The sequence below is a fragment of the Podarcis raffonei genome, chromosome 1, assembly GCF_027172205.1.
Source record: "Podarcis raffonei isolate rPodRaf1 chromosome 1, rPodRaf1.pri, whole genome shotgun sequence".
NCBI lineage: Eukaryota > Metazoa > Chordata > Lepidosauria > Squamata > Lacertidae > Podarcis > Podarcis raffonei.
This window is the reverse complement of record NC_070602.1, coordinates 56,540,020-56,603,234: the sequence shown is the minus strand read 5'-3', so window position 1 is coordinate 56,603,234 and position 63,215 is coordinate 56,540,020. Positions and strand designations below refer to the sequence as shown.

The 63,215-nt window shown below is 43.6% G+C and overlaps 1 protein-coding gene across 2 annotated transcripts; it reads right to left on the bottom strand.

Annotated features, from left to right (window-relative positions):
- Positions 1 to 2,530: 2,530 nt before the first annotated feature.
- PAMR1 (peptidase domain containing associated with muscle regeneration 1) lies at positions 2,531 to 45,541 on the bottom strand. Of its 2 annotated transcripts, none has more exons than XM_053388067.1 (12): positions 45,125 to 45,541; positions 34,536 to 34,712; positions 32,668 to 32,796; positions 27,236 to 27,350; positions 25,931 to 26,148; positions 23,012 to 23,119; positions 10,861 to 11,031; positions 8,758 to 8,970; positions 6,937 to 7,003; positions 5,526 to 5,758; positions 5,148 to 5,440; positions 2,531 to 3,243 (listed from the first exon to the last, which is right to left on the bottom strand). In XM_053388067.1, the coding sequence occupies exons 1-12, from the start codon at positions 45,198 to 45,200 to the stop codon at positions 2,707 to 2,709; spliced, it is 2,337 nt and encodes a 778-aa protein (XP_053244042.1). In that variant the 5' UTR covers positions 45,201 to 45,541; the 3' UTR covers positions 2,531 to 2,706. The 2 variants fall into 2 exon arrangements, with proteins under 2 accessions (XP_053244042.1, XP_053244052.1); XM_053388077.1 differs by having other exon boundaries at positions 45,120 to 45,330.
- Between the last annotated feature and the right edge of the window lie 17,674 nt (positions 45,542 to 63,215).

The following is a 63,215-nucleotide window of genomic DNA, read 5'->3' as shown; positions in this document are numbered from 1 at the left end:
TGATTCCTACAGAAAGCAGTCCATTTTTATTGCTTGATAATTGCTGTAATAATGACAAGTGACAGCAAAATAAAACAATAACTCACTAACACCCTTTTAAAGGGGAAACCAGAAAGAGGGAAAGGAAACATTCAGCCAGATTCTGTACAATTTTACTCGTCAGTAAGTCCCACAAGTTCAATAGGACTTTCTCCCAAGTAAGTGCACATGGGGTTGCTGGCTAAAGTTTCAACACTGAACATGCTTATTTGGACACAATTCCTATTGAAACCAATGAGACTTGCTTTTGAGTAAACATAGAGCAAATGAGGCCATCAAATTGCAGTGGACCATTTAGAATCACTTGAGAGGTAGATTTCTTCGGGTACTGGAAAGAACCTATTCTGTGCTGAAGCCTTGCCACGTTATTATTATTATTTATTGAATTTATACAGCAAAGGTCATCTGTCTCTCAGTTTTTCCTCTTGGGGAATCACTTGCTTGAAGGCAATATAATCACTATGGTGAAAAGTATGTGAAGGAGACAAAGACATCCCCCCCCCCCTTATTTTATAAATGGAGGAGACTCCTGGATAAGCAAAGGCATGCCATAGCAAACAATTAAATTCCTTTCTCAAGCTGTTCTTCACTTCTGTGCCACTAAGGACCCACAAACACATTCTGATGAATTTCAAACGTCTAAAAAATCATGTAAATGTAATATCTAACTAGAAAAGAGAACTTCTGATGTTCACTAGCAGTTAATTCCTAGCATATAAGTTCTTTTTAAATTGTCAATAAGAACATTTTTCAGGAGTAATTTTCTGTTTGAAAGTGCAGTAAATTGAAATATGAGCAACATGTAATTGATGAGGGGAAATTAAGTAATTAAAAGCTAAAAATGGTCATGATTCTGAAAATGCTTCTGTCTATGGAAATTGAAGAGAATGCTATTTGTTTATCTATCTATTTGTGTGTTTGAATTCTTTAAAAAGACTTATATGCTACCCTGAAACTAATGTCTTCAGATAATCCCACTACTAATTTCCTTTCACAAGTGTAAGTTTCAGACCATGTTCAGATAAGAAACACTTTAACAATAGGATTTCCAAACATGTGTTTTGTTTTCTATTGACCAGGATTGTGCAGTCTTATAGTATTGGGTAACCTGCTTGGGTCTCCTGAGAACCAGTGCAAAATGATGTTCATGAGCAGTTTCTATGACTGGAAGAGGAAATGTCAACCCAACAATGAAAATAAGATGCCCAAGTACAAGCACAGGCAAGGGTTAGTCCTCAGGAGCTAGTAAGGCACTAAATACCTGGAAAAGAGTCTATTTTAGAAGAACCCTGGTATTTGTTGGCTCATATTATTCTTTCAATGATATTGACCAAGCTCTTAGAATGCTGAGTATGGAGGACCATAATTCAGTGGATTAGATCAAAGGTTTTCAAAATGCATTCTTGCTTGGAGGTTCTCAGGGGTTCACTGCTGAGAACATTAGCACCAGCAGAGAAACTTGCCTGAAAGATACTTTGCCTACCCCTACTCCCTGCAATGTGCAACCTCAAAGTGTGCTCAAGGGATCAGTCTCAGTGTTTGTGGGACAACGGCCAATCCTCCTCATGAACTGACTAGGGGTCCTGGAACTTGTGCCAGAACCCTCTTCTATCTGCAGACACATTAAACAAGTCAGTGAGGAAGGGGATCCATCAAGACAGAACTTTTGAAAAATGATAGGATTCAGTAGTCTACATTTTTCTGGTTCTACCTGTCCAAAGAGAGAAAAACTATTTTTGATCGATCAGACTCGGAGGAATAAATGGTAAAGTGTTGGTTTTCAGGTTTAAAAGAAACCTTTGTTTATTTGAATGTGTAATGTACTCAGGAGGGCAAATAATACAACATAAAATACGGCAATATAGATAGCTTCTAAGTGACCATAACAAATTCATCCAACCTCCCAATTATCTCTTTCCAGCCTCATCTCTGTCTCAGACTCGGATGAAAATAATTCTAATTGTTTCATTCAGGTGATTGTTAAATATAGATTGAAGACCGCTACTTCTGGTCATTGTGTTTTTTGGTACAACAACCCACCATCCATGCACGCCCTACTCCCACCAGGAGAAAAGGGGGCAGCTGAGACATGCCAACCCATCTGCTGTGTTTAGAGCCTCTGGCACAGATGAAGTGGTCTGGCTTGATAGATAAAGGTAAAGGGACCCCTGACCATTAGGTCCAGTCGTGGCCGGCTCTGGGGTTGCGGCGCTCATCTCGCTTTATTGGCTGAGGGAGCCGGCATACAGCTTCCGGGTCATGTGGCCAGCATGACTAAGCCGCTTCTGGCGAACCAGAGCAGCGCACGGAAACGCCATTTACCTTCCCGCTGGAGCAGTACCTATTTATCTACTTGCACTTTGATGTGCTTTTGAACTGCTAGGTTGGCAGAAGCAGGGACCGAGCAACAGGAGCTCACCCCGTCACAGGGATTCGAACCACCGACCTTCTGATCGGCAATTCCTAGGCTCTGTGGTTTAACTCACACAGTGCCACCTGCGTCCCTCTTGATAGCTAGCCTGTATCAAATTGCTGAGACCCCTGCTTCACCTTTATTCCACAGGTGTTCCATCAATGGGGTGACAAATCTAAAGTATCAGAGACTGTGAGAGAAATGAATATATTTAACATTTAAAAAAAAATGGAGAGGAGGGTGGAGGGAGTGTTTCATTTCATGTTCTTCTCAATCCAGTCTTTGAAAGGGATGGCTCGGGTGTAGCCGGCATAGAGTTCTAGGCTGCATGTTTTATCGTAGCCCCAGCTCACTAACCCCATGAGATGCCAGGTTAACTCCGGAGATGATTTTCCTGGCAAAGCTATAGCTGCAATGCCTCCAGTCTCAGCAGGGCAGATGTTGGAAAAGGCGGTGGGGTGCTGCTTGGCGCAAAACATGCTCTCGGTGACGCTGACCTGGATGCCGTTTTCCTCATACTGCTGCTCACACAACAGTGAGTCTACCATCTGAACAGTCCCCATGCGGAGGGTGTCGTTCTTGTAGCTCGGATCGGCAACATCTGTCAGGATCTTCCAGCCAGTGATCATTATCTGCATGTCATCCGCGGGTGGCTCGATATCGCGTATAGATGCCAGGCATATGGGTTGGACACGGCTGCTGATTTTCCCTTTGTCCAGGAGTTTAATGAGAGCAATGTCAGAGTCGAGCAAGATAGGGTCATAGTTAGGGTGAACTATGATTGCTGAAATCTAGGAAAGAGCCCAGAAATAGTCAACAAATTATAACGGCTTCATTTTCAGTTCACCATTTACTTGAAATTTTATTGTTATTGTTATTGTTATTGTTATTGTTATTGTTATTATACTTTTCCCCTGAAAAGGACTCAAGGAGGCTAAAATAGAAAGAGCTAAAAAAAAAACAAAACCAGGGGAAAAGCTATCATTAAAAAATATAAATATTAATAGAACATTGTGTGTGATCTGTTAAAACATACAGATGATTACGATAAAAACATTGCAGCACCAAGCCAGTTAAAACAGTCAGTTCCCAAAAATGTGTTGGAACATAATATATACAACTGGGAAATTCTGAGGTGTCTCAATCATTGTAAGGTGGTCCCATTGCTGCTGGTGACTCATTGTCATTATTTAGAAAGATCTTTTGGTAGATTACACTATTGACTAGGAAATCAAATGGCTATTGTTCTAACAATACTTCATTCACCAATGGAAATTAATTTGGGGAAGGTCCACATGTTTTCATGTAAACTCTAATTTCTGTAGCTGTTTTCATGTAAACTCTAATTTCTGTAGCTAGAATTCAGTATTTTGTAGCAAGGACATTTACACTGGACAGATCTGCATACATTTCACAGCTGAATGGCAGAATGCTTTGCAAACATACTGTGGGGTGCTTCTCAGAGACTGGCAGGGGAAGGAGGTATCATAGTATTGGAAATGCAAAAATTCTGCATCTGGAATGACCAGGGCCAGGGGGAAGGAGAGGGAATACTCTGTAGTGCAGTACTCCTGAGTGTCTGGTCTGGGTCACTAGAAGAGAACACGTAGAGCCTTCAGACTTTTAAAAAAAGTTCTTGATGCCAACTAGAAAATTTCTTTAAAACAATGAAGGTGATGATTTTGCAATACCAGGCAATCCTAACAAGCAGAGTGATCATAGCAATGTATAGGCCCTCTGCCTACAAATGGGTTTCATGGTAACAAATAGCTGGCTAGGAAATTGCCTGAGATGTTATCTTATAATACTTCAAGTTGGTAAACCTACTTGATCCAAATGACAGCTGAATAAACCTTCCAGCAGAGCTGACCAGGGACAACAAATTTACAAGTTCAGCTTTAAGTTTTCAGATTTTCACTGTTTTTTCCTCCAAAATGCAGTCAGCAAATGAAATTATGCACACAGCCTTACTAAATATATTTTCTAATTAGCACTGGTATTAGCTGGCACTTTTTAAAAAAAGCAATCTCATCTAAGATGCCAAACATTTAATGAGGAAACTGAAATATAATCACATTGTGAAAGATTATAGAGTAGAATAGAAATATATCCCATTATATTATATTATTATTATATTATATTATATTATATTATATTATTACACACACACAATGGAACACAATCATACAGCTTTTTTTGGTAAATTTGATTTAGACATTATTATTTTAAAAATACAAGTGATGTGCTAATCATAGTCATGTACTTAAAACATTTTTTATTTCATTTTTTGTGATTTTAGTGGGATCTTCTACCATGTAAGTACAGTCATACCTTGGTTCTCAAATATAACCCATTCCGGAAGTCCGCTCAACTCCTGAAACTGTTCGAAACTGTTCGAAAACCAAGGCGCAGCTTCCCATTGGCTGCAGGAGCTTCCTGCACTCAAGTGGAAGCCACGCTGGACGTATGGCTTCCAAAAAACATTCGGAAACCGGAACACTTCTGGGTTTTGAGCGTTCGGGAGCCAAAACACCAAGGCGTTCGAGAACCAAGGTACGACCGTACTTACATTTGCAGTCCCCAAATGGTCTCTCTGTTTCAACACAGAGTCCTGAATGTGCAGCAGTCCCTTTCTGTGGGCCTTTGCACCTGTTTGCAGATGCACAGTGTCATGGCGCCTCAAAGCCTTACTCACCCGCAAGTTCTGTATGGTCTTTTCGTCTCTATCATCATCTCTGTAGAACTTGCCGAGAACAACTTTGATGTCTGCTGCTTTGAGAACCGTGACCTTCCCCAGATTGGTGACGCAGTGGGCTGCCACCACGACTGTGCGCTCGTTTAGAAGGGCCCCGCTGCAAATCAATATCCAGGCCCCTTTTCTGTGACTGGGAACCTTCACCCCATTGGGCCTCCTATAGATGGCTGCTTGCCACGGCCATCTGGTTGAGGATGTTTTTGGAACAGTGGTGTTTTCTGCCTTTCCACAGACTGTCATAAAAGAGAGATAAAATTATTATTGCTGCTGTTGTCTTGGTTTTTCTCCAAGGTATTATATGTTTCAGAGGCTTCTTACTTGGAATGCATGAAGGAGCTCTCCCGCTCCACTTCCCTGTTTTCAGACAGGTTCTCCGGCTGCTTCCCAAACGACGATAGAAAGGAGAAATGCAATCATACTGAAGCTGTGTGTGAAGATGCTGGAATCCTGGAGGTAGTTCTCCAAATGGTAGTAATGGTTTTTTGGTTGGGTATACGTCCAGCTTCTGCTTGTTAAAAGTCGACGAATAGAGCCGATGCAAAGGGGTTTCCCTGTTTCGATGCATAAAGAACATAGGAATATCACCCAAAACCTGTCATCACAGTGTTTCATGGCACATATAAGCAAATGTTTAATGCAGGCATAGCCAAACGTGGCCATCCAGCTGTTTTGGGACTACCGTCATCCCTGACCACTGGTCCTGTTAGCTAGGGATGATGGGAGTTGTAGTCCCAAACAGCTGGAGGGCCAAGTTTGGCCATGCCTGGTTTAATGGGTACAATTCAGATAAACTGTGCATGTGCTTAAACCCTACCGAAGTGATTTAATTGTGTTTTTGTAGCCAATAGATTTCATTGCTCAGAATCCATCTCAGAGCTGGGTGTGCAGTGGGTTTAATCATGCCTAACTGGGCTAGATTGGTAGTAAGTGGATCTAAAATTCTTTGGAATGTGTCCAGATGGGATCACCAACTTTTTTGGGTGAGTGGGCACATTTGGAATTTTGAGAAAGTGCCATGGACTCCAAAATGGCTGCTCAATCTAAAAGTGCAGAAAAAGAGACAGGACCACAAAATGTATGGCCATGCCCCCACTGGCGGGGTGGGGACAGACATTCAAGTGCTGGGAGTTGTGTGTGAGGCTCCTTTATAAGCTTACAGCTGTGAGATGGTCCTGAGCAGACTTCCTCAACCTCGGCCCTCCAGATGTTTTGAGACTACAATTCCCAGCATCCGTGACAACTGGTCCTGCTAGCTAGGGATCATGGGAGTTGTAGGCCAAAAACATCTGGAGGGCCAAGGTTGAGGGAGCCTGGTCCAGAGCTTACCTTTAAAATAAATCAGTCAATTTATCATTAAAGGTAGGATCTCGTAAGATCCTTCCTCCCCACCATTTCATCTCTTAGGTTTCACTATCAAAGCTGCAACAGATCTATCAGCAATCCATAGAAAAGTCCTGGGATGTCTCACCTGTTGCATTATAAGTTACAGTGCTTACTGATACAACATCTGTGACCATCTCTACCTACAGTTTGTGTTGTCTTGTGGGTAACTTCATCAGCTTGGATGTCTATACCCAGGGTACCCCCATCCAACTAGCAACCGTTATTTCTGGAACATTAGTGTTGTTCATGCAAAGCATTTGGTACGATGCCCAAATATGCTAGGACACATAGGAAAAAGGTATCAACATTGCTCGTTAACACTGTAGTTAAGACACTGCAATCTCACCTTGACTGAACCTGCATAGGGAGTACTTTCTGTCTCACCAGGTCAGAGATCTTTGGCTCTCTGCAAGCTAGGGGGAAAAAAAATACAAGGTTCCACAATGCTCTTCCATGCTCAGAACTCTAAAGTTATGTTTCATATACCTGTCCATCCTTTCCTTTTCCTAATAGCAATGTTTCAAGATGAGAGGCAATCAGTATACAAAATAGCAGCACCTGAATTTTCTTTTCAAAGCAGCTACCGTATTTTTCCGTCTATAAGATGTCCCCATGTATAAGACAAGCTCTATTTTTTGAGCTCAAAATTAAGAAATAAATATTTTAAACATTCCGTGTATAAGACGACCCCCAATTTCAAACTTTAAAAAATTGGGGAAAAGCATAGTCTTATACATGGAAAAATACTGTATTTTCAGAGAGAAGTTTAGCCGTGCATTTTAAGTGTATGTACATGTTAAAATACTGTAAACTAGCTTGAGTTCTAGATCAGGGATGGGGAACTGGTGGCCTTCCAGATGTTACTCGACTACAACTTCCATCAGCCACACTCAGCATGGCAAATTGTCAAGGATGATGGGAGCTACAGTCCAATAGCAATTGGGTGGGCCAGAGGTACCTCCCTTTATTTGGATAACTATATGTTAGAAATGACACATTTGGTTTTTATTTATACTTTTTCGAGTTTATACATTTCATTAGTTTCACAATCAATTTAACATTTCAAAGTTTGACTTCCTTCCCCCTCTTTCTGTGGTTCTTTAAATTTATTTTTTTATTGTCTTTTGCATATTCAAATTCATTTAATTTACTCATTTAATTATCTACTTTAAATATATACTCTTATGAAACTGCAGGTTATTGCAATAATCCTACCAGTGTTCTTATCTGTAAATATTCAATCAACCATTTCCATTCTTTTATAAAAAGTTTGTTATCTTGATTTCTTATTCTTCTGGTAAGTTTTGCCATTTCTGCATATTCCATAAGTTTTTGTATCCATTCTTCCTTTGCTTCTTTCCACTTTGGGGCGAGTAGCATTCCAAATGACACATTTGGATCCAGACTAATTGTGAAATCCACTGAATGCTTACTGAGAAGTAAATCCCACTGAGCTCTATGGACCTTACTCCCTGGTAAGTGCATATAGGATTGCAGCCTAGTTATATTCAGTTCCCATTGAAATAAATGGGATTTAAATATGACTTCCTTCCAAGCACATATAATGAAGACCACACTGATAAAGAGATGGCAGGGTGGAAAACAAGAGGCATGAGCCTGGAGGGAAGTCTGGCAGGCAAGTGAAACTTGGCACAAGAGCCGATGCTAGAAGGCAGACAAATACAGTAAATGCCAACAGTGCCTAGACAATGGTCAAGGTTGATCTGGAAGACACAACAACCCTACCAGTCAGTGGAAGCAAATGTTGGTGGGGTCACCAGAGAATAAGAAGATAACTGAGCCATGGAACCTCCTTACCTGCAGCCCCCCATGGCTGACCACTGAAAGCCATCAAGTACAAACCAAAAGTGCCCCATCTTTAGGTTCCGGTGCAAACATTTTGCAGAAAATGAGTTTTTGTCATTTCTTGTGCATATGTGCACTTTAAAAACCTAGAAATACACATCTGCTGGAGTAGATTCTAACTTCACTGAGAGCAGTGGAGGATGATTGGCAAAAACTGTCTGCCTCTGCAATGGGTGCCAATCCATCCTTGTATTGATATTTGCCATGAAGCAGCTTGTATCTCATTATGTCTCAGCTATAAAACTAAGCCAATGTAAAAAACAACAAATTGTTAGTTGTCATAAAAGGGATTGTAAATTACCTTTAATGCAAATTGGCTGTTTTCCTGACCATTCTCCATTATCTTGGCAGGTCCTTTGCTCATTGCCACTGAGAACATAGGAGTTATTGCAAAAGAATGTAATGACTGCTCCAATTTTTGCATACCGGCCGTTCATCAATGCAGTACCGTCCATCATTTTCTTGTACCCATTGAGTGGAGCACCAGGATCAGAGCAGTTTCTATCTTCTGTGACTAACAGCAAGGGGATACATTTTATTTTTCCATGCAGAAAGTATTAATCCTGACCATCAGATCATTCCACAGTTTATACACCTATTGTACACGGCCATGCATATTATTAACTTTCCTTTTATGAGCATTAAAGAAGTAGTAATTGCAACTGCAAAATAACACTACAGGTATAAACAGTTTGATCTGATAAAATCTAATTCCATTGAGAATTGCAATGAAGTTACTTCAAGCTTTAGCCAAGCAAGGTGTGCTTTTCAGATGTTTCAGACTTCAACTCCCATTAGCCCCAGCCAGCACAGCTGTGTTGGGGCTGATGGGAGTTGTAGTTCAAACATTTCAAGGACACCAGGTTGGCAAAGGTTGTTCCATTGGACCATTGCATTCCATAGTTGCATCCAGCAAGTGGTGAACCAAAAGTCAAACTGCAAAAACTAAGGATAGAAGTTGTCTTTCCACAGTTCATCCACAAAATTGCACAGTTTGCAACAACACTGCCATTTGATTTATTACTGCTTGACTGGCCATAATAATAGCAGATTAATGTGGAAACAGATCAGACTTGTGAATGAACTCATGCAAAATTGACACTGGGTAGTAATCCATCCATTTTTAGAGAAGTGCTCACCATGTGATCAATAAACTTGTTTTTTATGCACATGAATATACTGGAGCTCTTTCTAGCCTTAGCATGTGGCGTGTTCATTATCACCTGTCTCTGCTCCCCAATTACTATCTCAGTGGGGCTCTCATTTCTCTGGGTTGGCACTCAAGCCCAGAGCCCCAGAGCTTCAGCGACTCCTAAAACGTCAAAGGCAGTGCCGCATACACTGGCTGCAGCTTCTCATAAAGAGAGATTTGGAAAGGAAAGAATTAAGAAGTAAATTGCTCTTTATATTGCGCACAGGCAACTTGGGATGTGCCACATAACTGCTGGTGGCCTTGGAGGAAAGTGCTTTAAAAGCAATGGGAGACTTACTAGAATTTGAGGAAGGTGGTGGCTGATGGAGAGGAGGCAGGATAATGGCATGTCCTGCTGAGCATGGAGAAACAGGGATTCACCTACACACAATATGGCCAGTGTATGAGTTTTCCATCATGAAACTTAAATGGAATATTGGAAGAATCTCGAAAATGGCCTGCCAGATGTGCGGCTCGGATTTGTATCCAACTATTCAAAATGGCACTTCAGCTGTTTTCCAGCCATTTCCAAGGAATGCATGCCAGTTCTGACTTCAAAATTCCAAGTTAGCGAATAAGGGCTGTGCACCTGTACATTTGGACTGGTATATTTGTTAGGCTTTTAAAAAAGTGCCACAAGCACAAAAGTCTCTTTGGCATCCAGAGTACAGCTGTCTGTGGCGGCAGTGACCCAGTCCTGTTTAAGCCTTGTCCCAAGCTTGAAGAAGAGACCTCACAATACCCTTACCCTTACCCAGAATCCCTTGCCAAAAAGAGCAAGGAAATAGTTGGATGGAATGTTTTCATTTTTCTTTCAGGCAAAGGCCAATTTTGCCCTCAGCTGGGAAGGAGAAAAGCATCAGCCACAACATACAAAAAATTGAAAATGGTTTCCTTGTATCTCTACCAAGGGCAAGTCCTTCCTTTAAGGAAGAGCAGCCGATGCCAAGTGGAGCAAGACGTTTTAGGAGTACAGGCAAAAGCCTGCCAGGAGCAGGCACTCGTACTTGCTGTAATAATTGGAAGTCACTACAAGCACACTGAGGCTTCTGTACAGATAGCCTCTTATTAAGAGGGCCCATGTGAATTAATGTCACACTATTAATTCGTCAACCTCAAAATAGCGTGTTGGCTTTGCTGTTAATTAGTCTTAAAGGAAAATAATAATGGAATAATGGTTGAAACTTGATAAAAAATGTAAAGCATCCTTACCACATTCAGAATGATGTTTTGACCAGCTCCCATCTAGCTGACAGTCGGCAACACGGCTGCCTTTCAATGTGTAACCTGCGTTGCATTTGAAGTAAACCTGGGACCCGTATTTAAAGTCATCTCCTTCCACAAAACCATGAGCAGGAGCACCTGGAGTCCTACACATCACCACTGACAGTTCAGATATTTCAAAAAAATCCACTTTATTACAAAAACAGGGCTGTGTTAAGTTGATTCTTTACTTAGAATGTAATAAAAATATTAAGAAGGAAGAGATACAGAGACAAAAAAAATCAAAATATTGAGACTGCTATACATACCGGTAATTCTTTTTTATATAAAAAAGCACACACTTCATTCCAATCTACCAAATTCCTGATGTATCTTTCATCTTCAATACTACCACCTAAGTAATCCAATTAGTTACTTGACTTAAAGCATGAGTATACAAGTACTTGCAGCACTAGGCCCTTAGGTTTTCTTTACTTATCTGTGACCAGGTTTGCACGACACACTAAGCAAGACCATGGGTTAGCGTGATACCACTGGCTCCCAAGGAAATCACAGAAATTTTGCTCCATCCCAGGCTCTTTAATTCACTGAGGTGTGGCAGCTAAGCCATGGTTTTGGCTTAGTGTGTTGTCCAAACCCAGAACCATGGTCAAGGACTCTCCTTAGCCATGACTGCAACAATAGGACAAACCTTGGAAAAACTATGGCTTAGTTGCCATGTTATACTGATGTAAAAAGCCTACTTGTAACAATGCTACATAGGGCCACTGCTCCAGTGAAGAGGAACAAGGTACCTGCCCCAGTTGATGGTCACCATCAAAGGGCAGCAAATGCCAGCCATTTCATATGTTTATTAGCAACAGCCGTAAAGGCCATCACATGCCAGAAGTTCCTGGACTAGCCCTGTATGCTTTATGACTTTGCTCCCATCAGAGTTTTCAGGTTCGTATTGGCTGCCTTGTCATTCTGCCTGATGAAAAAGCAAACACATTCAGGACCTTTTCACCCAGTAAAATGGGGGCAACACATGCTGTCTTGTAACCTATTGTAAGCCCCTTCCTTCTCTAGAGCGTTTCCTGCAGTTTCTCTGCAGCTTGATCCTTTTTCTGCCTCATTCCTGCTTTGTGCAAGAAAAGCTCTGAAGCTGGTTTTGAAATGAGTACTGCTACCTTGTGTGTTTTACAGGAAAGTTTTCTTTCATTGTGTGAATGGTTGCCTGTCGGGTACATGAACCTGATTGATTTTCCCCCTCTTCAGATTCCACTGTGCATTCAATAGAGTTTTAGCCAAGGACAGGATCCTTTATAAGATATATTTTTAAAATGCCTTTTAAGTGTGTCCCCTGCCTTCAAGGCCAATTTAACCTTTGTAGCTGCCTATGTGGCTCTAGCTGGAAAGAGGTTTCAGAGAGAGAATGGAATAGTGGAACATTCAGTACATATCTCCACTTGTAATGACCATATTCTGCTGGGGTCTGATCCAAATGGGAGAAGTCACACTCAAATCCCTTTAGAAGCACCACCAAACGCTAAGTGTTGGGTTGTCAACAATGAAAGAGTGACCTGGATGGCTGACATCTTATCCCATGCCACAAAAGAGTTAGAACTGTATCATCATTTTTCAGAAAAGAATGGAAATAATCCTGTCCAAAAAGATGGTCCTACCCAACCACTACCAAGCACATTTAGGTCCCATTAATTCCAAAGGGAAAATATTGAGGGCATGCTTAACTGCCACATTAAAATAATGGGACTTATTTTAATGCTTTCTAGCATATAAGTCCCAGGAAGCAATAAAAGTGATACTATGTCTGTGTCACTGGTGCAGTCAGTTAAATTTTGCGGAACGTTTAACTATACAAGACCTTCCTCACCAGAGTCCTTCATTATTTCTAAATATTCAGCACTGGTAGGAAGTTTCCTGTGTAATACAGATTAAAAGACAAGTTTTCAGTGCTACAGGAGAATGAAAAGGCAACAAAAGTAAACCCAGTTAGGTGAAGTTCAGACAGCAGCTTCGTACAGAACCACCATTAAGTACAAATGAAGGCATTATTAATGTGAATGAAGAACATTCTGGCCAATGTCGATTTTTATATTTTCACTATATGGCATAGGAACATAAGGAAGGTGCCTTTTCCTAGGCTATTAGACTGTTTATCCATCTAGACCTCCACGGTCCTCTCTGATTGGCAGTGGATCCGACACAGGCCACATTCACGCCATACATTTTAAAGTGCTATGATAACACTTTAAACAGTCATAACTTCTCCCAAAGAATTCTGGGAGCTGTAGTTTTTAAGGGTGCTGGGAGTTGTTAGGAGACCCCTATTGTCCTCAACAATTCCCAACCCTCTTCCCAGGGAACACGGTAAGACATGTGGAACCAAGCTGTATCTCTCAGGCCCCATGTCATGCACATTTTGTGCTCACAAGGGGTAAGGGACTGGGCCAAAAGAGTTGTTTTGGTCAGTCCATACAGCTCTCTTCCTGATTGATGGAGGAGTGCCAAGGCAGAAAATGTGGGGGGTCTCAAAACTGTACAAGTCAACAAGTGTGTGATAAGATTTAATACCACCCTTGCCTTTTTCCCTACAGATATTCATTGATTTCTTTTTCTTACAATGAACTATATTTAATGTTCTATGTTATATTTATGTTCTGTGGGTATTTCTAGAACTCAAAGACAGTCTAGAATAAATGAAGACAGAGTATCTGAATTTTTAAGTTAAGTATTCTGGGTTATTAATAACCAAGAGAATAATTTCATTCCTTTCTTCCTCAATTACTTATGGGCAACATTCCTCAACTTTGAATTATTTGCCATTTAGAAATAGCTTCTATACTCAATTTGCTGCAGAAAAATTGGATTACCTATTTAAAACCACTTTCTTCTTCTGCTGAACATTCCCCTATTAATCCTTTCTAAATCCCGACTGTTCTTTACCCATGTTCCATTACTTCTCTGCATAAATAAAGCCTACTTTTCTTTTTCTGGTCTCTTTCCCCTCCATTATTCATTGCTAAATAATACATAGGTTAATCTCATCCACCCACATCTCATCCATAATATATCCCATAGCTAGATAATAATTCTTTGTCTTCAGTATGACCACAGATATTGACATTTGCCCCCTATACCACTGAAATATGGCCCACAAGAGACTATAAAGAATCTGATCTTTGTGAAGTCCAGTGTGAATTGACCTGAACTAAGCCTATCAGATTGGAATGTAGCTATCTGTGGGATTTTTACACTTCTTCAAATGTTGTAGCACTGATCTCGGCTCAAAAATTTCATCATAAGACAATTTCAAGTGTGTATTTTGAGAGAAAGTGTGTTTAAAACCATGCATTTGTATATGAATTCTAATGCAAGTTTTTTTCTTATAAATATTTACAGAAAAATGTAGAAATGCTATAGAATGTACAGTACAGAATGGGTGAGAAAAGTGACTTGGATTCAAAACAGAGAGTGACCTGTCTATCCCAAATAAAATTGCTTTCATGTTTTTAGGGCAGACCTTGGTCTTTCAAATTTCAGTGGTGCACTGTGCAAGGCCAAAATTTGCCACCCCCGCCTCCTTGCCTACCATTCTACTCAATTCACTATGTCATAGTTGTGACGCTCTGTGGCGCCCCATTGGTTCAGCACCCAGTTTGACGGAACCGGGCGCTCTGCTCTACATCCACCTGATATTTTCAAGGTATTAATATGATCTTTTAAAACATAGAATTGATTCTAGAGAAAGTTGATCTGATCACTCTGTGACTGCAGCAAAGGATAAATACTGTACATTCAGGTAGGAATTTCCAGTCACAGGAAATTTCGGGATAGCCTGTCTCTCTGGAACAGGCATAGGCAAACTCGGCCCTCCAGATGTTTTGAGACTACAATTCCCATCATCCCTGAACACTGGTCTTGTTAGCTAGGGATCATGGGAGTTGTAGTCCCAAAACATCTGGAGGGCCAAGTTTGCCTATGCCTGCTCTAGAACAAGCATAGGGCAAGGCTGCCTGGAAAACAAATGCTTCCACGTGTGGCAAATGTGTGTTCGAGGCACTTCCACCACACTTTTGAATGTCTGTCTTCACGCACACTTGGACAGTATTCCTCGCTCATGCCACGTACACAACATGGAAGGGAATCTTGTAGTTATCACCGAGCCTCACAGTATATTTTCATCCATGGATTTAGAGTTCTGGTTTGAGCAAAACATCATTTTCTGCAGTTATCCCAACAGCCAGGAATCACCAGAATAAAGCAATGATGTAATCCCAGCAGCAATGAAAATCTTTTCATGCCCTTCCAGCCAAGTGGAACCCACCCCAATGTCTTCCAGTTCCATGCGTCTGTGAATGAGACAGTAACCATGTGAAAGTATGCTTGGGTCAGCCACTGGGATGTATTCATCCGGAGACAATTTGGAGGCTGTTGCTTAAAACTAGCCACTTGATCTTTATCAGCATTGTTCGAATCCCTTAGAAATCTGTGTCTTTGGATACAACCTTTCCAGTTATTTGGTTAACCCATTTAATTATAGAACTGAACTGGTTTGCATATAAGACTGGGCTGAATGAAAACTATAAACGTCCCCATCAAACTTCACCTTCTCGCTCTATGCTTCTATCATTAATATTGTGAACAGGTTCCAGAAGGTATCTCTTGGTAAGCACATAGGGAACACCACAATAAATAGCTGCTTAAAAGGAAGATTGTGGGGCTGAATAAAGGATGGTATTTTCTTTAAATAATAATAAAATAACAATAAACCAAATCTGTATCCTGCCCTTTCCCCACTTAGCTCAGGATAGCCTAGCTGAGACATTACTGGACTGTTTTGTTTTTGTTGGGGAGGGGGTGCTCTCACTTCCCCCAAAAATTGTTTTGGTACATTTACAAATATCAGGCTTTCCCCAAGCCTGCCAATCACTCCCAATCGCAGCTAATCAATATTTTGTTGTTATGGAGTAAGGTTGCATGTGATTAGGAAGTATCCTGGCAATGCTATGGGTTATTATGACTTTATTGAATTGTATTCATTGTTTTGATGAAGTTGTTGTTGTTTGCTTCAAATGCGACTGTGTTTGGTATTATAAGTGACTGCAATATGTGTGTGTTTTAAAGCTCATGTGGTTATTGTAAGCTGCTTAGAGCTCAACATCTGCTGTTGAGAAAGCAGAATACAAGTATAAAATCAAATCAACCCTCTGAGATGCACAGGTGGTGTCATTTTGGTTGTGCAATGATCCACGTTTGCAGAATGCATTTGTCATTAGTATAAAGGATTTAGGGTGGGGGGAGTGATTAGGAGAGAGGAGCAACATCCCTAGCTGGAAAAAAACCTGAGGTGACATTATTGAAACACACCATACTAGATAGATTGTAGTTTGGCTGCTTTGTTTGGAAGCAACAGACACTTCTGAAGACATAAGCCCCTTACAACAATCTAATCAGGACATAATCTGAATAACCACAGCCAGATCCAGTCCCTTGGTTGAGGCATCAACAGAATTGCTACAAGTATGTACCTTTTCCTACCAATAATAATTAAGCCAACAGCTGAAGTTCATTAAGAATCACAGCAACAATAGAAATAATGCAAAGATGTGGAGGGAAGCCACCATATGCCTTAATTCAAGGTGACATGGTGAGTCAGTAGCAGAGCTGTGAAAGTTGGGTTTTCCCCTCTGCATTGTTTCTGCAATTCCAAATACAGAATTCCTGACTGCCAACACACACACACACACACACACACACACACACACAGAGTTTGCCTAATGACATTACCATCAGCCTGCATGATTTGCCACAGTTTCAGTAATTCTGCCCTGCTTTCCTTTTCAACAAATGCATCTCCCAGATTGCAACATGATATATTAAGCAATATACCTTATGCTGCATTTCGCAATGCCAAGAGGTCATCAAATTTTATTTCACTCTGAAGATTTCAGGAGCAACCTTGGCTGTCATTTTCAGAGTCCACGCATCCTTGTTCTTAGCTCATGGATGAGAATGCTCAAAAGGAAAGGGATTAAGTAGGACCTCCATTACACGCTGCTTGGTCTTTGAGGTACTGGTCTCAGGGCAGCAGTCAGGACATAGTAAGTTGTCATATACTGCACTGAGTCAAGTCAGACCACTGGCTAATCTAGCTCAGTATCAAGAGTGCCAGCTTGGTCCCGTGACTGTGGAAGCACAGGGTCATGGGTGCCATGTAGTGCATGGCACTGGGGCCAAAATTTGTGGATGCCCGGCCCCTTCACGGGGAATTTTGTGGGTGCTTGGGCACCCAGGGCCCCAGGGAGCTGGCACCTATGCTCAGTTTTGTCAGCAATGACTGACAATGGGTTTCCAGAGTTTCAGACAGGAGTCAGTACAGAGGAGGATTTAGTGCAACCAGAGAGGGCACTTTCTCAGACCCCGGTAGGCTTGTCCAGCTTTGGGAAGGAGGTGTGAGGGCTCTGACAGGGTCCTAGAGTCCTCCTTCCTCCTTCCTCCTTCCCAAAGCCGGGCAAGCACCCCTCAGCTACCACTTCATTGATGTCAGCAGGTAGGTGGTGTGTATTGAATTTGCACTTAATGCTCCCTACTTCTCAATCCTGTTTGTAGATAAAGGGAAAGGGATCCCTGACCATTAGGTCCAGTCGTGGCCGACTCTGGGGTTGCGGCGCTCATCTCGCTTTACTGGCCGAGGGAGCCGGCGTACAGCTTCCGGGTCATGTGGCCAGCATGACTAAGCCGCTTCTGGCGACCAGAGCAGTGCACGGAAACACCGCTTACCTTCCCGCCAGAGCAGTACCTATTTATCTACTTGCACTTTGACGTACCTTTGAACTGCTAGGTTGGCAGGAGCAGGGACTTAGCAACGGGAGCTCACCCCGTCACGGGGATTCGAACCGCCGACCTTCTTATTGGGAAGTCCTAGGCTCTGTGGTTTAACCCACAGCACCACATTTCTGCTCAGGTGAGTCCCATTGTGGTTTACATTCAGGTAAGTCTTGCAGTCTAATCCTATATACATCTTTTCAGAAGTAAACCCCATTGCTTTCAATAGGGCTTGTTCCCAGGTGTGTATAGGATTTCAGCCTTATTCGTTTTTTTAAACAAACAAACAAACAAACAAAAAGATTTTCCTCTGTTCAATATTAGGAAGGCATGTTCAATATTGGCACTCAGGTAATCACATGAACATCTCCCCTTTATCAGTGCAGCAACATCATAGCAGTAGTCTCACAATACTGGCTGTAAAGATTAATTTCTCTCTTTAAAACAAACAAACCAAAAACAACAACCATGTTCAATACCCTACAGAGAGCAGCTGTTTCTACTTCTCCTGCTGCCAGAGGCTGAGAGGGTGTCCCTTTTAAGCACATGAGTCAGTCGGCAAAGACAAGGAAGCCCTGAAGAACTGTCTTTCTGAAAACCTTGTGTGTGGCTGAGCAATGGCAGTGGGCAGGAGTCAAGCACAGGGGAAGGACCAAGAGAGCACTTTCACAGGCCTATCCTGGAAAAAAGGGGGTGATGCTGGAACGATCGAGGAGCTGCTAGTGATAGCACAGTACGCCACAGTTTAGCTCAATGGAGCACCCTTCATTAGGATGCGGGAGAAGTGTCAAACGGCTGGCAAGGGAGACTGGGAAGCCGTAAAGAAATGGAAGTTGGATCTAAGCAATGAATTCCCCATTCAATACAAGATCCCAGCATTTACTCAAGAACTTGAGCTTGCTGGGCTTTGTTTCAGACAAAGGTGACAGGAAGTCTCAGAGCAAAAAGGGGTCAGAGTCCCTCGCTTAGAAGGCCAGCAATTCCCTGGGAGGCCCACTGAGCCAGAATGCTCTGCACCCCCTGAGAGGAACACAGTACACAACTTGAAAGGGGGGGAGGGGAGGAGAGGAGAGGGGGAAGAACCATTTCGAGCCTGGTCAAAGAGAGGCTGAGCATGGACAGGACTGTATTCCACATATACATAACAGGGGTTAATAAAGCACCAGGGTGGGGTGGGGGAAGAGAGCATTTATGCTAAAGTTTTCCAAAACTTTGGCTACTTACAGCCTAAGTGTCCAATCTGACTGTGGGTGGAGTTTGTTAAATTGCTACAAAAATACTTTGAGTTGGATTCAGACTTCAGCTGCATACACACAGCTGCTTTCCCAATGTTAGAAAAAGGCACTTCCGGAAATATACCAAAATATAGTGGAAATGTAGCTCTCATTTCCGTGTTATTTGCTTCCAGAAAAAAAAGATCCATTTGCAAATAACTTTGAAATGAAAGCTAAACCTGCACTATATTCCACTATATTTCCAGAAGTGGCTTTTATGTCAAGTGAAATCTAAAAGATAATTAAGAATTAGGAAAACAGGGAAATGGAATAAACTACTGTGTGAATGCACGCTTTGTCATACTTAAACACACTGAAATCAATGGGACTAACTTAGATCTGGAGTCAACTTTTGCTTGAGAGCCTGGCAGGTTGGGTTTGTGTTAATAGTCACAGGGCAGCTGATATATTTGTGGGTGGAGGGGTCCTACTGGTAAGTTTGGCAAGCAGTCCTGTACTCTTCTCTTATCCTTCCTCAGGCTGTCCAGCAGAGGCTCAAGGCCTTGTCCACACACACATTTAATGTGCATTTGCAGCTCCTTCCCCACTGCAAAGAATTTGGACCTCATCCACCTGATGCTGCCCTCCACCCTTACCACTTCTTCCAATTTATATTTAGAACTGTTTTGAATTTGCAGCTGCTCAGTCCGCATACGGTTGCACTAGCCAACTGTGCCAGCAACTTTCCATCTTGTTGCAGCCCTTTAAGCACCAGTTTAGTGCACTGGTTATAAATTAGTTATAAATTACAAAGCCCATTGCCTGGCTTTAATGATAATGGAGACAGACGAGATCTAGCTGCAGCTTCTAATAGTTTTCTTTTACATCTAGGGATTGAGGCTGGTGGGCTAATTAGGATGAAAATTAGCCCATCCAATTTGCTCTATTAATAAAGGACTGCACATCACTTGAATAAGGGGGTGGGGAGAATTCTTTGAAATCCATTCCTAACGCTAACTATTCATACAATTTAATTTGACAGAAGTTTAGTAAGCATAGAGAAGAATCAGGGGAAACCAGTGCTTTTTTCTGGAGGGGTACGCATACCCCTAAACATTTTGTGAATCTAACAGGAGAAGAAACTATTTAAAAAAATGTTTAGCTTCTTCTCTAGCACGGTGAATTATCAGTTCTGTTGTTACCCCTGATGGCAGCCTCATTTCCTGTCACGGTGTTTCCTGAGTCTCAGACGGAAGCGAGCATTTAATGTATGAAGCAGTGTGGAATGTGGATGTGTGGTGTTTTACTTATGAAAGTTTGGCCTCATTGAGGAGTAGTATTTCAATATGAGTAATGCATGTTCTCTGTACTTTTGTCCATTTACTGTATTTATTTTCCCCGATTTGAACTATAAAATGGGGGTTTTCTTGAGTCAAAATGAGAGTACCCCTAAACATTTTTTAAGGGAAAAAAAAAGCACTGGGTGAACCAATATTGCATATGCATTACATGAGGATGGAGAAAACACCTAAAAGTGGTGGGAAGATAGAAAATTCCCTGATTCCTCAAATCCACAACCAGGATGATAGCACTGGAAAATTAACAATTCAAAGTTAAGCCATTTCAGTTGTATGATCTCTAGGAGAACTCTTCCATTTAGGGTGATATTGCAAAGGTGTCCTCCACCCTCTGAATCCCTATCTACCGAGGTAATGCAAATACCTGTGAAGCAGGACCCAATCCACCTACTGCAACTCAACCACTTTGCTTGAAGGGACAGCATCCCAGAAGGCTTCCCTTGCAGTCATTGTCCTACTGCCCTTCACCCCAGCTGAAGTTCGTAGGTGGTGCAATTCCTGGGTCAGCTATGGGGCTGGTGTAATGTTGTGTCATCAATAGGGTGTGTAATACTTGACTGAAGGCATATAATATCCAACATATGGATGACCTCCCCTGTGTTGCCTCTGTCCTCCTAATGTCCATGCCCTATTTCAGTCCTCTCACTGGCAGAGTATTCCGACAGCATATCCTGGGCCATTCTGTCAGGATGTCTGCCAGGACAGCAGTTCAGCTAGCACAGTGAGCTTCATGCAAACCCTATAGCCCCTCAGCCAATGGATCGTCAGTATATAAGATTCTGCCCTCAATTTTCTCATTTCAAAAGCACTTCTTCTTGTCTGTCAGGAAACAGTCTCTTATATCAGCAGGATCTGCCTAGAGAAAAGCTACAGTATATCCGCCTGTTTCAAAGACATGGAATAAAAATGTTCCTGGCTGAGTTTTGAAAGCATTAAGGCAGAAATAATTTTAGGTTCATGATTCTCCTCTATGTATCAAAATAAAGTTGTGACTGTTTACCCATGTACTACCCAGGAAAAAAAGTTCAGGCTTTGTTTGGTAATACCGAAGGAAATTTTGAAAATGTGTGTCAGGAGTGAATTTTAACAAAGACTGCCATAATTCTAAGACATGGGTAGGCAAACTAAAGCCTGGGGGCTGGATCTGGCCCAATCGCCTTCTAAATTTGGCCCGCGGACAGTCTGAGAATCAGCGTGTTTTTACATGAGTAGAATGTGTCCTTTTATTTAAAATGTATCTCTTGGTTATTTCTGGGGCCTGCCTGGTGTTTTTACATGAGTAGAATGTTTGCTTTTATTTAAAATGCATCTCTGGGTTATCTGTGGGGCATAGGAATTTGTTCATCCCCCCCCAAAAAAATATATAGTCCGGGCCCCCACAAGGTCTGAGGGACAGTGGACCGGCCCCCTGCTGAAAAAGTTTGCTGACCCCTGTTCTAAGATTTTTAGAATTTAGATAGCTAGGGGGCACACCTCAAGTCTTTTAGCATCTTATAGAGCAGAGTGATCAATATATTAAAGGTAAAGGTAAAGGTACCCCTGCCCGTATGGGCCAGTCGTGTCCGACTCTGGGGTTGTGCGCCCATCTCACTTAAGAGGCCGGGGGCCAGCGCTGTCCGAAGACACTTCCGGGTCACGTGGCCAGCGTGACAAGCTGCATCTGGCGAGCCAACGCAGCACACGGAAACGCCGTTTACCTTCCCGCTGTTAAGCGGTCCCTATTTATCTACTTGCACCCAGGGGTGCTTTCGAACTGCTAGGTTGGCAGGCGCTGGGACCCAACGATGGGAGCGCACCCCGCCGCAGGGATTCAAACCGCCGACCATGCGATCGGCAAGTCCTAGGCGCTGAGGTTTTACCCACAGCACCACCCGCGTCCCAATCAATATATTACCCTCCCCCCAATGTTCTTCTGTCATGAGGTATTCATGTTCTTCATTAAAAACACACTCCTTTATAGAGAATGGTATTATTTAAAATAATACATAGCTATACCCTATTTCAAGGGTTTCAATCTTTTTGGCCTGTTAGCACAACTGGAATTTTGAGGAGGTGTCATATGTGCAAGTCACAAAATGGCTGCTGTGGGGAACTGGCAATGACAGTCACATCTAAAAGCAGAAAAGCAGATAAGAGCACAAAATGATGGTCCCACTCGCCTGACAAATTGGCCTGCAGGTGGCGGGGGTGTGGGGAACTGGCCTACCAAGCAGAAAAGCTTCCCCACCCCAACTTAGCATTATGTATGAACCCTGCCCAGCAGTTTACAAACTTTGGTTTGTTTTAATCAAGCACTCTTGCTTAAGCATGGTTTGTTGGGCAACCCCATCTCAGTTGATCACCACAGTACAAAGGTACAAGGCAAGGGCAGTTAGAAAACAAGGCAAACTTTGGAGAAGCAAGCCATCTGTGGGACAACTCATGCTTAAATTGAGGTTTGTTAAGTAAACCATGTCTTAGTTTTATGTGTGGACCAGGCTATTCTTTCTTCAGCACCTTCCAAAGCATTATTCTTGTTATTGTTATTATCATTATTAGCCATTGTGTGCCAATTATCAGACTCCATCAGCCTGCTGGCCTGTTTTCCTTTGGGAAGAAGAGCAGGATATAAATTTTAAACAAACAAACAAACAAATAAAATATTCTGTATAGCAATGCTAAGCATTAAGTGAAAACACAATAATTCAAATCAAGCTCATGTACATTCACATTCACAGGCATGGGGATGTATGTACTCACAGCTTTCACAGCGGTTCCCAGTATAGCCAGCAAGGCAAGCACATTTGTAGCCACCAATTTTATCTAGGATGCAGGTTCCGTCATTCAGGCATGGAGAGGAAGAACAAGCTGGAAAAAAGTATAAGGAGGACCATAAAACAGCTTCCTTCACCTCTTTCATCTCTTATATGCACAGCCATCCCGGTGTGAAAAACTTTTGTAAGAGAACGTATTTTCAGTGAATGTTCCTGTTTTTAAGTGGTAATATAGACCTGTGCTGTGAAGAAAATCATTTTAAAAGTTCTTCCATTTACCAGAACTTCTGACCTGACTAAGCCTTATTCTTCATGGTGAACAATATTTTTCTCAAAGACAGGGCATAGGCAGAGTGGCCTTATCTTCGCAAATAATCTAAACCTGGAACTAAAAAAGTGCAATAGACACCCCTGTGGTTTTCATATAGATCACCTGAACTTCTTTTGCCACCTGGCCCCCAAGGAACTTAGGACACAGCCAAGACTTGACCCATTATGATTTCGGAAGACTAGAAATAAATGGGAAAGAAAGAAGCCATGGAGAAGGAAAACTGTACAACCCACAGAGTTGCAATTACAGCAGAAGACCCTGCAGAGACCAAAGGATTATGAAATGTCAGTGAAGAGATCTACATGGGCAGCGAGAGATCTGAGCAGGGGCTTAATGAAGCTGATGTAAGCAGGCAGTTCCCAGCAACAGAAGTGCCAAAAGTTGAAAAACAAATCTCCCCAAATGAAACTATATAACAGCATACTTTATACTTTCTACAATGATTAATAAAACCACCCCTTTTTATTTTCCTTAGTTGCAAAGACCCTCAGGCAGCCTGATCCTAAACATGAACCCTCATATGTTAGCTCCATTCACTTCAATGGGACTCCTGGTAAGAATGCTTAGGATTGTGGTCCTAGCCAAGGATATCACCTGATCCCTTCTGGGCCACTGCACAGTCTTTAAGTGCTACAACCTGTTCTTAGCAATAAACAGGAGGACAGCCAAGGAAACTCTGTTCATCTTGTTACACCGATCTCGGCTACCCCTTGAGGTTTTTGTCCAGAGAAGGATTTCACACTGCTATATCTTGTTAAATTTGTGCTGCCAGAGGTCTCCATCCCACAATCCCCCCCCAAGCCTCTTCACTCCCCATGCAAATCACATTCTTTCCCATAAACAGTGTCAGCGGCCTTGCAAAAGAGAGCGTTTTAAAAGCTTTTCATTTCAGCTGCACATTAGGCCAGGACAGACTCACAATAAGGCACACAATAAAGCTTCCTTCTAAAAACTGTAAGCCCTCCATATCCCACTCTGCATAGATTACCACTGTAGCAACCACCCAATCTCTAAATAATTGTTGCTAAAAATGGGGCGGAAAGAAAAGTAGATGGCAGCAGCGGAATACTAAAAGGCTCCCGCTGAGCGGAGGAAACAAGATCCATTCATTCTGCCCCGTATGGAATACGTTAGTCCCATGAGTGTGGGAGGCCTTGCTGCAACATACCCCACACCAAGTTCAATTTCACAGAGCCAACTCTTGTTTTTCCTTTTTCCTTTTTCTTTATAGGCTGCTTAATTAACACAGTGCTACTTATAGCAACTCCTGTGATGGTACTCTTTGCACTTCATGCAATAACGAAAAGAGAAATCATGATACAGAAGATCAAACAGTAAGTAAGGTGTCCAGTCTGAAGTGATAACCCCCAGTGGACTGAGAGTCAGACTTGGGAAGGTAGAAGCCCATGGTGAAAGCCATATGCAACATTCCAACTCTAACACCCAACATTCCAACTCTACAGTTCTATGATCCTTACCAAGAACTTAGTCTCTGGGCTCTTCAAGATGACCTGTTTATTGAACATTCATCCTGATTTGCTCACATAATGCTTATATGGAAGCTAGACTATGTCTGGTCTTTATTGAGCATCCTTTTTGATTCGTTTATGAGGTAGTTATCCTATTTGCTTGTGGGATATTTTGGTGTGTCCCCATTAATCATCCATACCTTAAAGTGCATTTCCCCATCACTTTCCTAACTGCAGAAAGTCTGTTATTTTTAAGTGGATTTATTGTGCCAAGGCAACAGAGCACTTTGTTCCACTGTAATGCTGCCAACCTAAATTTCTGGCACGTGCTTGAACCACTTGCACAAAGTCTGGACACACCCTTTGACAAGTAGCTATTCCTCAGGCTCAATTTCCCTCCAACCTACCCTTCCCCTCCATGAAATGAAATGGTCAGGCAAGCAGACCCACAAACCTTAGAGCTGGAAGGGGGGAAAAAGAGGGCAGGGACTTGGAACAGCCTGGCATAGCTTTATGCACCATATATAGAGGGGAGAAATCTCAGAGGCAATCAGAATCATCTAATCCCCCCTTTGTTAATTCACTGTTTTATGGCCCCATAACAGTAAGGTTCTAACTCCTGAGATCAATTTTTCAAAGGATTCTACAGCTACATACATATGGAGAGCTAAGGATTCAGAAAGGGCTTATCCACACTTACTTTTGCTCCACATTTCTAGACACAGGTCTGGGCTTTCCAGGTCCATGTCTGCATGCTTTTTCTTTTGCTCCAAATTGCCATTTACTCTGATTCAACAGTAAATATTGGGTTTTCCTAGGGAAAGCAGCAGGGCAAAATAAAAAGCACAGACCTGTGCCTAGAAAGCACAGAGCAAAAGGTAACCGTGGATGAGCCCTAAATTAGTCACATGAACAGCAAGGGGCAATCTTGCGAGTAGAATGAAACAGGACCATATTTCACACTCATTGGATTTTTTTCCTTCCAAATCATGTGGCTAAACCACTGCAAGGGATATAGTCATACGATTACTTCAATAACTCAAGACTTTTCTTTTCACCCAGGTAGCTGTTGGGCATGCATTTTATACTTTTTCATCCTACTTACCTGTAATTTCTTCAAAGACGGCATGAAACCCATCAAAGTTCTTGGAACCATCTGAATGGAAGAGAACATGGAGAGAAGGCCCTGTGCTTCGGATTGGGAGAGGCCTGTCATTCCCACAGAAACGCTTAATTATCCTGCTATCAATGCTGTCCCCATCTCGGATCTCCACATAATCATACTGGCACATGTAGTCAAACTCCAGACTCAGCATAGCAAACCTTGGACACAAAAGGGGTGGAGTTTTTTTTTTTACAAATTCAGATGCCAAAATTTGTCTGTATTTCTAAATTGCTTCTGTGCTCCTAAATGAGAGAAACAAGCCTCCCACCAAAGCGCTTCCTTTACACCTTCAGTTTCACAAGATAGCCTTCAAAGATAGCCTTTGCTACTGGCAAAGACTTCCCACATGACTTAGGCAAGTAAGCAGACACTCCTCTGGGTGGGCTGAGTTTGTAACCAGTCCTGTGGCCCCAACACTGCCCTGTCCTATCCCCATCCAAGCAATGCCAATGTTGGGAGGGTGGCTGCACCCCATCAACCACACCACTACAGTTGAAAACCCCTGCACTGCTGCAGTAAGCTTTCCCACTTACTCTGCCCCATGCCCCTGTGCGGGACCCTTTAAAGGCCGAGATAAATTGTGATGCTTTGAGCATTCAGTCAGGAATGCTCATAAACTCCAGTGCTCCTGGTGGGACGCATAACAGCAGGATCAAGGTGGACACAATCTTCCATGCAACCTGACCCTGACCTCATGCATCCCACACAAGTGATATAGCATCACATTCCTGCTGGAGATGCGGAGACTTGAATCCCCAGTCTATTCCTCAGTGGGAAAAGGATTCTGAGAGGATGCACAGTTGCTGCCTCCCTCTTTGCTTCTTCACAGGTAAGTTTTCTTGGGGCCAGACACTGGGAATCACTTATCTCCTTAAAGACAACCTAACACCATATGCAAACAGCATGCTCACTGCATCATTTCTGACACAGAAAAAGAAATACAGCCAGGCTTTTATTTATCCAGCCGGAACTAGCTGGAATTCAGTTCCGGCACCTCTCAGGTAGCCACCATTGCCATTCTAAAAGAATGAGGGAGGCATTCCAACACCTACTTTTCTAGAAAAATAGCACTGAATACAGCCATTTTTAGTCCATTAATTATGATGAATGTTAATGGTTGGGGGAGCAGAAAAACTCCCTCTAGGTTCCAGGGTTGAAATACTAGCCTGATGGCTGAACACGCCTTAAATATGTACATAAACTTGAAAAGAAGGATCTGTATGCTGAAATGCATCTCCCACCTACCTTAACTCAACAACAAAACCAGGTTTAGCATGAATAGTCCACTCACAGCGGGCATTCAGTGGATAACTCTCCAACAAGATCTGACCCTTGGAAGCCTGCAGAACCTGACCACATCCTGAAGGGCAGGGAAAGAAGAAGATTTATATTAGGCTCTGTGAGGGAACACAGACTCAGAAATAGCTCAGAGCTAAATGGACCAGTGGTGCAACTCAAGATAAGGCAGCTTCATATGCTCATATGTCCTAATCTGTGAGATTGAGGTGTCTTCAAACCAGGATCTGAAACTGCAGCTTGTTGAGCTGACTGAGTTAAAAGCAGATTCCTATGTCCACCTGGACAGCCACAATATATAGATGGTGAGCCTTCTGCTCAATGTGATGGGTCAGAAGCGGTGTCTGCACCACCTCCTAGCTTGTAGGAAACTACACTGGGAAATCAAAAACGATTGCCCAAGGTAGAATTTAAATCTATTATTTTAGCACTGGTTGGTAATAGAATACAGTTGTGCTCTTCCACAGCTCCTGGTTATTTCAGCTTCCTGGGCAGATTGTCCCCATTGGTGGGATTCATTGCCATTTTGACTTTATGTCTAGGTATCAGGTATCAAAGTCATATTACTAGCCTCTACAACATCTTCCATGTTGCTGCTGGAGAAACATTTGGCATGCACCCAAGTATTAGGACTTTGATGTGTGGCAAGACAATCTCACAACTGTACCCCCATAGGTTCAGACTCAGGTAAACTATCAGTACACATTAGATTTGTTCAGAACTTCTCATCTGTGTGTTCCCTGGATGAACAGAAGGAGAGGGTTTGCTCAGTCGCCCCATTTCCATACCCTCTATGTCAGCAAACTTTTTGAGCAAGGGGCCGGTCCATTGTCCCTCAGACCTTGTGGGGGCCAGACTATATTTGTTTGGGGGGGAATGAACAAATTCCTATGCCCCACAAATAACCCAGAGATGCATTTTAAATAAAAGCACATATTCTACTCATGTAAAAACACCAGGCAGGCCACACAAATAACTCAGAGATGCATTTTAAATAAAAGAACACATTCTACTCATGTAAAAACATACTGATTCCAGGAGCATCTGTGGGCTGGATCTGGCCCCTGGGCCGACCCATGCTCTATGTGTTCAGAGAAGATGTTGCAAGGGAGATCTGAATGAACCACAGTTTTTAGGGTTGTAGGCAGTCTCACTATATTTCCCATGTGTGCGGGAGATGAGCAGTGGCCTGAAGAAGCTCAGCCCATGAATGGTGCAGCTTTGTCACATCCAGCAACATGCCATGTGCCGTAGCATGATATTTCCTCTTTCCTGCAAGACTCTACAGTGTTAAGACTTGTCCGTTCTAATAAAAGAAAAAAATCTCCTTTTGTCAGTTTACCCTCAATTACCCTCAATTAAGTGCACTCTGATGAAACGGAAAACAAGCTCGGAAGGGTTCATCATAAGTGTTTCGTTCCACACCAGGGCTTGTTGGTTCCTGATGTGAAAGGCTGGAGAATTAATTACTTTGCCCCCATGGCTGTCATTAAGATGCTATTGGGATATGCCAGGATCTGCCGCAACGTACATGATAATGCAGCTTCCCACAGTGGAGAGAGGAAACCTTGCCCTGTTGCTGGCTCCTACCTCAAAACAACCTGAGACAAAGCTGCAGGAAACCTTCTTCAGAAGGATTGACAAGGTCCTTGAATCACCTCAGAGAACATTCCCCTTTCGTTACAAGGGGGCTTTTGAGTTGCCTTTGTTGCTCTTGCCTTTTGACGAGAAAGAACTGGTGCAAAGAGATGTTGGCGTGCCGGGAATACTGAGTGCACCTTTCTCGGGAGAACATTACGGTCTGAACTTGCAGAAATTCCTGCCAAGGAAATAGGACTGGCCAACAAAGCAGGTGGTCCAGAGGATAAAGAGAGAGCCATTCAAAGAGTGGCCCCAAAGAAACAGGCTCATATTTGCCACAAACTTTTGCATGAAGCATAGCTGTGGTGAGATGTGGATCTTCCATTTCCCTCCGCCATCTCAAGCTCTCTCAGGAGAGGTTTATGTAATGCCCTGCCACCTCTCTCTCAACAAATGATTGAGCAACCAGCTCCACCATTTCCACTCAAAGGGATCTTTTCTCTCTTGCCGAAGCCTGAAGAAAGACCTGGAAAGTTCTCAAGAATAATTTACACCCACAATGGCAAATCCTGGCAAATCCTTCCTTGCTTCTGAGGAGCGGAGAGGGAGGGAAGAGTGAGAAAAGAATCCATTTTGGAAGACTGTCAGCACCACTGTGCCATCTGAAAAGGAGGGAAAACTGTTTTCTGGGACACACAAAAATTCTTGCTTGAGGCAAAAGAGAGAGAGAGAGAGAGAGAGAGAGAGAGAGAGAGAGAGAGAGAGAAAGAAAGATTGTTTAATCCTTTCAATAATTGTAATTTACACTCTATGTTTATTTAAGGTCACCTGAGAAAATTCATGGGCAGATAGATATCAATAGGGGTGATGGGTATTATTACTTCACACAATTCATAAATAATTTATGGGGTCCACTGCCTCAAAATGACTTAGGTGACTTAAAAAAAAACCCCTATCAATGTGTATTATCCTTTACAGCTATATGGGAACTCTTGTTAAGAGGTAAATATGCCTTATCTTCCACTATGTCCACTAGGACTTTGCTCTTCCACCAGACCATATGCATCTGATTCATTTGTATAGTCTTACATAGAATATGTAAGCCAATCACATTGCCGATGGTCTTCTCCCACTTTTGATGGGTCCAGAGCCAAGTCTCACCCAGTCTATTGCCTGGTATCATTCAGGGTGCCCCTATGGGTACTTAAAGAATGGAATCAGAGTTGGAAGGGACGCCACATATCATCTAGTTTAACTCCCTGCAATGCAGGAATCTCAACTAAAGCATCCATAACAGATGGCCATCCAACCTCTGCTTAAAAACCACCAAGGAAGGAGAGTCCACAACCTCCTGAGGGAGTCTGTTCGAAAAGCCCTTACCATAAAAAAGTTCTTCTTGAACTTTTCTGCATTCTGCGTTATACTGTTATATCTCTTTTCTGCATTCTGACATGCTCTCTACACTGTTGTGAGGAACATAAAATGCTGCCTTACACAGACTGCTGATCCAGCTGTAGACACTGTCTTGCCTACAATGACTAGCACTGGCTCTCTGGAGTTTCAGACAGAAAACCTTTCCCAGGCCTGCCTGCAGATGCTGGGGGCTAAACTGCAAAGCAGATACTCTACCACTGAGCTACAGCCCTTCTAGATAGTGCTGAACTGCAATCCCATCTGTGACCATTGGCCCAGAGCTGAGGCCCAACCACCCATGCTCCCTAAATATCCCTAAATCTGTTCTGGGAGGTTGGAGGGAACCCACAGAAGAGATTTACCTGCCCTGAGACCTGTGGGTATAAGGCAGCATATAAATTCAATGAAATATAATCATCATCATCATCAGAGGTAGGAGCAGGGAAAGTCCTGTTGCACAAGCAGACCTTGTTCACCATGCACATACCCCCATATATCGCTACACTGAATTTCACTCATATTTCTAAGAACTCTGCTTCTCTCTCCCCCTGTCCCCGTTTCAGCCATATCCACTACAGTGGCACCTCGGGTTACAGACGCTTCAGGTTACAGACTCCGCTAACCCAGAAATAGTTCTTAACCTCAGGTTAAGAACTTTGCTTCAGGATGAGAACAGAAATCGGGCGGCGGCAGCATGGTGGCAGCAGGAGGCTCCATTAGCTAAAGTGGTACCTCAGGTTAAGAACAGTTTCAGGTTAAGAATGGACCTCCAGAATGAGTTAAGTTCTTAACCTGAGGTACCACTGTACTAACCAACACAGACTGCTATGTCCGCAAAAGCAGGATGTCCATTAATGTGGTGTGAACTACACTCAGGCTGTGAAACTCATAAAAAACTGCAGTAAAGCACACATCACAAATAAATGCTGGTGGAAGAAGGAGGAGGAGGAGAAGAAACACACACACACACACACACACCCCTGGCTGGGTTTCCCCAGCCACTCTGGGCAGCTCCGAACAGAATATTAAAAACACAATAAAACACCAAACATTAAAAATTTCCCTAAACAGGGCTGCCTTCAGATGTCTTCTAAAAGTTAGGTAGTTTATTTCCTTGACATCTGATGGGAGGGCGTTCCACAGAGCGGGCGCCACTACCGAGAAGGCCCTCTGCTTGGTTCCCTGTAACTTGGCTTCTCGCAGGGAGAGAACCGCCAGAAGGCCCTTGGCGCTGGACCTCAGTGTCCAGGCTGAACGATGGGGGTGGAGACGCTCCTTCAGGTATACAGGACCGAGGCCGTTTAGGGCTTTAAAGGTCAGCACCAACACTTTGAATTGTGTTCAGAAATGTACTGGAAGCCAATGTAGGTCTTTCAGGACCGGTGTTATGTGGTCTCAGCGGCCGCTCCCAGTCACCAGTCTAGCTGCGGCATTATGAGATGGCACATAGTTGATGGCCATCACTGCCTTGTGTGGCAGCAAACCCCACAGTTTAGCTATGCACTGTGTGAAGAAGGGCTTTCTATTGCTTGTCCAGAGTCTTCCAATATTCAACTTCATGAGAACTCAATGAGTTCTGGTGTTATGGGAGGGAGGGAGAAAAACTTTTCTCCACTGCATGCATACTATTATACTCTTCTATCATGTCACCTCTTACTCACCTTTTCTCTAAATTAAAAAAACAAACACTGTTATGTTTTGTTTCCTCATATGTTTAGCTTAATGATAAGTTTCCCCATTAATCCATAATAGTGAATATGTCTGGGTGGAAAGGAATCACTCTTTTTATATATTAATAATGCCTTTTTCATGGAAGAGCTTCTGAGCACCACCTTCTGGATAGATTGAGGTACTACAGTAATTTGTACACTATGGAAATATTTTTTAAAAAGCAAGGTTACCTAGTCTCCCCTATAGCCTTGGAGATATTTAAAGAACTTGACCCCTCACAACCTCTATTCCATATTGTATCATTTCCTGCAAATATGATACAAACAAGTAAAGTACTGCCAGGCAGTGACTACTGGTTTTTGACACATGGTTGCAATGGAATGTTTATTGCATTTGCCATTAACTGTTTTATATTGATGGCTTGCTTTGCTGTGACCTTAAATGTTGCAATATTCATATAACTAAACTGGATTATTTGTTGAATTGTTGCAGGTGGGATTCAACTAAATCGTTGCAACACCCATTCATGGCTCCCACCTTATCCAATATTCTGAACTGCGTCGGCCATGGCAAGGATCTGCTTCCTGTCCTGGATGAGTAGCTCTTTGGACCTAGCCATGCATCTCCTTGATTCCCACTTCAATCAGTCTTCCCTCCGCCATATTTGAAGCAGTACCCTTTCTCCTATTGGGGAGCATGTCTCAAACAATACTCACTCATGCAATCTCCTCCATACCAGCCTGCTCTGCATTCTGCGCAGTAGATGCCCTTGATGTAGAAGTTGTCTAGCGTTCCTCCCCAGGATCCATTGCGACAGGACTTACAGTTTTCAAAAATCATACAGCCTAAAAAGAAGAGAAAAACCATCCGGTGTGTGGAAGGCTACGTTCAGTTTTTTTCTGGATGGGGAATGACATTTAGAAAACATTTCTAGTCTGATTGAACAGACCTTGGTTTGGAAAGTGTTATGAGCCACATATATGTGATTTGTGTCCCCCTGAACCCTCTTAAACCGGTTCTGGTCTTATCCCCGAGCCTTCAGTGTGGATTATGGGGCACAGCAAGATGCATGTGGGGAAAGGAGAGGGAAATCCCTTTATTCTAACACAATAATTAACTGAATACTGCCCAATATCTCTGAACATTTAGCACTGTGTTTGAGCATACATAATCTGTATCTCAGTCTCACAGTACAACTGGAACCTCCTAAACAAACCTGACTTTTATATCAAAAATACAACACTGCACAAATTTCAAACACTTAAAAAAAATTAGACCTAGTACGAATTGAAACTGCTGGGCATGCACATTGGGCTACAAAGGAGCAAATGAAAGTGGATGGCAGAGATAATACAGCAGACAAGCTGTCACATACTGTGTTTGCTCTGGACAGCCAGAACAAGCGATAAAAGACTGGCAGCCTGGTTAGATTGTAGCTGGAAATGTATATCTAAATCTACTTACAGTTCCAGATAGAGGAGCCGGAGGACTTGGGCAAAGCTGTTGGCCTATATGGTACTTCCTTTACTAAACACTATCTAGGAAATTTGACTATTTCCTTGGGATAATGTCAAGTAGCAGGAGCAGACTTTGGTTATATGGTGCTCTAAGCAAAGACAAAATTTGCCCTCCTCCAAATATTTCTTATTTTCACAATAATTTCTTTTGGTACAGTTGCTTTTTAATGGATTTTCTCAGTAGGTACCCATATAGACAGTGGTTTTTTTCTTTAAAAAATATGTTTAGGGGTATTCTCTTTTTCCTACTCATATTGAAATACTGCCACTCAATGAGGCCAAACTTAGATTCACAAAATGTTTAGAGGTATGCGCCCCCTGCATCCCCCCAGAAAAAAGCACTGCATATAAATATAGGTTCTATTATTGCTACTGTAGTATTAGTAATAGTGTTATTTTGTGCCCCCTCAGCTCAGCACCCTGTGCGAGGGAACCGCCTGCACTGCCCTAAATCTGGCGTTGCAAGTAGACTAATGACCCAGGGTAAACAATTTGGATCAATTCCTAATAGAACTATTATCTTCTTGGTTCTACTGGCTGTTGCTTCCTTATCCCTTTGTCTTTACTGCTTTCTTATTCCTTTTGCGGAGTCTGAGCTCAGCAACTTTGTTCCTATCTTTTTAAGTAAGGCAATGTGCAAGCCAGGCCTGGGAGACTCAGGAATGAAAAATCCTCATCTGGTGCTGAAGCCAACAATGACTTTACTCTCTGGAGGGCTTCCAGGCATACACGGTGAAATCCTGGAAACTTTCGACTCTGAGCGTGAGTTTAAATTATTAGAAAAGGGGATGTACTAACGGCAATATGCTAAATGCATTAACTTTCATCAACTCAGTAAACCATTTGTATTGGCACCCATCCATCTCTGAAAAAAGAGAGAGAGAGAGAGAGAGAGAGAGAGAGAGAGAGAGAGAGAGAGAGAGAACCTATTCATCATCAATGTCTGGCAGACAAAACAGGCTGCACGCTCCACCTAGCTACAAACAGGATCATTGAATAAAGATTTATGTCTGGTGAGAACACCCAAAAGGTGAGGGGGTTCAGATAAGGGCAATTAATCAACATACCTGGGTGGATTAAACAGGAGTCACACTCGTTGTCCTCATTCCTGCAGCACGGAATAGTGTAACCTACCACTTCTTTTCGCCCGGGGCACACACACTTTATCTGATCGTACTCACAACACTCCCGACACATGATATTCCATTCGGCTCCCGGACAATTTTCATTGATCACTGTATACCCTGCAGAAAAGCAAAGGGAAGGGGTGTGTGGCAGGGAATAATTCATTATTGGAAGAATGTCATCCATTCTGTTACAGCCAAACAACATGTCAGGCAGGAGATCTGTGGTTTGATGTCCCGACTCGAAGGACTGTCATTTGGCCGCTGTTCTTTGTTGCAGGAGACTCAGCAAAATGTATCTTGACTATCACAGAATCCAGGGATGAAAAGAGAGCACCTCAACCCCATTTCTGCACAATGCCATCAACAGGATCCTAGAGATATTAAGAGGCAAAGGATCCTAGAGATATTAAGAGGCAAACCGTAGGCTTGACCTGACTTCTGCTTTATTTAACATTGTTCACTCATTTTGGAGTATCTAAGAAGAGGGATCTGATTCACATTTCCTTCCAGCTTATGGCGTTTTCTGGAGAAAATAGCTGCTGCGATGCATTTGTTCCATATGACATACATTATTGTTGTCAGATGACAGATTGGGAAATTGTATAAACACTGAATTATATTTTTGCTGTTGCATCCTTATCATCTTCTTAATGGTTTACCTGTTTAGCACTGTAGCTGAAATAGAATTGCTATTACTGTTGCTACTACCTATCTGAGTATTGCAGAATATTTGTATAACCGTTATTTTTTAAACAGTATCTAAGGTTTTCAACTTGGCAGATGCTGCCAACTCCTCTTTAAGAAACGCCAGACTGATACTGCAAAAATTGTGACTGTTGGCTAAGAAAGTAATTCTGCAGATTCCATCTTCCTTCCATTGGCATGCTGTCTGCATCCAGCAAATTGAAATTTAATGAGCTGACAATTCTATCAGGGTGTCCCTCAACCAAAAGACAGACCTGAGGGCTGTTACTGTGGAGCCTGGAGATAAGAGGAGGTTGCAGAGATGAATAGAGGAAGGAATGTAACAAGACCGTCCTTCATTTTTGTCAGCAGCAGGGCCTTAAATTTCCTGTTTTGTGTTCATTGCAACAAAACTGCTTCAATCTGGATTATGCCTTCCACACACAAAATTACAAGTTTCTGGCAAAATTAGGCACACTGAAGTCACTATGAATAGAAACATAGGAAGCTGCTATATACTGAATCGGACCATTGATCCATCTAGGCCAGTATCATCTACACTGACTGGCAGCACCTCTCCATAGTTTCAGACAAGGAATCTTACCTTTGAAATGCTGAGGGTTGAATCTGGAAAATATGCAAAACAGATGCTCTACCACTGAGCGCTATTTTTCTAGAAAAAGAGGTGCCAGAGCTTACCATGAATTTCTCCCTTGTTCTCTTAAAATGGCAATGGTGCCCATCTGAGAGGTGCTGAAGCTAAGCTCCTGCATCTGAATAAAGCCCTTGGTAGGACCCTTCCCTAAATACAATCAGATACATGTCTAATTAGAAGTAAGCCCCATTGAGTTCAGGGGGACTTACTTCCAAGTAAATGTCCATTGTGCTTTTATGCGCTAACTGATTCCCATGGAATCTTCATACATTATTATTATTATTAGTAGTAGTAGTAGTAGTAGAAGAAGAAGAAGAAGAAGAAGAGTTTGGATTTGATATCCCGCTTTATCACTACCCGAAGGAGTCTCAAAGCGGCTAACAATCTCCTTTCCCTTCCTCCCCCCCAACAAACAGGTGAGTGAGGTGAGTGAGGCTGAGAGACTTCAGAAAAGTGTGACTAGCCCAAGGTCACCCAGCAGCTGCATGTGGAGGAGCGGGGAAGCGAACCCGGTTCACCAGATTACGAGTCCACCGCTTTTAACCACTACACCACACTGGCTCTCAGTAGTAGTTGTAGCAGTAGAATTTACCCATCCTAAGGCATAACCTCCAAGTGTGCCGATTTTCCAGGGACAGTCCTGGAATTACAAAAGCCATTCTACCTTCTGATTTGATCCCAGAATGTCTCCATTTCCCCCACTGAGCTCTGGGGAGGGGATGAGCCAGCATTATGCAGCTGTTCCATAATCCTGTTTAATAAACTCTACACAAAGGATATGTTGGTATTCATGGAGACAGATAGTCAGAATGTATGGGCTGTTTATTACACCAATGGCTATTAAAAGTTAGATTGGAATTTTAGACCTATCCTGGTTTATAAGTCAGGTGGGTCCATTTTTATTAACAACGGCTATAAAATCTGGGTGACAGGCTGAGCCCTGTGATGTGGCTTGCAACAACTAATTGGAGGGTTTATTCATAGTTTGGATCACAAATATGAACCAGGTGAGGCTTTGTGACACAGAATCGGTTTGGATGCAGTCTTCCAATTATGAACACTAGAGGGCTACTAAAGCAGAGCCTTTTTAAACAAAGCAAAGAAATAATGCAGAGCTTGTTTTTTTGCACTGGATGTCTTGGCCTTAGAATTCTATTGAGGAAAAATCTCATGGCAGCTTGAACTCTGATGAAAGTACAGAGGGGGAAAAACATACCACAAAGGGTTTCAGAACGTCACAAAGTACACAACTGACTTCAAGCTATAATGCTTCCTTTCTTCATAGGAAATTGTTTCATTTTATCTGAACACACAAGTTTCACATTCATTCCCAGAAATCTTTTTATTTGCAGCAAACAGCACTTTCGGAGGGAAATAGACACTCCGGAGGGCAGTATTTGGCCAGAAAACAAGACAAAGAGGGGAAATAACCCCTTCCCAGACTGCAATCCCAATTGGTATCGCAGGCCCCAGGCCTGTTCCCCTCTATTCCAAAGAAAAAGCCATGGCCAGTTCTAAGCACAATAGCAAAAAAACACCTCAATAAACATGGAACGTTTAGTGCTATTAAGAATAGCCCTTTGGATAATGCCTGTAAGCAAGACCTGGACACAATAGCCCTCTGCCCTCACTTGTGATTCCAGGCAACTGCCACCCTGAGGGATCCTGCCTTCAACAGTCGAGGTAGAAGCTAGCTGTCATGAAGTACACATTTGTTGGAAAAGAAGAACAACCAAAAGGACTCCCTGACAGATTTATTGTGTTTATACTCAGCATAATTCTCTCAGCTACATGGAAAGGTATTTGCTGAGGGGAGGTGGGGAGGAATGCATGTTTTTTTTTTCCGGCTCCATGGTTTAATTATCCTAAAAAATGATTAAAAGTCTAGGTGAAGTGCCAGCTTCCTTAATATTAATCTCAATCTTATTACACCAGTAAGGTAAGAAGAAGCGACTGGCTAATTTATTGGGTTGGAACAAAGGGAGAAATGTCATTAAGCGCTGACATAAACATTTGCAAATTCAGTGAGCCAGGAAATAGCCATGTCCTTAATATGTGTGTGAGAGAAGCGATTCGATTTCCCATTGCTAGGCTCAGGCATTCTTAAACAGATAGGCTCCCTTGTCTGTATATCACTGGCTTGAATCAGACTCAGCTATGATTTTTTCATTGAGAGAGACAGAGAGAGAGAGATGACTTGAGGAGAGGGTAGAGGTTTGTAACATTATTCATCAAATGGAGAGAGTGGATAGGAAGGCATACATCTTTTCTCTTAACACTACAGCCACTCAGTGACGTTTATGGGCAGTAGATTCAGCACCAGCAAGAGGAATGTTTTCACACAATGGATAAACAACTGATGGGATTCACCAGCAAAAGATGTGGTGATGGTCACTATCTTAGATGGTTTTAAAGAAGGGCTTAAACAAATCTACAAAGTTGCTAGAAACCATAGGCATCTGGTTAGTCATTGTGAGAACAGGATGCAGAATTAGACTGGCCAGTGGACTGATCTAGCAGGCTCTTCTTGTGTTCCTAAGACCTATGTGATGTGAATTCCTGTTACATATGAACTGGTTTTATGCTTCTGAATATCAAGAGACCTTCCAGAAGCTCTCTCTTTTTTTATTGATCATGATTTAACCTCATGATGTTACCAGGGTGGTCACACGTGATCATGCTTTCAGTAACATTTGCACCTGCAAATGTTTTTGGGTGGTCATACAGCTTCACTGGCAGTTGGTGCATCTCCTGTAGTTTCCTACTAAAATCCTATAACATTTCATACCACAAATATTCCATGTGCATGTCCGTCTTTCTTTGCACCATAGTATAAGAGTGCCCTCTCACGGCAATAATGTTTATAACACTAGGGAAGTATCACAAAACAACTAATAAAGTGGAACGATGTGTGGACAGTTCAGTATAAATTTGCCACTATTGTACAATTATTGCATCAATGGCATGTTGTAGAATGCATCCACCCACACAAAAGACTAGTTTGTAAGGGACCATAATTTCTGGAAACCCACAGCAGATCCTTCTCACTCTGTCTGTGGGATCCAGTCTAGCCACTGGCTAAAAGTCTAGCCCTCCCTCTCCTCCTCTTGCGCACCCTGATATCCACGCCACCCCCTCAAACTGCTCCAGGGGGTTGGGGGAAGCCCCAGAGCAGATTTTTTGATGGGGCCAACAAACTTACACAATGACTTCATTGGATACAGTCTGAAACACGGGAGAACCTCTGCCGGCCAGTAGATAATGCTGGTTTGGACGTAACACTAAACCACAGTAACTCTGGTAAGATACAAATGTGCCATTTTTTGTGAAATACTTCTTCCCTGGTTCTAGTATGTTTACCACAAACCCTCATATTTCCCTTTTAGCTATTTGAGGTGTTTGTTTCTTCTAATGGAGCAAAGCATTTAGGTTAGTGAATGTAGCATGTCATAAATGAACTGGAACCATTGGTAATGTTTCCATCAGTCTTATTTGACAGAAAAGTGTCTGTTTTTCTCATCATGGTCTGGGCACATGTAATGACTTCACCCACTGTTCCCTGTGCCAAACCACCAATGCAACTCTATCCCAAACTGCAGGCTCGTGGAGCATGTGGTGATAGAATAGGCCCTCACAAAATGCTTTTTACAGCAATTTAAAGAAGTTAGGAACCAGTGGCTTTGAACAAACACTGTATCTCACAGCCATAGCTGTCAACTTTTCCCTTTTCTTGCGAGGAATCCTATTCGGAATAAGGAAATTTCCCTTTAAAAAGGGGAAACGTTGACAGCTATGCTCACAGCTCTGACAATGCAAGTGTCTAGATTTGCATCTCAATGCTTTTCAGCTGCTGTGCTAGAAGGATTGTTGGAGCCCTCTGCTGTATATGTTCTTATAAGGACCAAACTAGTTGTGCAAATATGATTACTGTAATGTGAACAAGCTTTGTTATGTAAACAGAACCACAGGGAAGCCTGGCACTTATGGGGATTTCCCTTGAAATGCAAACAGCAGCTTTGGAGAGGCAGTTTTTGCTGGGACTGTGGCAGGGAGAAAAAGAGTTAATGACTGGGCTTTCCAGTCCTGAGGTTGCTCAGGCTTCTCTGTGCCTGGTAATTACACACACACACACACACCACAACACACACACCCCAAGTCTTATGGTGCTCTCTGGTTAAGTAAGAGCAGTAGGAGTCTTCAAAAGACACAAATATTCTCATCACTATGCTCCCTCCTATGACTTCAATAAAAACATAGGACGGTTTTTAATTATGGCCATATAGGGAACATGAAGGTTTTTCTTGGCAGATAGAAGATGTGACATAAACTGTTACAGGGTTTTGTGTTTTTCTTTTTTTTACACATGACACAGCTTTCTGACCTCTAAGCAAATCAGTTTGCAAGAGATTTTTCATGAGTTTGGTGGGTGGCCAATGTGTGGAATGTGATCCCTTAATTGTCGGTGCATTATTTTTCTACCATATATATATATATATACATACATACATACATACATACATACATATATCACTGATTTTTGACACCCCCACCCAAATTCAGGTCCTTATGAAGAATTTATGTAATAAATTTGCTGCATTGGAAGACCTGACCATTGTGTTCTGCTTTGTGAGTGTGACTCATTTTCGGGGGATGGGGGGGGGGATGGACAGGATTGGCAGGAATATTGCACATACACAGATAATGCTTGACCCCATGGTACAAAACTATTTGTTTGGAATGCATCCTGGTGAATCATCTTTCCAAACCTCCCAAGAATCCCCAAGCAAGCTGAGCACATAAGGGTGTGATCAACATGCAGAGAATTTGTTTACTTCTGATGGAACTTTCCTTATATTAAATAGTCTGCACGCTCATGGAAGACAAGGGTAGCAAAGGCTGCTAACTACAATAGCTATGTTTCACCTCCACTGTTAGAGGTGTTGCACTTCTGAATACCAGTTGCAGGTGGGCAGAGTGGGCAGAGTGTGACTGCACTCATGTCCAGTTTGTAGGCTTCACAGGGGCATCTGATTGGCCACTGTGAGAACAGCATGCTGGACTAGGTGGGCATGCATGCAGACATGCTATTGAGACTGCATCTGCTTCTAAAAAGTGAACCTGTACTGCCTTCAGTGCTGTTAACTAGTTGTCACCATACCCAGGCAAGGCTCTCACCCTGCCATGTAGCATCACATACATTCCAAAGGGAACCTTGCCTTTTGGGAGGCTATATATATGGGTAAAATAATAGCATAGAACAGAAATGAGGAGCTTGTGGCTTTCCATGTCTTAGAATCATAGAATTGTAGTGCTGGAAGAGACCACGAGGGTCATCTAATCCAAACCCCTGCAATGCGGGAATCGCTTTGCTTCATGTGGGCTCGAACCCACAATCCTGAGATTAAGAGTCTTGTGCTCTACCAACTGAGCTATCCCTCCCATCATCCCTGAGCATCGGCCATGCTTGCTGGGGCTTATAGGAGTCTGAAGGGCCATGACTTCACCATCCCTGGCACAGAAGGTGTCAACCCTATATCACTGAAAGGCAAGCTATCATGTTTTGAAGAAGGAAGATGAAGGAATCTTGGGCAAGTCGCCCACAGTGCTCCCTGCCCCTGCTGTTCTGCAGCGGCCCTTTCCAGACATTTTATCTAAAGTGATGCAAGCCAGCAGCACAGCCTGCAGCTGTGATCCTATCCCCCCTCCCCCTCCCCCCAATTCTACATAGATAGAATTTTTTAAATCTCCCTGGGTCAGAAAAGCATCAGTCACTCTCTTCAGAAGTGCCGCTTGCTTACATCATGTTTGCCTCAAACTCCCTTTGATGCCTTTGATTCGATCAAAGAATTCTGCTGCACCTGCCAATCTTCTCTCTCCTGGCTCTAGGGAGATAAAATGGGACTGCCTCTGTGTTTTTTGCCGTCTCCCTGCCACCCACTCTGCCTCAAGTAAGCCAAAGGTGTCCCATGTATTCACATAAGTAAGTCAGGGGTCTCCACACCATTTTTCTCCAGGATAAACTGGCTCTGGGACGCGGGTGGTGCTGTGGGTTAAACCACAGAGCCTAGGACTTGCCAATCAGAAGGTCGGCGGTTTGAATCCCTGTGACGGGGTGAGCTCCTGTTGCTTGGTCCCTGCTCCTGCCAACCTAGCAGTTCAAAAGCACGTCAAAGTGCAAGTAGATAAATAGGTACCGCTCCAGCGGGAAGGTAAATGGCGTTTCCGTGCACTGCTCTGGTCTGCCAGAAGCGGCTTAGTCATGCTGGCCACATGACCTGGAAGCTGTACGCCGACTCCCTTGGCCAATAAAGCGAGATGAGCGCCGCAACCCCAGAGTCAGTCACGACTGGACCTAATGGTCAGGGGTCCCTTTACCTTTAAACTGGCTCTGCTTTGCATCCTTTGTAGTGTTTTTGCCTGGGTGAAATGCCATTGATCTCCGGTAATGGCTCTTGTTTGTCTGGATGGGGAACGGAATGTGTAGCCTATGGTGCAAAGGTAAAACTCACAGCTGTTGCTCTGCTTGCTTTTGCCTCTGGCCCCGCCCACCACTGTGTGGCCCCCAGAAGAGAATGAGGCCCCTGGGTTGAGAATCGTTCTTCAGTGGTGACAGGTGTGGCCTAGAGAGAGGGTGTGGTGGGGGGAGAGTCACTAGGGCCAGATATGGAAGCTTGGAGGGCCACATTTGGTCCCTGGCCCCAAGATTCTTCACTCCTGTCCTAAAGAATTCTGAGAATTATAGATTGGTGAGAGCAAGTGTGCTGGAATAGATTCTTCCCCATTCCTTACAAAACTATGGGGTCCAGGTGAGAAGGAATGACTGTTACATAGTTTGTGACAAAGATGGAGACAAAGACCAGCATTGCAGCATTCTCCTGCCCCTGGCCCATCCCTCAACAGGGCTGAAACTGGACTTTATTTCACCTGGGTCAGGCTCAGTTTGGCACACACACCCATGCACATTTGCATACACACACACATACAGACTGGGAACCTCAATGGCGCCCCTCTGGAGGTTTCACCTGGAGCAAAAAACCTGGCTAGCCCCCTGCCCCCGCCCCCTGTAGCTACAGCTCTGCCCTCAGACATACACATGTAGAGGGGAGAGAAATGAAAACAGGAATGCCCTTACAGATTGAGGCCCTTTTTCTGTTTCTCCACACCTATCCAACACTATCCTGCACTGTTTACTGTACAGCAATTAGGTAGAATCGGGGAGCAAAAAAATTAAAAGAGGGTAAAGGCAAGGAAGCCACAGCTGAATATCAGAGGAAACATTGACTATCATGCATTATAGAGTGACTCAGCAGGTAAAACTAATTGCTGACTCTGCTAGAGAGTCTGTCACTGTTAGGCTGCAGGGCAGCTTTGGCAATAGGAAATTAACCCAACAGACAAAGCTTATCCTATGGAAGGAATGCGGATTACTATCTGAGGAAATTAAATGCAGGGGTATCCCACAAGAATGTTCTTATCCAGGGATCTTTGCTTTCATCGCTGAGGTGGAAAAAGTTAGGGCTTATCTATGTTCCATGTTCACAGTGCCAGAGTGCTGTTGATGTAGCCTGAATTGCAGTATCTACATTGAAAACATCTGGGAGCTGGTATTAAATACTCCCAGAAGCTGCGTTTTTAAACTGCTTTGAGGAGGGCAAATGTCCCTGCTAAAAGAACAGTAGACCTAATAGCAGAGCAGGAAGTCCCAAGAACAGACCTGTCCTAGTAAGGTATTGGTCTATTTCTCCCTTGCCCCCCATTCCCCAGTCTCCATCATCATCGCCTTTGTCTGCACAAAAAACTCACTGTGTATTCTCACAACCTTACTTTCTTCCTGGTTCATAGCACACAGCACTGGGGAGGTGGGAGGGGAATACTTTATTGTTCCTTAAATCAACTGTGTAACCGGACAGCTACACTTGTGCTATTATTGGATTGCTTCAGCACTGAAGGCACAAGCTTGGGCAGTAATAAACTGCAGCGTAACTAAGCCCTTAAGAGGGAGCTGCTCAACTACTTTCCGGAGGCAAATACAGAGACTACCTGAATTCTCTTGTCTGCTTACCACAACCAGAGCTTCTAGACTTCTGAAAGGCCCCAAAGCAGAATCTGCTGGCCCTGGGGAATTGCCCAGGAAATCCATTTCATTTGACTTTAAATGCATTCAAGTGGAGCGCAAGACCTGATGCATAACTTTACATATGGAGTTATTTATACACACTATGAGCTTCGGTGTTTGGAATGCCGCAATGTTTACTTGGTACATGTGATTTTACCATCATTCTTTTCTTTAATGAGGCAGCAATCGGCAGGCTTCCTTACCCGGAGAATGGATGCTTATGTTCCTTATTTCAAAAGGCCACTGCTTACTCTAAAAGCCTAAGGGTCCCACAGAATGCCACAATGTGCCTTTTTATGTCAACATACTGTCCAAGGGATGTTGCGGATTTCCTCCTTTCAGATTCCAGAGTTTCCTGTTGCCCATTAGTTATTAAAAAGTTGATCTGGCCTTCCCACCCACTGCTCAGAAGGGTAACCTGCGAGGGACTGCAAAGGACTCTGGGAGCAACAAAAGGAATGTGAGAGGTGCCTGGGCTTCCATGGCAAAACAAGGTGGCATGAAAGCAGCGCGCTTTGGAGACAGTTCCGGCAAACATATATTGAAAGAAGAACTATTTTGGCACTATGCATGCCAGCTTGGCAGGCCAACATGCGAACGACAACCATGCAATAAAATAAAATAGCCCCTTTTAACTTCCACACTATTTTCCCTTTGAAGTAAAAAAAAAAAAAGTTGAACAGTACTGGCAAAAGTAAAGCACAGGTCGGAACTCAAATCTGGCTTTTGTTTTGCTTGTCTTCCCCTCCTTTCTTCGGAGTCAGGCTGAAAAGGAAAATCTGCCTTTTGGCAAGCTAAACAAATTATACTTTGCTAAAAGAAAAAGGGGTGGTGTTTTTCTTTTCTACTATTTCAGGGAAACCTAGCAAGAAGTAGATTTCCAGCAGTGTGGCTCAGTCAGATCCTATTGTTTTCCTCCAAATTCCCAGGAAACTCGTCCCAGAAGGTTACAGGATTAATCCCACCACACGGTGGGAGACCAAAAATGCGCCGGTCTTTCTAGAAGGGGCGGGGGCCCCGCAGAGACCCGTCCTGTTAAGCATGCCTAGAAAGCGAGTCGCCTACTTACAGTACCTCTTGGCAAGCAGGAAATGAACAGGAGCTGCAAGAGGACTGCGAGTCCCAGGTGGGTCCAGGGTGCTCTCTCCATGCTGCTCAGAGTCAGGCCGCCCAGGGCAAGCGGGTGGCTGCTGCTCAGGGAAAGGCAAGGCAAGGGAGGCAGGCAGGCGAACAGCTTTTGCTGGGACCTCTGCAAGTGGTGCTTCTGTGAAGGCTCTCAGATTTCAGACCTCGGCTCGGCTCCCCTCATCATCAGAAGGGGGAACTACCTTCAAGAGACTCCTCAGACGGCCAGAAGCAAGACGACGTCACCCCCCAAAAAACCTCTCAGCTGCTCCTTTTAACTCTTTCTGCGCGGGAGGGGAGCGAGAGGAAGGGACCCGCTGGACGCCCAGCAACACACGCGTCGCGCTTCTCGAGTGCAAGGGACACGAGGTCATCGCGGAGGGGCGGGGAAACGGGCGGACAATGTGCTTGGGGCAGCTCCTTGCGTATCTTGTGAAAGATACCTGGAGCGGGGCTGCATCAGAGCCAGCAGCGATCCCTCGAACCTCTTTTCTGTGCCGAGGTTTAACTCTTGACATATGTGGGCTGTTTTGCATCTGAACATGTGCAGAATTCCAGAGAGACACAGCAGTCAGGAACCTTACTGGGTGCTTCCGGGCTGCTGTTTGATTGAGGTGTGATTCAATCACAATGCGGCAAATTTAAGTTGGAAGTTGAAGCTGATTTGGCGCTTTTGTGCAACAAACTCATCTCCCTCAATCGCTATAAGAAAAGTGACCTGAAAGAGAGGGATGAGCTTTGCACGATGCACCCGGATATAACAGCTAGCAAATCAGAATGAATGCTCAATAAATGCCCAATGTCATCTAACTTCCCCACAAACTTTATGCACACAAATTGGGGTGAATAATCAATAAACACATGGCCTGGAAGCAGCCATTGTCTTTCTTATGCTGGAGCAGAACAGCAACAGGAATCTCCTGACTCCACCCAGCTACAAGTAAGTTCAGCACCAACTGATAACTAAACTATTCAATAGGAACATAAGAAGAGGCTGCTGGATCAGGCCACTTGCCCATCTAGTCCAGCATCCTGCTCTCACAATGGCCAATCAGGTGCCTGCCTATGGGAAACCCAAAAGCAGGACTTTGGTACAACAGCACTTTTCCCTCCTGAAGTTTCCAGCAACTGGGATTCAGAAGCATAACTGTCCCCAAACGTGGAGGCAGAACATTGCCATCATAGCCCCACAAATAATGCATGGCAGTCATCTAGTGTACCAGCACTCTGGAACCCTACTGCAACATTTGGCTTCTGGGTTTTTCCTATACAGTGGTACCTCAGGTTAAGTACTTAATTCGTTCCGGAGGTCCGTACTTAACCTGAAACTGTTCTTAACCTGAAGCACCACTTTAGCTAATGGGGCCTCCTGCTGCCACCGCTCCGCCAGAGCACAATTTCTGTTCTTATCCTGAAGCAAAGTTCTTAACCTGAAGCACTATTTCTGGGTTAGCAGAGTCTGTAACCTGAAGCGTATGTAACCCAAGGTACCACTGTATATATTTATCAGCCCCTTTGGGCCCTGCATTTTATGTGCAGCTTTTATGATTCCACTGCACTCCGTAGATGAGATGCAAGCTTTTTCTTTGAAGTGCTGAATGTAAACAAAGCGTTATGACAGATACCAAGATGAAAGAATTATGGGTTTGGGAGATTCTCAAAAGGTTATGTCATTCAGCTGACACTGAGGCAGGCTTTTCTAATACATTAATTCTTCTAACAACCATTTCTAAAACAAAAAAGAAACTCCACAGCTCTTCTTTTAAAGCTGATCTGATGGGAAGCTAAGATGGCTAGGGATTGAAGGGCAGGATACAAATCTGCTTAAAGAAAGAAATGTGTGTGCTAAATATATGATGTGAGAGTTTTCCCCGCATAGTGATTCCCCCCTCCCGTATCCAAACATGCAACACCCACCACTGCCATGTGCTCTCTGAAGTGACATAGAACAGAGAGAATTTTGCTTAAATTAGAAAGTAGTTAAACATAGAACCACAGCTAGTCTCATAAACTGCAACAATGGAAAACCTTCTGGATGATGCAATGCCATATTCTACTCCGATGTAATGAAGTCAATAAAGGGATGCAAAATGATTTCAGAAGATTCTGAGTTTGGTTGATTCTGAAGCTTGCAGAACTCAGTTCCGGCGCCTCTCAGGAACGCACCACTGCCATTTTGAGAGAGAGAGAAATAGTGAGGGAAGGTGCAGGTACTCACCATGAACGCCTCCCTCGTTCTCTTAGAATGGCAATGGTGCCCACCTGAGAGGTGCCAGAACTGAGTTCTGGCAGGTTCTGACTGAAAAAAAGCCCTGTTCCTGCCTCTGTTCATTAAGCTGCTTCTCACTCCCTTTTAAATTCTCCTCTTCCTCAGGATCTTTCTCATCTTTTTCTTTTTAAATCCAAGCCATTCCAGAACCATCTTACTTGCTCCTTTCATGCAATAGGGTATTCCCACAAGCTGTAGAAATGGCTAGCTACTCAAACACAAGAAGAGCCTGATAGATCAGGCCAAAGGACCATGCAAGTCAGCATCCCATTGTCAATGGCCAACCAGATGCCTTTGAGAAACCCCCAGGCAGGACCTGAGCACAAGAGCACTCTCCCTTTGAATGGCTTTAAAAAAGAGCCTTAGACAAATTCATGGAGGATAAGACTATCCATGGCTATTAGGGTGTTGGGAAATTCAAGCTGCCTGCATAACAAACCCAGTTCGTCCCACCCACCAAGCCCAAATTTTGATTTTTGTCCCAAGGCAAATGACAGGGAAGTGTTTGGATAACAAGCACTAGAACTAGGATACCAGGGTTAATCTATTCCACTTGAGTACTTAGGACTGGTGAACAGGATAGCAAAACCAGGAGCATCAGGAATGGCCATGGTATTCCCTGCAGGGTGTGGGCCTCATAGATGCCTCACAATGCCTGTCCCTGGTACCAGTCCTTGTTGGAAGCAACACAGCTATGCATACACACTACAGACCCTCCAAGTATCCCTATTTTCCAGGGACGTCCCTGATTTAGAGAAGCCGTCCCGGTTTCTGATTTGATCCCGGAATGTCCCATTTTTCCTTAGGATGTCCTTATTTTCACTGGAGAAATGTTGTGAGGGTATGGAGTTACCTGACACCAAAGCTGTCTGAAGGCAATCATGTATAGGGAAGGGTTTTTTTTTTAATGTTTAATGCTTTATTGTGTTTTTTTATTTATGTTGGAAGCTGCCCAGAGTGGCTGGGACAACCCAGTAAGATGTGTGGGGTATAAATAGTAAAATTATCATTATGGAATCGGACGTCCCAATTTTCATCAGAGCAAAGTTGGAGGGTGTGACACTATGCATTTAAATCACACACACACACACACACACACACACACACAGAGGGAGGATTCTAAGAACTGTAGTTTACCCTTCACAGAGCTAGAGTTCCCTGCACCCTTAACAAATTATACTCCCCAGGTCCTTTGGGCAAGTAATATGCTTAAAATGCAGGCAGTCATAGTCCCACCTGATAAAACCATTTAGAGAGATGGAGGGTGGGAAATGTAAGCACACTGAGAGCCCGAAGCATATCTGTATCTCTGAACACAAATTAAATTCAAATGGAATGCAGCCCCGAGGCTTGAGCAGAAGCAGCAGTTTAATGAAAGATTATCACTAATTTTTATTTCCCCCCTTCAGCACATAATTGCTGACTTCAGGCGCCCTTTCGGTAAAGAGGTAGCAAAACACATGTCTGTAAAATATGGCTTTTAAAGGAAATGCCAGACTACATTGTAGCATCAGATGTGAACATTTTTATAACTTACTTGGAGGACTGAACAACAGAGGCACCTCCCCATCCTGCCTTTGGTAAATGTGCTACTTGGATGCTTGGTGCCTGGAAGGAGTGAAGAGGCTCCACTCACTTGGAAGCCAAAGCACTAGCCCAGATAAAATTCTACCCATGAAGTCATCCCAAGGACACAACTGTAACATTATTTTTAAAAAATGTGCATCTTGTTAAAATGTAAAGATGTATAGCATCACATCTACTTTGGCCCTGAGGGATGCAGCCCACGCAGGTGCAAAATAGGCACTTAATATTCTCAGGTTCAATTACAAGCAGAAAACCATTTCTAAAGGCCAGGATGCTCTCCTCAAAATACATCTAGCTCCCCACAGTGGCTGGGGATGGGCGAGGTAATAAATTACTACTACTGCTGCTGCTGCTGCTACTACTACTGCTGCTACTACTAGCTCAGTAAAGTTGTATTGGCCTAACCATTGTTTAGCGAAAACGTGTGAGAGGGGATTGTGACTGCATTTCTCCTCAGCCATTTTGCTGCAGTACTGCAGTAGCCTAAGCCATGGACTGCCTTAGCTTGTCATCCAAACTCTGACTCATAGTTGGTTCTCCCAGAGAAACCACAAGAAGCTGTACACCAAGAACAAACCTTGGTTACTGCTTGGGATAGCTTGGAGAGAGTTGAATCACAAGCCCAGGTGTGGAGAACAAACTGGGTCAAACCATGGTTTATCTCAACAGAAAAACAACCAGGGAGTGAAGTGGCTTCCCAGAAGTCACATTACACCATGGCTTGGCTTAACATGATGTGCGAACGAGACCATTGTGAGCCCACTATTTTTGAACTCTAGTGAATTCACACATAACATAGTTCCAGTGTAAACTGGTAAATTATCAGTGGTGAAATAGTTCTGAACTATTGTGTTAAATTGCAAAGTACTCTAACTCCTGACTAAATCGACAGAGGTTTTCCCCCTTCATTATTTCCGTGTAAAACAAACATTTGTCTGCTGAAGATTCTTTCAATAAGGTTACATAGTTCACCATGATTTAAAACATGAACACTGGCAGACAATAATCTCATAGCATGATCTAATCATGTTTGGTATTTCAAAGTCAGGGTGCAAGAGGGGAGAGAGCAAGAAAGCTGGCAGAAATATATTGATTTCAAATTTGGCAACCCTGTAGATGTTGTAACTATCTCTATGGAAATAGTGTCAGAAAGTTGTTGCTTTTCTTCAAAAGCAGCTTTCCAGATTCCTCCCACCTCCCCAAAATATATTTTAGTAGATAACATTGTTTGACAAACTATGGTAGCTAGCTCTAGACCAGCCTTTTCCCCAACCTGGTGTTATCCAGATGTTTTGGGAAACAGTTGCCATCGACATCAGCCAGCAAAGCCAGTGGTACTTTTAATGTTCCAGTGCTGTGTGTTGATTCCAAAACAGCTTTAGGCTCCATCTGCACCATAAATTTTAAAACAATATCATACATGAAATCATGGCTTCCCCCAAAGAATTTTGGGGACTATAGTTAGCTGAGAATTGTTAGGAGACCCCCTATTCCCCTCACAGAGCTATCATTCCCAGAGTTCCCTAGGAAGAGTGATTGATTGTTAAACCACTCCAGGAACTGTAGGCCTGCGAAGGAAATATGGGACGGGAGATGGGGGAAATCCTGTTTCACCCTGTTCGGTGCACTAAACAACTTAGATGAATCCTGCCCTTTGTTAAAAAAAAAAAAGATGATCCATAAAGATTCATAGCTTGGATATGTGTTTTGGAATCATAGCAGTGCTTGGAAGATCCACTATTTTTACAATTCAATCAACTGAGACAGGGAGTGATACTCATTTTAGTTTTACACAGAGTAGACCCACTGAAGTTAATGAACATAACATAGGGCTTGTCCACACTTCTGCTTGTCCCATGCCTAGAAAGCATGGGTCTGATTTGTTTCCTGCTTGCCCTGTGCTTTCTAGAAATGGGTATAAGCTGCTTTCCCCTGAAAAACACGCTCTTTACTGCTGAGTTGGAACAAACAGCAATCCACAGAAAACACAATTGCTGTTTGTTCTGGTTCAGTGGTAAAGAGTGGGTTTCCCTGGGGAAAGTGGAGGGGAAAGGGAGGTGTGGAAGAGCCCTAAGTTAGGTACATTAATTCCAGTGGGTCAACTCTTTGTAAAACATAATTAAATACCACCTAAAGGGTGTGTGTGTGCATGCCATTTCTCTCTCCCTCCTCCTTCGCACCCCTGACTCCTCTGGTTTCCCCCCTCCTAGTTTTCAAGACTGCTCTCCTTTCTTTCCTACCATTTTGGTCACTTCATTTTCTGTTCAGCTTCTCTGTTAACTTCAGCCAAACACAGACTTCAAAAGCACTTAGAACTGAAAGAGGAAGTGAGGCACAGTGTCATCCTTCCAGCTATATGTACTTTTGGTGAGGGGAGGGAACCACCATTGCCACCTCCTGATGGAGGGGGCAGTGGGGGAAAGACTCGTTGCAGGTACCTTGGTACACAGTTTTATAAGAATGAATGAATGCCACTGTATTACTGCTAAGTGTTGTGTTATTAATAATAACTTAGAGATCAAGGCCAGAATTCAGATTCTTCCTTTCCATATACCCCAAATCTTGCATGAAGGCTAGTGTGAAAACATCAAGTAACTACGCATAAATATTGTTACTGTAGAAACACATATTCTTCCCCTCTTCTTCCTTGCCTTCTCTTTCTTCCCCTGCTGCTGTTGTCTCCCTGTGTTGAATTATTGATCATAAGCCCTCTGATCAGAAACCTGTCCTCTTCAGTGGTATCAAATTGTATGGGAAACGGCCTTACTAGAAAAGCTAACCAATAAACTGAAACTGACATGGGGACAAATAGAAGAGGGCGCCTTCACCCCGGTATGGCTTCCCTTTATCACATACACAGCCCAACAAGACAACAACAAGAATCCACCGACAGCATAGGAATCAATCTGGCTTACCTGACCCAACAAGCCCCCCTCCCCTCACAAATGCAAAGAAACCTCACTGCAGCCAACCACAGACAAGCAACCACACCCTGCCCCCCAATACCTCTCACTACCAAGGAAATGTAATAAATGAACAGAAAGAGAACCTACACAGTTGACACTGACACAAAACCCCACATGTACACTATACAAAAGAATATAAGCCTCATCCCCCCTCCTCTCCCCCTCTTCTTCCCCAGCCTGAGACTGTACCCAACACTAATGTCTCACAACAAATGTAACTGATTCGTAAAAAAGACTGTACAACCTGAAAAAAGAGGCAAGGCGTGTACTTTTGTAAACCAAGAAAATCTTTAATAAAAATAAATTTTAAAAGAAACCAGTGCTATGCACACTGATGGCAGGTTGTTGATGATGGCAATGCCCCTTTGAGTTGGTGGAGCATATTGTGAGGCCCTCTGGACAAGATATCAGCTTCTGCCCTATAATATGAATAGTCAAAAAGATCAAAAGCAGCTTCTTCACTCGCACAGAAGGCGGCAGGATGCCAGAGCAGACCCAGGAAAAGGAGTGTATCACTGTGAGAAAGCAGTCATCAAAGGCAGTACCACAGAGAGCATCCAGCATTAAGAAAGACATGAATGACCAAAATCAGAAGGAAAAGAAGGGTCACAACTTTCTCATCAAATGAAGTTAGTACAGCTGGTCGTTGCCATGACCTGATTTTCAGAAGAACTTGGTTCCCATGGATCTATGCAAGAAACTAATTGTGGGCCTTGGAATGGGGTGGGGGAGCAGAATCAGTTAATTTGTGGCAATGATTCATCTTGACCCTCAAACACTGAAATCTCAGTAAGAGCAAACATATGTAGCACATTTTCCATTAATGAAATTTTCACTCTGTAGAAGCCAATGGCTATTGTGTGGATTGAAGGGAACCTATTTCAGATTTTGCAGCTGCTTGGAGAAAAAAAAAGTGTGAAATTACCTGATATATCTCATCAGTGAATTCCAACATACGTCACTTGTTTTTCTGTAACAAGCTGATCAAACAATTAGGGTTCAAGGCCTACTTGCAAATACTAAAACATTGAGTCTTCGGGTGGGACTCAGTGAATAAATGAGTCCCACTAGAGGAAGCCTGTGCAAGGATTTCCACTAGTGCAATAGGGCTTTCCCCTCCCTGCAGCTCCCTTGTCCCCTGAAATTGGGTCTCGGAGGGTCAGGAGAATCCCCAAGAATACAGGAGGTCGGGAGAAGACCCTTCCTTCTGACAAGCTGACAACCTTGCACTGATGAAACAATTTTTCATTGCACTACACTGAATTCCTCCCATAATCTCTTTATTGGCATGAATTTGTTCTTCCAGGTCTGTTTCAGCCATATCTAAATCTTCTTAGCCCTATTATGACATTATCATGCATACATAGTCATGCTGTTCTCCAGATGGATCCTTGCCAACTCCACCCCCTGCAGCCCATGTTTTGTGGGGTCCTGCCTGAAAAGGCTTTCTCCTTCAAAGCTATTTCTTTTCTAGAAGAAGAGGCAGCTTAGAAACTATTTGTTGTTTTCCATTATTTACAGATTTGGACAACTACAAATTGACGCTACTATTCCTTGCTTAACTGATAGCCGTTGTTTATCTTCTCTTGTTACTGGAAGCCATTTTTGATATATTAAAAACCACAAGCATGTGAAAAATGGAGTCATGAAGAATCACAGCTGTGAAGTGAAGCTCCAAAACTCAATGGTTCATGCTCAGTTTGAGGCTGGAGAAGTTCCACTGAAGTCTTAGGCCAATTTTCAAAATTTGGGGAAGGAAGGAAAGAATTAGCTTGCTTCCATCTACACTGGGGATTCTCATCACTGCATGCCTTCCTTACATACTTTGCCAAGCCCCTTCCTTTCCCCCTAGTTTGCAGATTATGCACGTAACTCCCTCCCCACCTGCAAACTGGTGTTGCCACATCTTAATAAACAGGCAGCCTAAAAGCCAAGAAGAATATACTACTGGAACTTGAAAGCCAAGGCACTTCTAGACCTGCCCTTTATGACACATCTGGAGTTCCCCGAGCCCTCATTTTTAGGTGTACCTTCACATAATGTCAAGCTGTATTTGAACATGTCTCGGTTCCCCCCTGCCCTCGGATTATGTAGATTTTTCCTAACTGGAAAAAAAAATCTAATAAGTACAGTAAAAACTAGTATAGGTGTGAAAAGTAGCAGTTCCAAAAAACAGCTGAAAGTGAAATTATTCAGTCTCTGTAGATTGTGCCTTTTTGACATCTTTGATGACGCTTCCTTTTTCCCATTTTGGTACATCCCAGCACACCTGTGCTATTTTGTTTCTAGGAGCAGTCATAGCAAGTTGCTGTTTCCTTTCAAACGACAACAACAATTTTATTCTTTGTATGCTGCCATCTGACTGGGCTGCCCCAGCCACTCTGGGCGGCTCCCAACAAATGTTAAAAACACAATAAAACCTCAAACACAAAAAAAATCCCTGCACAGGGCTGCCTTCAGATGTCTTCTAAAAGTCATATAGTTGTTTATCTGTTTGACATCTGACGGGAGGACATTCCACAGGGTGGGTGCCACTACTGAGAAGGCCCTCTGCTTGATTTCCTGTAACTTCAGATCTTGCAATAAGGGAACCACCAGAAGGCCCTCAGAACTGGACTTCAGTGTCTGGGCTGAATAAGGGTGGAAATGTTCTTTCAGGTGATGCCATTTGCTGCCAAAAAGAGCTTCATGGTGACAGCAAAAGATACTCATTCTCCTTGCTCTGCACACCTGACCTTCATACAGCAAATGTGTATGAGTACCTTCAGGAAAATGCTACTGATACAGTTGAACTGTATTTTGTTTCCTTTTATATATAATTTGTTGCAAGTCTTGTATTCCAATGAGAAACCCAGTGTGCACATGGGACTGTTCTAATTGCTAGTACTAGAAGAGCTGATGGATAAGATTATAAACTTGATTTTTATTAGTTGTACTTATGGCCTGCTCTTCAGCAAATGATTCTAGGGTAGGTTACAGTAACATCACAATTCAACTAAGTACAACATACAATTAAAATCATAAAACAAAACCACAGTGTGTGAGTGCTAAATCTCTTTTAATCCCATTAAATGCTAAGTTGCATTTATCATTGCATTGCTTTATGATGTAATTTGTTTCTTTGTGAAAGTTTGAAAGTGCCTTTTTGCATACGTGAAATGTCCTTTCAAGTTAGAATAAGAGCATAAGAGAAGCACCGCTGGATCTAGTCTATGACTCTGTTTTCACAAGAGCCAACCAGATGTCAGGTCCTATTGATTTGCTTCCAATGTGGTGTGCTTAGGAACACAGTTATGAGCTATCAGCTGAAAGACTTCAGCACTTCATAGAAAACACATCTTAACTCCACTTGTAGACAGGCAATGATATGAGGAGCCTGGAGGAGAGCTGAAGTCTCCTCAGAAATGGAAAAAACATTGAGCAACAGCTAAATCTGGGTAAAATATTTCCAAGCAAAAGAGGAAATGAGTCAAAAAATACACCGAACAAATAATAGACGCAAGTAAAGAGAATGGAGATGAGTATCCTTAGCCCTGTCTTAAAAATGGTGATTATTTTCTCCAATGTCTGTTATTTTCTAGTTAGCAAAATCGTATTTGGCCTACTGCACTTTATTCTTCATTGGTGGTTCATAAACTACCTTTAGTATGACATGGCAGCTGAGATGCTAACTGGGACCAGGCCTATGGCTTCTGGCCTATTTCCAAGCTCAATTTAAGATGTTGGTTTTAACTTTCCGAGCCTTACTTAATAATAATAATAATAATAATAATAATAATTTATTATTTATACCCCGCCCATCTGGCTGGGCCTCCCCAGCCACTCTGGGCGGCTTCCATAAAAACCAAAAATACAGTAAAATATCACACGTTGTTTATCTCTTTGACATCAGCTGGAAGGGCGTTCCACAGGGCGGGCGCCACTACCGAGAAGGCCCTCTGCCTGGTTCCCTGTAGCTTTGCTTCTCGCAATGAGGGAACCGCCAGAAGGCCCTCGGCGCTGGACCTCAGCGTCCGGGCAGAATGATGGGGGTGGAGACGCTCCTTCAGGTATACTGGACCGAGGCCGTTTAGGGCTTTAAAGGTCAGCACCAACACTTTGAATTGTGCTCGGAAACGTACTGGGAGCCAATGTAGGTCTTTCAAGACCGGTGTTATATGGTCTCGGCGGCTGCCCCCAGTCACCAGTCTAGCTGCTGCATTCTGGATTAGTTGTAGTTTCCGAGTCACCTTCAAAGGTAGCCCCACGTAGAGCGCATTGCAGTAATCCAAGCGGGAGATAACCAGAGCATGCACCACTCTGGCGAGACAGTCCGCAGGCAGATAGGGTCTCAGCCTACGTACCAGATGGAGCTGGTAAACAGCTGCCCTGGACACAGATTTGACCTGTGCCTCCATGGACAGCTGTGAGTCCAAAATGACTCCCAGGCTGCGCACCTGGTCCTTCAGGGGCACAGTTACCCCATTCAGGACCAGGGAATCCTCCACACCTGCCCGCCTCCTGTCCCCCAAAAACAGTACTTCTGTCTTGTCAGGATTCAACCTCAATCTGTTAGCCGCCATCCATCCTCCAACCGCCTCCAGACACTCACACAGGACCTTCACCGCCCTCACTGGTTCTGATTTAAAAGAGAGGTAGAGCTGGGTATCATCCGCATACTGATGAACACCCAGCCCAAACCTCCTGATGATCTCTCCCAGCGGCTGCATGTAAATGTTGAAAAGCATGGGGGAGAGGACAGAACCCTGAGGCACCCCACAAGTGAGAGCCCAGGGGTCTGAACACTCATCCCCCACCACCACTTTCTGAACACGGCCCAGGAGGAAGGAGCGGAACCACTGTATGACAGTGCCCCCAGCTCCCAGCCCCTCAAGACGGTCCAGAAGGATGTTATGGTCGATGGTATCAAATGCCGCTGAGAGATCCAGCAGAACTAGGAAACAGCTCTCACCTTTGTCTCTAGCCCGCTGGAGATCATCAACCAGTGCGACCAAGGCAGTTTCAGTCCCATGATGAGGCCTGAACCCCGACTGGAAGGGATCCAAATGGTCCGCTTCTTCCAGGCGTGCCTGGAGTTGTTCAGCAACCGCTCGCTCAATCACCTTGCCCAAGAATGGAAGATTTGAGACTGGGCGATAGTTGGCCATCGTGGCCGCATCTAAAGATGGTTTTTTAAGAAGCGGTTTAATAACCGCCTCTTTCAGCGGGTCTGGGAAGGCTCCCTCACGGAGGGAAGCATTCACCACCCCACGAAGCCCATCGCCCAGTCCTTCCCGGCTAGCTTTTATAAGCCAGGATGGGCAAGGATCCAGGAGACAGGTGGTTGGTTTCACTCGTCCAAGCAGCCTGTCCACATCCTCGGAGGTAACAGATTGGAATTGATCCCACTCAACTTGACTAGACAGAACTCTAGCACTCTCCCGCCCCGGCCCTGCTCCCACGGTGGAGTCTACTTCTTCCCGAATCTGAGCGATTTTATCTGCAAAAAACTTTGCAAAATCATTGCAGGAGAACATGTGGCCCATACTGGGCCCCGATGTTGCAGGTGGTTCCGCTAAATTGTGAACCACCTGAAAAAGTCTCCTGCTGCTGTTTTCTGCAGATGCAATAGAGGCGGTGAAGAAATTCTTCTTCGCCGTCGCTATCGCCACTTGGTAGGCTCGACGTTGAGCTCTAACCTGTGTCCGGTCAGATTCGGAATGAGTTATCCGCCACCGGCGCTCTAGCCGTCTCAACGATTGTTTCATTGCCCTCAGATCCGTGGAAAACCACGGGGCTGTCCGGGCTCCATGCAATCGGAGAGGGCGCTTCGGAGCCAAACAGTCAATAGCCCTGGTTAACTCCACATTCCAGCGGGCCACCAGGGAATCAGCTGAAAGGCCATCAACATGGGATAAAGCATCCCCTACCACTCTCTGGAAACCATTTGGATCCATTAAGTGACGGGGGCGGACCATCCGAATTGGTTCCACCTCCCTGCAGAGGGGATGGGTCGCAGAGAAGTCCAGTTGCACCAGGAAGTGATCTGACCATGGCACTTCTTTCGTTTCGCTTTTACTTAGTGTCAGATCACCAACATCCATAGAGGTAAACACCAGGTCCAAGGCATGTCCGCGGCTATGGGTTGGGCCAGACTTATTCAGGGACAGCGCCATGGAGGCCATGCTTTCCACGAAGTCCCGAGCGGCCCCTTGTAAGGTCGTGTCGGCATGGATGTTAAAATCCCCTAGGACGACCAAGCTAGGTGTCTCCAGGAGAACATCCGCCACGACCTGAAGCAGCTCGGGCAGGGAATCCTTGGTGCAGCGGGGAGGTCGGTACACCAAAAGGAATCCTGTACTGCCCCTATTGCCCAACTTCCAGAACATGCACTCGGAAAACTGGGTCTTCCCAACAGGACGCCTGGTGCAAACTAATGACTTCCTAAAAATCACTGCAACCCCCCCTCCCCGCCCACATGACCTGGGTTGCTGTGCGTAAGAGAAACCTGGTGGGCAAGCAGCGGCAAGGACAGGCCCATCTGCTTCATCCAACCAAGTCTCTGTTACACATGCCAGGTCAAGTCCTCCATCCATGATCAAGTCATGGATGGCAGTGGTCTTATGAATCATTGACCTGGCATTGCACAGCAGCACCTTCAGGTCATGTGGGTATCCCTTGCTGATTCTAGTATCCATCCGGTCAGGACCAGACCCGGAGGCAGGAATAGTCCTCAGACAACGACTAAACCTGCCTCCTCTGTAATGACGTGGTCTAGTCTTAGCGTAACTCCTCCTCCTACCCGTGATCACTGAGATCGGTTGCCCCAGTGCATCCCCCCCTGTGGAACATGCCCCAGCCATTTTGTGGGCTGGGGCCCACTCCCCAGCAGCCCTGACCCCTCCCCCTAAGAACAAAATAAGATCTTAAACAAACAAACAAAACCAATAAAACAATACAAACAAAAAAATGTAAAAATTACAAAAACATCAAAATAAAAATAAAAAAATTCCCCAAGCCCAACCAAACATCCATCCCACCCCCACCTGCCACATACAAAAAATCCAAAAGAAAAATTTTAAAAACATTTTAAAACCACTCTAAAAACACTCTGTGCCCCCCTGGCAGCAACAACTGTCCTGGTGAGGCCTGTCAGGCCCTGCCCTGGGCCAGGTGGTAAGTGGCAAGAGCAGGGCCCTCAGGCACTCACACAGGGGAGTCCTCCTGGGCAGCAGGCAGCAAGCAGCACGCAGTCCTTATGAGGCCCCAGGCCCCGCCCCAGGCCAGATGGTAAGTGGCAAGAGCAGGGCCCTCAGGCACTCACACAGGGGAGTCCTCCTGGGCAGCAGGCAGCAGGCAGCAAGCAGTCCTTATGAGGCCCCAGGCCCCGCCCCAGGCCAGATGGTAAGTGGCAAGAGCAGGGCCCTCAGGCACTCACACAGGGGAGTCCTCCTGGGCAGCAGGCAGCAGGCAGCAAGCAGTCCTTATGAGGCCCCAGGCCCCGCCCCAGGCCAGATGGTAAGTGGCAAGAGCAGGGCCCTCAGGCACTCACACAGGGGAGTCCTCCTGGGCTTACCTCTTGCCTCACAAACCTGCTTAGGTCCTAAGATCCTTACCAGAAGCCCTTTTGTGGTCCCTCCTGCCATCTGAGATGATGCAGGTGCTGACCATGAATAGGACCTGTTCTGGAATATACTATGAAGTGACGACTTGGTTTTTTTTTTTTTTTAATATCTTGATCAATGTTATCTCTGTTGCTTGTCTTTCCTCCTTTTACCATAGGCATTGTAATGTTTACATTTTGATTTTGATTTTATTTTTTATACAAAATATGCTTTGGAAAATAGGTACATAGGGAACCTCCATGGATACAAGAGGCTTCCCTGTGCAGATGTTCACCCAAAACATGATAGGAGCCAGGATGGCTTTCTGGGCACAGATAAATATGCAGCTTCAAAGTCCCTCAAACCCATCTTCTTCCTTTATCGAGTAACACCTACTAGGGCTTCTGACACATAAAACAGTCTATTATTCAGCAGAATGAGGGAGGAATAAGGTGACAGAATGGAATGTACCATTTTAAATTACAGCTGAAACAACACAACTTTTGAATGTGTCTCCATGTTGAAAAAAGAGACACACACAAAACCTCTCTGCAAATAGAAAAAGTTACATATCCGGAAGAAAAGTCCCAGCCCAGTTCTTTGCTGAGGTGCTGGCTTTCTTCTTGCAACCAGTTTTTAACATAAGGAAGATGAAAAATCTAATTCTCCAATAGTGCTGAAATGGTCTCGTTCATTCTGCCACCACAAAACATGACACCACGCTATACATTTTAAGCAAATTCAATGCACATTTAAAGTGCATGGCTTCCCCCAAATGATCATGGGAACAAGGTTCTGCGAACTGTAGGTCTACAAGTGGGAAACTGCAGTTCCCAGAATCCTCTGTGGAGAGGAAGCATGTGCTTTAAAAGTGCATTGAATGTGCTTCAAACATATGGTGTGAATGCCCTTCTCCCACTTGGACCTTTATGCTTTCTAAATAGACTCCCTGCATAAACCCCAGCTGTTCAATAGGCTCACTTCTTTGTTTATTTTTTATCATTATATATTCAATTTATATGCCACCCTTCCTTCTGAAGGAGCCCCACCCCACCCAATGAGGGCCAGTCTTGCCATGAGGCAAGGTGAAAGGGACCACCTTTTCCTTTTCTGCTTCAGCCAACACTTTCAGGGAAATTGTCCCTTACCATCCCAGACTTTGTTACCCTTTTACACTCTACAAATTCCATAGGAGCAATCCAGCCAAATTTCAACCCTTGCCTAACTTTTCCATAAAAATCAATGAGGCTTAAAGGTGTTCACCTTTGGCCGGTCCATAACTGTGCTGTAGTTCATCACATTTTTATTGTTTCCAAGCTGCCCTGTCATTTGTTTGAACTTTTGGATCATGTGCACATGTTCCTTTTTTAAAAAAAGAAAAATCTGTATAGAAGATTTACAGTGTGCGTGCTGAAACCTGAGGCAAAGTCTGTGTATTCCAGTAGCCCATTAAATCCCTGAGCAACGAACATTCCAGTGTACATAGCTCATATATGCTCCACTTTCTAATTCCTAGTAGTCTCAAGAAAAAGTGAGGAAAATACCACAGTCAAAATATAACCTATTAAAACAGCTCCCAAACATGCGCCTGAAAGTCCAAAGACACGGAAGTCGAAGGAGCGGCAAGGAGTACTGATTCACCAACGAGAAAAAGAAAGAAGGTCCATCAAAAGAACATTTCTTGCTGGGTTTTAAATAACAAAACGTTGAGGATAAACATCAAACCAAATGACATCCCTGCTTTAAAAGGTGTATTTGTAGGAAGACAAGTAATTATAACATACAGCATTGTGCATGTCCTTTCAGAGAAGGGCAAAACCAACTGATGATTAAATAGAGGATTGGATTTTTGGGCCAGCCACTTTCTTTCAGTCTATCCTACCTCTTGAGAAGATGACAATGTACTCTGTCCTGAGTGCCTTTCAAGAAATGAATGAACAAAGACATTCATTTGATCATCCACTTGACTATTGCACAGGAGATATATGGTCTGTGGCATATCATTCGTTTGACCATCGTTTTTGACATGAACTCCTTACAGATAATGTACTTAGTGTCTTGACTCAATGCTACAAACTGGAACCTTCAGGTCCTTACTAGTTCTTAGAGTTTGTGAAATCAAAGTCTGTCCGTACAAGCTTCAGCTGCTTTTATATTGGTCAGAAGTAGATCATGCTACATTTTATATCTAAACCATTCTCTTAGCTCTCTGAAGTAGAGATAGAGGACTTCATATAAACTGATGTGAAGTTTCTGGAAGAAGAGTGAGATATCACCATAGTAAGGAAACATTGGTCCCATCAGGCTGCAAGAAAGTGGGACTGCAAGGGTCTCAAATGGTTCTGTTGAAAAACCAGCAACTTGTCACTTTTCTCTGATTATTTTCCCCTGCTCTTCACTACAAGGTCTCTGTAATTAAGAAGCAGTTCCTGAATTTCATTTCTCTCTCCATACTCCCCTCTTCCCAGTCCATTTTCCTTTGTATCTTGTCTCTGAGTGCACTTCCAGACAACCTATTTATTTTGCCTTCATCTTGATTTCTATGCAGGGAGGCTAGGCAACACTGGCTATTTAATGAGCATTTGTTCTGATTTGTCCACAGGGAGATTAAACAATGTTGTGCCAAAGCAAGTCCCAGTGCATTTTCTCCATCATGTTCCTTATCACACAAAGTCTGTCTTTTGAGAGTTTGCTGTGCAAGACCTCCCAGTCAGATAGAATTGCGTAACTTGACTTTACTGGTATGTGATTGAATCTCACCCAAAATTAGAGACAGTCTGAAAGTGGCCTTAGATTTCAAGTCTGAGAATAGGAGCTATCTCCTTGCTGATATTTGTAGCCCACTCCGAGCATCTTCTTTGCTTGAAGAGAGGTGTGTGTGTTTATGTGCTAATGTTAATAATGATAGTTAATAATAATAATTCTGGACCAGTTGTGACACCATTAGGAATGGAACCCCTTTGAACTGATCACAAATACGAATCACTGTAAAGCTATGATTCAAATAGTACGATTCTGCTTTGGTCAGACCACACCTGGAGTACTGTGTCCAGTTCTAGACACCACAATTTAAGAAGGATGTTGGTAAGCTGGCATGCATAGCTCACTCGGTAGAGCATGAGACTCTTAATCTGAGGGACATGAGTTTGAGCCCCACATTGGCTGGAAGATTCCTGCATTGTAGGGGGTTGGACTAGATGACCCTCAGGTTCTCTTCCTACTCTATATTCTATGATTCTATGATTGATTCTAAATCTTCCCTGACTCTTCAGCCCATGCAAATAAAGCTTGCCTGGTCTCTCCCCCCCTCCCTTTGTTCTACAATTTAAATGTGTGGGTTTTTTGTGGGGTTTTTAAACACTCTCCCTTTAAGTTTTGTTTATTATTTTTTCTTGTCGTCATAGTAATTAGTATTTCCATCTTTCAGGCTTTTCTTCTGCCTCTCTCCCCCTTTACATTATTCCACCAACGCATGTTCCAGACTAGGGATTCCAGCTATTTTCTGCCAAGGGGAAACTTAGGTGAAAAGTATCAAATACTGTAAAACAAAGTTTGTGGCTGGGATTTAGGTCGTTGTGTCTAGCTGGGAACAATGGCATGAAATCAAGAGAAAGAAACATGGAACAAAGGGTAAG

Excerpts from the sequence above, each read along its gene's own strand:
- PAMR1 (XM_053388067.1), bottom strand. The coding sequence starts at position 45,200 with ATGGAGAGAGCACCCTGGACCCACCTGGGACTCGCAGTCCTCTTGCAG. Across the intron at positions 27,351-32,667 it reads GTATGGAGGAGATTGCATGA|GATGTGGTCAGGTTCTGCAG; the intron begins GTGAGTATTGTT and ends CCTGCCCTTCAG. Across the intron at positions 3,244-5,147 it reads AGACCATACAGAACTTGCGG|ATTTCAGCAATCATAGTTCA; the intron begins GTGAGTAAGGCT and ends GCTCTTTCCTAG.